General features: G+C 51.2%; 5 protein-coding genes across 7 annotated transcripts; 1 reads left to right on the forward strand and 4 right to left on the reverse strand.

The window, feature by feature from the left end:
- Positions 1 to 27,574: 27,574 nt before the first annotated feature.
- Sdhaf1 (succinate dehydrogenase complex assembly factor 1) lies at positions 27,575 to 28,591 on the forward strand. The gene has a single exon (XM_075985526.1). The coding sequence runs from the start codon at positions 27,661 to 27,663 to the stop codon at positions 28,015 to 28,017; it is 357 nt and encodes a 118-aa protein (XP_075841641.1). The 5' UTR covers positions 27,575 to 27,660; the 3' UTR covers positions 28,018 to 28,591.
- Positions 28,592 to 30,034: 1,443 nt separating this feature from the next.
- On the reverse strand, positions 30,035 to 34,127 carry Syne4 (spectrin repeat containing nuclear envelope family member 4). Its single transcript, XM_075985539.1, has 8 exons — positions 33,775 to 34,127; positions 33,473 to 33,611; positions 32,515 to 32,658; positions 32,130 to 32,324; positions 31,807 to 32,055; positions 30,941 to 31,015; positions 30,314 to 30,372; positions 30,035 to 30,236 (listed from the first exon to the last, which is right to left on the reverse strand). The coding sequence occupies exons 1-8, from the start codon at positions 33,894 to 33,896 to the stop codon at positions 30,059 to 30,061; spliced, it is 1,161 nt and encodes a 386-aa protein (XP_075841654.1). The 5' UTR covers positions 33,897 to 34,127; the 3' UTR covers positions 30,035 to 30,058.
- Positions 34,128 to 34,549: 422 nt separating this feature from the next.
- Positions 34,550 to 39,952, reverse strand: Alkbh6 (alkB homolog 6). 2 transcript variants are annotated; one of them, XM_075985561.1, is made up of 7 exons: positions 39,863 to 39,952; positions 39,115 to 39,193; positions 38,562 to 38,630; positions 36,873 to 36,933; positions 36,430 to 36,581; positions 36,092 to 36,208; positions 34,550 to 34,945 (listed from the first exon to the last, which is right to left on the reverse strand). In XM_075985561.1, the coding sequence occupies exons 2-7, from the start codon at positions 39,166 to 39,168 to the stop codon at positions 34,682 to 34,684; spliced, it is 717 nt and encodes a 238-aa protein (XP_075841676.1). In that variant the 5' UTR covers positions 39,169 to 39,193; positions 39,863 to 39,952; the 3' UTR covers positions 34,550 to 34,681. The 2 variants fall into 2 exon arrangements, with proteins under 2 accessions (XP_075841676.1, XP_075841666.1); XM_075985551.1 differs by having other exon boundaries at positions 39,858 to 39,947.
- A 365-nt stretch (positions 39,953 to 40,317) lies between these two features.
- Clip3 (CAP-Gly domain containing linker protein 3) lies at positions 40,318 to 54,730 on the reverse strand. Of its 2 annotated transcripts, none has more exons than XM_075985575.1 (14): positions 54,380 to 54,730; positions 53,861 to 54,085; positions 49,571 to 49,710; positions 49,391 to 49,484; positions 49,041 to 49,202; positions 48,572 to 48,690; positions 47,605 to 47,841; positions 45,524 to 45,659; positions 45,233 to 45,361; positions 44,187 to 44,330; positions 43,962 to 44,085; positions 43,718 to 43,782; positions 42,476 to 42,548; positions 40,318 to 41,878 (listed from the first exon to the last, which is right to left on the reverse strand). In XM_075985575.1, the coding sequence occupies exons 2-14, from the start codon at positions 54,024 to 54,026 to the stop codon at positions 41,824 to 41,826; spliced, it is 1,644 nt and encodes a 547-aa protein (XP_075841690.1). In that variant the 5' UTR covers positions 54,027 to 54,085; positions 54,380 to 54,730; the 3' UTR covers positions 40,318 to 41,823. The 2 variants fall into 2 exon arrangements, with proteins under 2 accessions (XP_075841690.1, XP_075841700.1); XM_075985585.1 differs by having other exon boundaries at positions 53,861 to 54,048; positions 54,380 to 54,728.
- A 4,386-nt stretch (positions 54,731 to 59,116) lies between these two features.
- Positions 59,117 to 60,066, reverse strand: Thap8 (THAP domain containing 8). The gene is given in 3 exon segments (XM_075978280.1): positions 59,117 to 59,497; positions 59,715 to 59,898; positions 59,997 to 60,066. Coding segments are annotated over 2 exon segments (519 nt in total). The 5' UTR covers positions 59,853 to 59,898; positions 59,997 to 60,066.
- Between the last annotated feature and the right edge of the window lie 3,559 nt (positions 60,067 to 63,625).

The raw sequence follows: 63,625 nt of genomic DNA on the forward strand, positions 1-63,625 counted from the left end.
TACCAAAAGCTATGAAAAATGAATGCCTTTTGCTGGAAAGCACTCCCACCCTCACAGGCACACTCACACACGCACACACACACACTCCCCTGCACTCTCAAGGATACTTGATGTGATGAACTAAGTCCTCGGAGAATATGCTGTGTTTTGAGCTGCTTGGCCCTGGGACTTGGGCAGGGCCATGTGCAGCTGTGCTCACACGGGAGTCGTCATTGCAGGTCCCCAGGGCTCAAACTCAGGGGTCAGGCTTGGCAGCGCGTGCCTCTACCCCAGTGAGCGATCTTGTTGCCCCTCCCCCGATTTTTAAATAATTGAACCCAGCTGTCTTCACCTGAAGCTGGAGCTCTCCAGCTGACTGCTGCCCTTTTCCCTAGCTAGGCTGTGCTGACCGCAGCTGTATTGTTCCTCAGCCCTGGCTTTCTCTTTCTGCTGATGCACACAGAGCTGCTTCATTCACAGCCGACAGCCCTGCTGGCTTCTGAATGCTGGGGATCCAGTGCCAGGAAGCCTGGGAGCCCAGATATGGAGGCAGGTCAGAGATCCAGTTCTGCTGTGTTCTCTCCATCCAAGCTCCATGGGTTCTGGCCGAGGGGAAATTGAGCCCTTCCCTGAAACCCCATCCTTTCCTATTGATGGCACCCCAATTCCCTGTCCCCTGCAATGCCTGTCCATGTTCCGATGGGACCGCCCATCACTTTATAAAGCACAAGCCTGAGTGTGTGCCCATAACCCAGACCATCTGGGCACACGACCAGTGTTAAGATGGTGTGTGTGTGCGTGTGTGTGTGTGTCCATATATGTTGAGTCTTTGAGACAGAGTCTCACGATGTAGCTCAGTCTGGTCTTGAACTTGAAAACCTCCTGCCTCAACATTCAAAGAACTGGGATTACAGGCTTGCATCCTCTAAGATCCACCCAGATTTCAAGATGACATATCTGAAGGACTCCAAACACAGTCCGAGACCATGGTGAAAGACACCTGAAGCTGAGCCAGGGCTTGCGGCTGTGGCCACAGCTAGATCTGCACCTGACATCATGACTCATCCATAGTTTGTGTAGGTGACTGTGTGAGAACTCTGGCTGATTCGGTATCAACAACCACGTTCCAAACCAAGCCAAATAGCCTAGATAGTCCCATTAAGAGAGATAAAGTCAGCCTATAAGAAGTCTCCTATGTCAGGAGGCACAGGCAGGCAGATCTCTGAGTCTGAGGCCAGCCTGGTCTACAGAGTGAGTTCCAGAACAGCCAGGGCAACACAGAGAAACCCTGTATCAAAAGACAAGCAAACAAACCCTCCAAAAGGAGAAGCTAGGGCTGGAGAGATGGCTCAGTGGTTAAGAGCATTGCCTGCTCTTCCAAAGGTCCTGAGTTCAATTCCCGGCAACCACATATTGGCTCACAACCATCTGTAATGAGGTCTGGTGCCCTCTTCTGGCCTGCAGGTATACACACAGGCAGAATATTGTATACATAATAAATAAATATTTAAGAAAAAAAAAAAAACAAAAGGAGAAGCTATATATGAGTTCTGGTCAGTTGAAGGTTTTGTGTATATGTGTGTGCTCATGTTTATGCACACATATGTGTAGGCCACAGAAGAACGTAGGTGTCTTTCTCAATAAGTTTCTGCCTTATTTTTTTTTTTTGAGACAGGGTCTCTCCCTGAACCTGAAGTTCACCAGTTAGCTAGACTGTCTGGCCAGCAAGCCCCAGGGATCTTCCCTGTCTCTCACCTGAGGCATTGGGGCTATAAGCGCCTGCCACCATATTGGGCCTGACATGGACGGTGGTACTGAGCGTAGGTTCTCAAGTCTTCACAGCAATCACTTTGCTGACTGAGCCGCTTTCCCAGGCCTGTGATGGATGTGCTTGCTTTTGTTTTGTTTGTTTTTTTTTTTGAAGCAGGGGCTCACTGTAGCCCCGGTTGGCCTAGAACCCACTCTGCAGACCAGGCTGGTCTTGAACTCACAGGGATCTTCTTGCCTCTACCTCCCGAGTGCTGGGATTAAAGGTGTGTACCACTATACTGGCTAACTCATATGTTATATTTTATGTGCATGGGTGTTTTGTTCGCATGTATAGAGCTGTATCACAGCCATACACTGCTCATGGAGGCCACCACGCGGATGCTGAGAAACAAATCCTGGTCCTCTAGAAGAGCAGCCAGTGCTTAACTGCTGAACCATCTCTCAAGCCCTGCACTTGAGTTTTGTTTTTTTTTTTAAATATTTATTTATTGCTGGGCGGTGGTGGCGCACGCCTTTAATCCCAGCACTTGGGAGGCAGAGGCAGGCGGATCTCTGTGAGTTCGAGACCAGCCTGGTCTACATAGCTAGTTCCAGGACAGGCTCCAAAGCCACAGCGAAACTCTGTCTCGAAAAACCAAAAAAAAAAAAATATTTATTTATTATGTATACAGCTAGCCAGAAGAGGGCACCAGACCTCATTACAGATGGTTGTGAGCCATCATGTGGTTGCTGGGAATTGAACTCAGGACCTTTGGAAGCGCAGGCAATGCTCTTAACCACTGAGCCATCTCTCCAGCCCCCCTGCACTTGAGTTTTAACATTATACTGGGTGGTTTTGTGTCTCACGCTAGCCCAGGCTAGCCCAGAACTCTGGAACTCACTATGTAACCTAGAATCAAGCTCATGGCCGTCCTGCCTCAGCCTCCCAGTGCGGGATTACAGAGTAATACATGCCCCACTCAGATAAAAGATCTCATTATAGATGGTAGTGAGCCACCATGTAGTTGCTGGGAATTGAACTCAGGACTTCTGGAAGATCAACCAGCGCTCTTAACCACTGAGCCATCTCTGAGGAGGGGATGAGTTCAGCCCATGGACTACTTAGAGCAGATTCCAGCTCATGCAAAGTGTCCTAAGAAGAGTGCTCACTGTCCCTAACACGAACTCCAAAAGCCTCCAAATCCTCTGAGCCTTGAATGTAGCCACTGGAATGACCCAAATTTCTCCTCGGGGAAGATTTAAGAGTATTGCTGTGGTTATAAGGTCTTTACCTTACATATATATCTTTGTATATAGTCATTTTAAGCACCTATTAATTGAACAAACTACTGGGCTCCATCATGACATTTCATACATGTATGTAATATATTTTGATCGTCTTCGATCCCGCTCCCCTCCCACTGCTCCCCCTCCTCGACCTCAGGCCCCCCACACCCCCTTCTTCTTTGATGCATCATCTCTATTGTTTTCATTGTTAAAATATTATCATGACATGTACACGCACATAAAAATACATAAGTGCAGGCTGCTGAGTCAATTTAGCGTTGCTCATACGCGTGTGTGTTTAGAGCTGACCACTTGGCACTGAATAACCACTTAGGCTAGAGCACACTTAATTAGGCTGTTCTAAATGGGGAGAACCAGAGAGGAAAGGAAGCCAGGCACAGTGTGCGCATCTGTAATCCCAGCACTTGGGAGGCAAAGGCAAGAGGAGCAGGAGCTCAAGGTCAGCCTGATGGCCTAGTAAGTTCCAGGCTAGCATGAGTTACAGGAGACCGTATCTCAAGAGAAGAAACAGTAAAAACGAACAAACAAAAGAAGAAAGACAAGGACCCTGGAGCAGATGACCTGGGTGTCACTCACTACTGTGAGACCTTGGGTAACCTCTCTGGACCTCGGCTTCCTTCTTTCTTTCTCTTCTCTTTTTTATTTTGTGCTTCTAAGAATGGAAACAAATGGACTTGTGCCTGCTAGATGAAAACAGGCTGGGCCTGATCTAGGCTACTCTGCGTTCCCCTAAGTGTTGGCTTGTGGTCTCTGGGCCACACCTAGAATGACTCCATTTTTAAAGCGATGGCCTTGGTTTGAATTGCTCCAACTTGAAGGTAAGTGCCAAGAAAGAGTGACTCTGCAGCTTGTTTGCACAAGGAAACACCTATCACCTGCTGCACAGTAGGAGGCACACAATGAGAATTTGTCTACACTGATAAACAATGACACTTGAAAAGATTCCAAATTACTCAAAAAAAAAAAAAGAAAGAAAGAAAGAAAAAGAAAAAGCAGCCGTGTGAGTTTATCAACCCAGACCAAACAGATGGAACACCCTTACCTGGGACTAGAAGACGTGCACCCCAAGATCAAAATGTACCAGTTTCACTGGTTAGTCACCAGGTCAGTTGTCACAGGCCACCCTCAGGAAAACTGCCACAGTGAAGGGCAGGTGCCTCTGTCTCCAGTTTGAGTACAGTTCCTCTTGACATGACACTCAGCCACTTCAAACTAGCCCTGACAAGCCTGTCACCAGACCTACGTCTGACACCTCAGAGCCTGCACGCGTGGCTCTGAAGACGTCTGGTTCCTTCAGAGACTTCCTCTGCACCTGTGTCAGTTCTTGGTCTGCCACCTCTGGGCATCCTCTCCTGACTCCACAGTCTCTTCAACTCTCTCTTAGTCATTGAGCAACCTGCATATTTGACAGTTATGAGATGAACTATTGATGTGTGGTCTGAGAGTTAATATTAGTTAATATTAGTCATTAAGACTGGAATAAAAGCCTGTGTCGGGGGCTGCTCAGCTGGCAGAATGCTTGCCTAGCATGCGTTGATCCCTGGCTGGGTTCAGTCCCCGTTACTGTGTGAAATGGATGTGGGGGTGCACACTTGTTATGCCAGCAGAAGGAGGTAAAGGCGGGAGGACCACAAGTTCAAGGTCATTCGTGGCTAGCTAGCAAGGGAGGAAAAATAAATGTCCAGATAGCAATGGAATCAGGACTATTTGACAAATTGCAGCCCAAACAAATCAATGGGGTGTGTGAATTTATTGTTTAGTCAATAAATCCTGACATTGTGGGAAGATGCAAACCTGTCCATCTATGTTTCTTTTTTTCTTTAGTTTTTACGCTTTCATATATGTGTATCTGTAGGTGAGAATCTGCGTGTGTCTGTGTGTGTGTGCGTCTTGTGTGTCTGTGTGCATCTTGTGTGTGTATGTGTGTCTCTCTGTATATGCATCTTGTGTGTGTCTGTGTCTCTGTATGCATGTGCATCTTGTGTGTATCTGTGTCTCTGTATGCATGTGCATCTTGTGTGTATGTATGTCTCTGTGTGTCTGTGTGCATCTTGTGTGTATGTGTTTCTGTGTGTACATCTTGTGTGTGTGTCTGTGTTTGTGTGTATCTTGTGTGTGTGTACATCTTATGTGTATGTGTCTCTGTGTGTATGCATCTTGTGTGTCTGTGTGCATCTTGTGTGTGTATGTGTGTCTATCCGTGTGTGCATCTTGTGTGTGTATGTATGTCTCTCTGTGTGGGGGCATCTTGTGTGTGAACCTCTGTGTTCATGTGTGTCTTATGTGTTTGTGCATCTCGTGTGTGTGTGTGTTTCTGGAAGATGAGAGAGGAGGTGGCACATCCCATGATGAGCATGTGGAGGTTAGAAGACAAATTCAAGGAGAAGATTCTCTCCCTCCACCATGCAGGGTCTGGGCATCAAATGCAGGTTTGCAAATTTGGCAGCAAGCACCTTACCTGCTGAGCCATCTGGCCAGCCATCACCTATGTTTCTAACAGAACACACTCATGACACTACGCAAGCACTGTACCTACTGAGCCATAAAGACCTCAGTGTCTTTACTGTGGAATCAAAATGATAAGAAGCTGGGCAGTGATGGCGCACGCCTTTAATCCCAGCACTCGGGAGGTAGAGGCAGGTGGATCTCTGAGCTCAAAGCCAGCCTGGTCTACAGAGTAAGTTCCAGGATAACCTGGGCTACACAAAAAAAATCCTGTCTTGAGGGAAGAAAAAGATAAGAAGACATAACTCTAGGGCTGTACTAGGATTAAACAGCTAACATGGAGATTCGCCAAGCTCTCCAAAGACCTAACTGCCTCAGTATCCCAGCCCCACAACACCCATTCCCTACCTCTCCTTGAACACACTATCAGCTGCAGCTGGGTGACCGTAGGATGCAGTTGTAACTGCCCACCCTGGCGGCAGGCACTGGTACACCGCCACTACAATGGCTGAAGGCCACCCTCACACACGACAGCTTGTGTGATAAATCCAGAGACTGGTGATGTGAGCTGTCCTGACCAGCGTCCCTCCCCCGTGCAGCGCTGTCTGGCTCTAACTGACTGGCCTCCTCACCAAGCCCCACTTTAAACTGGAACTCATTGTGTGCCCCAAGGCTGGCCTCAAATGTGAGGTCCTCCTGCCTCAGTCCCCCAAAGGCTGGGATTACAGGCATGTGTACCACACCTGGGACTGTCCTGGCCCCTCAGCTGCAGTCCCCAGACACAGTCCTGAATTTGCCAAGCTGCATTTTACACAACCCTACACATCTGCACCTCTGTCTTCCAGAACCTCGGTGTCAGCGTCCACCCTTCCAGGGAAGGGCTAGAAGTTTCTGAGAAACTAGGAGCCACATTCCTTAATTCCAAAGGCCTATTTCCTATCATCCTATCTGGGGTAGGACAGCCTGTATTGTATGTGGGGCAGGGTGGCTGAGTCATTGAGAAGGGTGCTTTAGAGTGTATGTACTTTTCTTGTTACTGTACCAAAAGTCCAGACAGAAACAACTTCAGACAGAAAGGTTCCTGTGAACTCACAGCATAGGAACATAGGCCCGTAGGCTGGGAAAAGCATGGAAGCTGGTGCATCTTGGCCAATGGCATCAGGGATAAGTGAAGCGGTTTGTTCACATCTTCGTGAATCAGGAAGCAGAGAACTTTGGCAAGAAACATAAGTGGGGATCACCTTCAAGGTTCACCCCCAGTCGGGACTGGAGAGATGAGTCAGTAGTTAAGAGCACTGGCTACTCTTGCAGAGAACAGGGGTTCGGCTCCCAGCACCCACATGGTGGTTCACAACCATCCCTAACTCCAGATCTGTTCCCCTCTCTGACTTCTGCAGGCACCATACATACATGGGATGCAATAATACATGTAGGCAAAACACTCACATAAAATAAAATGCATACGTCTAATAAAAAGCTTTTAAAAACACATTTACCCCCAGTCACTCCCTTCTGCTAGTTAGGTCATAGTTGTAAAACAGTACCAGCTGGAGACAGCGTGTTCAAACACGTGTCAGCCTCCGGGGCCATTTCACATTCAAATTGTACAGGAGATAGCTTGGGTCCGGGTTCAGTTCCTAGAAACTAAGGTGAGGATGCCCAGGTCTTGTGGCTAAAGACGTGTTGGTTCTAGGACCGGAAGGTCTGAGTTCTTGCTCTCCGGACTCTAGAACACTTAGGGTCTAGGTTCCGGGGGCATGACAGGGTCTCCTGACCCTGGGATAGTGACTTCTAGGGGCTGGGAATCAAAACAGCTCCTTGAAAAAGGTGTGAGTGGGGACCTTGGGGAGGGTTGAGGGGAGAGGGGGGAGGCAGGGAGGGGAGCAGAGAAAAATGTAGAGCTCAATAAAAATCAATTTAAAAAAAAAGGAAAAGGTGTGGGTTTCTGGTTTGGTGGACTGTCCACTCTAGCAGGAGAGAACTGACTGCCAAAAGTTGCCCTCTGACCTCCACACTGTGCCATGACACATACAGGCCCCCACCCCATATGCTGGTTATGGTGCCATACACCGTTAGTCCCAGCACTCAGAATACAGATGCCGAGTAGTCTGAAGTCAGCCTGATCTACAAAGTAAACTCTAGGCCAGCCAGGGCTACACAGTGAGACCTTGACTCAAATAATTTTAATTAAAAAAAAATAGCACACATACATAAATCCTGATTCTTGCTGCCAGACTGTTACGTTTTTATTCCCAGAGGAGAGCCCTGTTTTTTTTTAATTGACCAATTACTGTTTATTACATCTTTTTTTTGCATGATGTGTACATGTGTGAATTCAGAATATACATGTCACAGAGCATACATAATACACATATGGAGTGTTGAGCCTCACCGCCCACCTTTTCTGAGGCACAGTCTCTCCTTTAGATGTTTGGCATTGCATACACAGGCTAGCTGGCCGTGACTTCCGGGGCTCCCATCCTGTTGTAAGAATACTGGGATTCCAGATGTGGATTCCAGATGTGGATTACAGAGAAGCGCTACCACACATGCCTTTCCTGTTTGTTCCGGGATTTGAAACGGGTCCTCTCACTTGCACAGCGTCTGAGCCATCTCCAAAGCCTGGGAATCTTGGTTTCTCGGGATATAACATTCTTACTCTCTGAGAGCTTCCAAAGACCACAAATGGCTGCCCCCAAGTACTTACAGGCGCTGTAGGCAGACTCCTGGGGGCTCAGCAGGGCCTCCTTCAACCACGGAACTAACCTGGGGGTCCAAGTAAATTTGATAACACTGATTCCCCAGAGCTCACACTTGACAAACCTCACCTCCCCACCTCCCTACACTCTCCCCAGTCTCCCCACCTCCCCCTGCATTCCCACCCCCATCCCCATCCCCATCCCCCATCCATCTTCCCAACAATGTGTTGTGACCAGGAGAATCCACAGAACTTGGATGTTGTGGAGAGATGTACCTCCCACAGCCCCGGTACCTTCAGGGTGGCAGCTTTTCTAGCAGCACACTGACGCCCCCTGGTGGGACTATGTGGTAACTCAATGGGGGATTCCATAGACGCCCCCTCCGGCTGCCCAGAGGCTAAACACTTGACTAAGTGCAGACAGTACTGGATGTTGACAATGGCTGCTTGGTCTGTTCTCCTTCAGGGTATCCTGAGACTGCTGACCAGATGCCACCCCCACGAACCAGAGAACCAGAGAGAGATAGTTCAGTGGTTAAAATGTTTGCTTCCCAGCGTGAGGACCAGGGTTTAGATCCAGGGAAAACACCAGATGGGTATGTCAGCCTACCTGGAATTCCGGACCCAGACGAGCAGGACAGGGGCTGTCCAGAGAAAGCTGGTTAGTGAACCTAGCCTTAGTGACATCAACCTCAGGCTCTCACGTGCATACGCACACAGGTACAGGTACACTCTCCCACAGCCCAACATGCAGATACACACATGCACACCACACTCCTGCACGGAAATGGGAGGAGAGAAAGAGTCATTGCTACCATCATTATGTATCACCCTGCCAATCGCCAGCATCCCGGTCTGCCTTGCCCGCATCTATGACATCCTGTCTGCCCTCTTGAGGTCCTTGCCTCTATCCCATGAGTTGCTGGCACTGAGCCCCTATTTCCAAGGTTTCGCGGCTGATATGTGCCCTCTCTAGGCACTCAATGCTGCTCCATGCTCAATATCTATTGTAAAACAGGCAAGGCTTTCCCTTTGGCGTAAGTGCCTAGGGCCTCTATCCAACCACTTGGTTGCTCATCTGGAGAAGCTGGCTCCACACCTGCCTGGGCTCAGCTCGTGGTTCATCTGTGTGCCATGCACAAATTAGTTCCCAAGACCTTATGCTCCCCCCTGGCGCCAGCCTCAAACCCGCTGAGTCTATTATGGTCTAGACCCTCAACACTGACCCAACCTGAAGTGCTAGCTCTATTCCGAAATCCAGCCCCCAAGTCAGATCTATCACCGTACCAAAGACAGAAGGGATGTGAGTTTGCCCAGCCTGGACTGCATAGTAAGACCTTGTTTCAAAACAAAACCAAATGATTCAATACAAAACAAATCTTCCAGCGCTTGCTCTCTCAGTTCCCACCCTTTGCCACTCCAGATACTCAGCCTCCAGCCTGTAGCCGTCCCAGAGACCTATCCGTGAGCCGGTGCACGATAGCCACCTGTTCTTTTTATATATATACAAAACAATCAATGTGTATTTATTTAGGGCACATTGGAGGGCTCAAGTAGACTTAATTTTAAAAACAGAACAAAAATAACACCACTGTTTAGAAATCAAGGAAAAGACAGATCATCTAAGAAAAAGGATGACATGAAAAGACTGGACAGCTTGTTTCCGTCTGGAGTCCCGCTTTGAAGAGGTTCCTGGTAGGCACTTCTGAAGTACCAGGGGATTGACAGGGCTCAGCAGCATATGTGTGCCAAGGGCTATTGATGGTGGATTCTCCTAGCAGGCTCTGGGTATAGAGCAAGATGGTCCTGACACCACATAGTGGGGACCACTTACCCTTGAGGACGTCCAGGCAGATGTCGCCCTGGTGTCCACGCTGGGGTGGTAGCAGGGTGTGAGGAAGGTCACTGTGGGGGTGCTGTAAGGGAGAGTTTACACCTCAGGTAAACCACTGCCAGCTGCTCCATGGATGGCCCCTTCCTGCTAGAACACGTTGTCTGATTCAGGAAAGGCGGGAATTCCTTTGTCGCCAGACATCACGGGGGTCATCAGGTCCTGCTGTAGCCTCTTGCCCACAGGGCCCCAGCTGGTTGCTCCTGCTGGACTCAGCTCCCTTGCAAACTGGCAGCAACGATGGTGGCATCTGGGTAGCAGTTTTGTGAGGCCATCCCCAGAGTGCTAGCACCGAGACAGGAGTGTGGGGACGAAAGGGCAGCTGGCAGCCACCTACTCTTTACCTGCCTGAGGCTTCCGGCATTGGTTCTGCCCACTCGAAGCTCTCCATTCTTTGCCCTGCACCTCCTGGGCCTTGGCTTTCTCCTTGCCCAGTCCTGCAAACGCTCCGACATACACCTCATTCCTCACATCTCCCTTCTAACTCATCGCACACACACCAGGTCCCCTTTGCACACGCATCAGGAACCCTTGCACTCCCTTGCAATCTCCTAGTTATTGCTGCGATGAAACACCATGACCGCAAGCATGCTGGGGAGGGAAGGGTTTATTAGGCTCACACTTCAGCATTGCTGTTCATCACTGAAGGAAGCCAGGACAAGAACCCAAGCAGGGCAGGGAGCTGGAGGCAGGAGCTAAGGCAGAGGCCATGGAGGGATGTTGCCTACTGGCTCACTCCTCATGGATTGCTCAGCCTGCTTTCTTATAGAACCCAGGACCTTCTGCCCAGGGATGGCACCGCCCACAGTGGGCTGAGCTCACCCATATCAACTACTAAATAAGAAAATGCCGTACAGGCTTACCTACAGCCTGATCTAAGGGGGCATTTTCTCAGCAGAGGCTCCCACCTCTCTGATGACTTCAGCTGTGTCAAGCTGACATAAAACTAACCAGGACACCCTCATCCTCCCAGACCTGTCCACTCTCCCTAACTCCTAGCTCCCTCTTACCCCTAATGCAGGCAGAATTCGTATGACATCATGTGCTCTCCAGCTGACCAGAAGCAGGGCATCTCTGCTCATTGGAGGCCTGTGGTTGCCCTTCACTAGGGACAGCCACCAAGCACTTCACTGCCTGTGACCTGCTGCAACCCCTGCGTGACCTCCTGCTGCAACCCCTGCGTGGCCTCTGCAGCGCCATCAGGAGCCATGCGGCCTAAGTCCTGAGCTACCTGGTAGCCTTGCCCAAGGTTAGACCTTGCCTGCGGCCACCCAGGACACAGGTGCCAACACAGTGTAGCACAGCGTCTTTAGACTCTTGAGAGAACCACTAGGAGGGGCACTGGCACCACTTCAGATACACTCAGTGCTGAAACTCCGTCTGGAACTGCCTGGCCAAAGTGGGCCTCACTTTCTAGACTGCAAAGTGTTCCATATCTGCCAGGAAGCCTGTGGCTGGCAGCCAAACAGTGGGAGCCAGTACAGCTCCTTGGCAGACACCCAGCTGTGCCGTGAGTCCTCCCCTGACTGTCCAGAGTCAGTGGGGCCTGGGGCAGGAGACCTCTCTACTGCTTAGTTATCCTAGGTGCTGAGCGAGGACCTCCTCAGTGCTGGGCCCACACTGGAGAGAGCAGAGACCAAGATGGAGTCCCCTGCACAGCCTCCTGGGGAAGGAACTGGGTTTTGTTTCTAGCGAACGCTTACAAAGCCTGCACTCAGCTTCTTATGCTATTTTAAGGCAGCCGTTTTCAAAATGCCCCAGGAGCATCAGCAACACCTGGGACTTGTTAAAAAAAAAAAACAAAAAAAAAAAAAACAAGGAAACTCAAAGAGCGAGACTACAATTTAGCAGCGGAGTGAGTTGTATGATGCTCACAAAGCTGTAGGTTCTTTCCCCAGCAAGCACGCAAGCACATTCAAATGGACGTGCACACACACACACACACACATGCCAGTTGCAGGACTTGGTAATACATGCCTGTTATCTCAGCACTTAAGTAGAGGCAGGGGGACTGTGAGCTTGAAGCCAACCTAGGTTAAATAATAAACCCAAGATTGTGTCTCAAAACCAAACCAAACCAGAAATGTCGGAATTGACGGTGAGTTTGCAGCTCCATGGCTTTTGCCCTGCCCTAGGAATCCTGAGTCAGAAACTTCAGACTCACATCCCAGGTGTGTGTGTGTGTGTGTGTGTGTGTGTGTGTGTGTGTGTGTGTGTGTTTGCGAGTGAGTGCATTCATGTGTATGAGTACAGGCATCAACACCACAGCGTGAATGAACGTGAGGGTCAAAGGACAACCAGCCGAACCATCCAGCCATCCCCACTTATCTTTATTAGTGGGGTGGGCAGCATTTTCTGCTCCCTCTCCAGGCCTGTTCTGTGGCTAGGCTGAAATGAGTCTAAACAGATTCTGATTTGTCCTTGTATACAGAGTGATGACCTCCCATACACACTTTTTGTCCAACCCTGCCCCAGTCAACCAGCTTTGTTGGAGGTGGAGTCGTGCAATTGGCATGTGTGCGTGCATGTATGTGCGTGTGTGTATGTGTGCACGTGCACGACATGCCCAAGATGTGAGGCAGCCTCCACCCCATGCAACGCCAGGCCAGCGCCTCAGCCCTCTAAGCAAGCTATTCATGGCAGCATCACGGTTCCAACAGAAACTACGAAGTCAAAAGGCTCTGGAAGCAGACATAACTCCAAGGACTGGAGTCCGGGGCGTATTCTTTTCTTCCGGCTTCTGTAGATCTAGAACTCTACACTACTTCTAAGAGAAACTCACCTCCCTTGGTGTCTCAGACACTCTCTCTCTCTCCTTCCTTTCCTGCCTGTTAGCTTCACCTCGGAGGAGAGTCTCCCCCTAGTGGCAGCAGCGAAGACTTCACCATCTTCTTAGACAATCCTCCCAGCGTCAAAGTCCGATAACCCTCTTCCCATTGGCTCCTCCCAAACGCTTGGCTGGCCAATTGGGAAGGCCTAATCTGATTGGCCAACCGTGGAGCCTTTGGACATCCCTGCCTAGAATCTGGTTGTCTGGCGTTACCTTGGTCTACAAGCTGAAAATAGAACCCTGATGCGTGATGGTGCACGGTTATCCCATCGCTCCGGAAACCTAGACAGGAGGATCAGAAACTCCAGGCCAGCTTGGGCTCTAGAGCAAGATCATGTCGAAAAAAGAATTAAAGGGCTATTGCCTAGCATGTGCAAGGTCCTGTGTTTAATGTCCAGGATATCATTTTTTTAAATAAAGTGAAATGATCAGGGTTGCGGGTGTGGCTCCGTGGGATATCTTATGAAGGACTGGGCCTTGGATTTGAGGCGCAGAGTTTTATCAGACGACTGGAGAATGAAAGGGGGGTACTACACAGGAAAACTGGTGGGTATTGGCCTCTGGTCGTGAAGAATTGAATCAGGCTGTGCTGGACAATAGCCCCGAGCCATTCAGAATTGCTTGGCCCTAGCCTGACCTTCTGCTCTATGTGCAGAAACTGTCCGGGTACTGAAAAGAGCCCACTCTGCTCCCAGTCAAACCACAAAAAAAGATCCTGTAACTTCCTGGTAGCCACCTAGGCATATAGACCTGTCCTCCAGTCCCTCTAAATGCACCCAACTTCATCCACAGAGGGTTGGGGTCCTGCGCTGTTCCAATAATGCAGTCTCAGTCTGTTGGGAGCAAGTCTGTCTGCTTCTCTGCCTCACTTTTCTTCCAAAAATAACAATAAAACATCCCTATAGCACAGACTTGCCGACAGGTCCTCACAGACCTCTTTTCCTCTGATAGCCCTTGTTGTTCACTTTCCTGCTGAACCTCAAAGCGTAGGGAAGACTGGACTGTTGTGGGGGCTGCCTCAAAAGGCAGAACAGGCAAATTGCCACAATTTGAGGCCAGCCTGGTCTACACAGAGACCACGTATGCCAAAGGCAGACGTGATAGTGGTGTCTGCAATCCCTCCCCTTTCAAGGTGGTGCTAAGAGGATCGAGGAGTTCAAGACCAGCCTCAGACTCAGATACATAGCAAGCTCGAGGAAAGCCTGGACTACAGATGCAGTGGGAGTCAGAAGTAGCCCCGGTGTCCAGGGAGCAGGGTTTATAAAGGAAAGCACCACTGGCAGGATAAGACATCTAAAAGCTCGTCGGCAACAGTCAGGTTGCCTAAGCAAGCTGGCTGGTCCATGCCCAAGGTGCGGCTCAGGGCCTCTACCGGGCACAGTTTGTGGGTTTTCCGGGAGCTGAGCTGAACTGGGGGAAAGGTGACTCTCCTGTCACTGGCTTTCTGTAAGATGGTGTTTGACAAAGTGGAGTTACCCTAATTTTATTCCCACACCTCACAACTGTCTGTGACTCTAGTTTTATGGGATCCAACACCCTTTTCTGGCCTTCTTAGGCTCCGGGCAGTGAAGGTAACTTGTTCTACACAGTGAACTCCTAGCCAGCTGAGGTCACGTAATGAGGCCTTGTCTTAAGAAAAGAAAAGAAAAGAAAAGAAAAGAAAAGAAAAGAAAAGAAAAGAAAAGCTGCAGAGATGGCTCAGAGGGAGCTTTAGAACACTGGCTGCTCTTCCAGAGGTTGTGAGTTCAATTCCCAGCAACCACATGGTGGCTCACAGCCATCTGTAATGAGATCTGGTGCCATCTTCTGGCATGTAGGCATACATGCAGGCAGAACACGGTATAAATTAAAAAATCTTTAAAAAAAAAAGAAAAGGAAAAAAAGGTCCCTTTGAGTTTTTTTTTCCCCTTGGGTTTTGGGATGGGTGGCTGGACCTGCTTTTGTTGTTGCTGTTTTTCTTGTTTGGGGTCAGTCTCGATAGCCAAGTGTAGCTGTTTGAATGAGACTGGCCCCTCACAGGCTCACATGTTTGAGTGCTTGGTCACCAGTTAGTGGAACTGTTTGGGAAGGACTAGGAGGTGTGGCCTTGTTGGAGGCGGTGCCTCCTACGAGCTGACTACAGTTCTGGAGACGTGTGAACTTGGATTGAGGGAAGGGGAAGGGCCTAAGGTTATTAGACTCCAGCTGAGGGTTGGAGAGACAGACAGTCAGTCAGTCCTGAGTTCGGGGAGGACTAGGGATGGACTTTCAGGGTTCAAAAGCCCACACCAGGCCCAGGCTTGTTCTCTTTGCCCACAACTTGAAGATCACGTGAGTCTCAGCTACTGCCCCGTCAGGGTCATTCCTGCCGCCATGCTCCCCATCATGATTACTATGGACTAACCCCTCTCTGAAACTGCAAGGAAGCCTCCAATTAAATGTTTTTTTCTTCAAGTTGCCTTGATTGTGGTGTCTCCTCACTACAATAGAACAGCGACTCATAGAGTCATGCAAGTACAGACTCACAGTGTAGCCCAGGCTGGCCTCCACCTCCTTTTGCATGTGAGCTGCCATGCTAACATAGATAAGATTTCTTGGTTTTCCAGAACCCTGGCTCTGTCTTAGGACTTCAGTAACTAAAGATGTCTCCTGCAATGGCTGCTGACGCCTTCCCATAGGCTTGTTTGTGGAACCCTCCCCCACGGGCTCTCCACTTAAGTTTTTCTTTCGCTTTCTCAAACATTCTTCTGCATTTCAACCTGGACTTGAACTCGCTGTATAGCTGAGGATTGTCTTGAACGCATGATCTTCCTGCCTCCACCTCCCACTGCAGAGTACAGGCAGGCATCACTGTATTGGGCTTTGAATTCCCCAATGACAGACTCATGCCCCTGCAGGTGGGCCCTAGCTACTGTAGGCCTAGAACTGTCTGTGCCCCATCTTTCCTGCCCACTGCATTTGATCACTTGCTCGCCTTCGGACCCCGCCATCCGGTTCATAACCAAAGCCACTCACCTTGGTCCTGACGTCTTCTTGGACCTCCCATTGCTCCCCCACTTACCCCCGCCCACACACACACTGTTCTGTTGTTACTCCTCATTTAACTTCCACTGACCTCTCAGTAGGTCAGACCATCCAATTAGTCTGCTACTGATCCCCCAACGGAATCCTTTATGACTTCCACGGTGCCTCTGGCCAACTTCCTACTGAATCATTTTATGATCCCTAATGACTATCTCCATTTACCAACCTCTAATGTCTCCTAGGTTTGGGGTTTTTTTTCCTTTTTCCAATTAATATTGGTTCTCACTGTGTTGTCCAGGCTGTCCGCAAACTCCAATCTCCTGCCTCGGGCTCAGGAGCAATTATTGCACACCTCACTGCACCCAGCTTTAATTTTACTCTCTCTCTCTCTCTCTCTCTCTCTCTCTCTCTCTCTCTCTTCCCTCTTCTTCTCTCCCATAATGCTGGAGACTGAGCCCAGGCTGTGTGCATGCTAGCTAAGTGTTCTACCACCAAATTAGGCCACCACCCATTTTGGAGTTGCTGTTTTGAGACTGGGACTCACTGACCCTGAATTCATTATGTAGACCAGGCTGGTCTTGATCTAGCTGTGTAGCCCAGGATAGCATAGAAGTTTTGACCTTCCCACCTCAGCTTTACAAGTAGTTTCCCAACCAGGCTGATGCAAACTTGTGAGATTCTTCTTTACTGGTCACAGAAATGAAGGGCACCAGAGAACATGGCATAGCATGACTTTGATGGATTCCAGAGCCCTGGTTTTCTAATGCCTCCTTCACTGGCCTCTCCGATTCTGCCAGGTGACTCCCCCGACAGCTTGATAATCTATGCCCGCTGCATGGGTGGGCATGACCCCGGAACTACGGAACAACTTTCTCTCTAGGCAGCTACCTCTGGTCCTGCCAGCTCTGTGCAGACATGGACTTCAGCTTCTTGCTGACCTGGGAGACGATATCCCATGTGTGGCATGACTAGGTTTGAGGGACCCTGCTTCCTGTGTCCTAGTTGTCTCCCTGTTACTCTGGGCTGCTCTCTCCCACAGCCTGTCTCCACTTCCTTATCCACCCATAAGTTCCCTTCCTGGGAACTCCGTTCTCTCCCCCGTGCCGGCAGTGTCCCCTGCTTCTCTCCACCTCAGTCAGCCTGGATTCGGTGACACCAGTGCCGCCGCAGACCACCCCCACCTTGAAATGGCTGCTGCACTGGTTCTGCCAGTCAAGACATGCAGTCTGTTCTCCCAAGACCATCGGCGTGCACAGCAAAAGCTGTGCTGGGCACAGTGCAGGCAGCAATTACTGCTATGGGTGTCACAAGTGTGTATGTGGCGAGGGCTTGGCACTCAATGGTGCCACCTGTGTCTGTGACTGCAACTAAGTGTGGCTACTGCTGTGTGGGTGGGTGTACACTGGGTGCAGTCTGGTACCCCAAACCTGGCTACAGCCGCCGGGACTGGGGTGAGAGGTGGACGAAGGCAGACACAACTCCCTGTTCATGTTGCCCCGGTCTCAGAGTGCTCCACAGTAGGGCTATGTGCTGGCTAGGCTGGTCAACTTTATGTCAGTTTGATACAAGCTGGAGTCATCTGAGAGGAGGGAAACTGGACTGGGGAACTGCCTCCACAAGATTGGGCTGTAGGCCAGGCAGGTGTGGCATGTGTCTTTAATCCCAGCCATCAGGAGGCAGGCGCAGGAGGCTCTCTGTGAATCTGAGATCAACCTGGTCTACAAAGGGAGTCCTAGGACAGCTAGGGATGGAAAACCCTGCCTCAAAAAACCAAAAATAAATAAACAAATAAAGGATTACGCTGTAGACAAACCTGTAGGGAATTTTGTTTCCTTCCTTCCTTTTTTCCTTCCTTTTTTCCTTCCTTCCTTTCTTTCTTTCTTTCTTTCTTTCTTTCTTTCTTTCTTTCTTTCTTTCTTTCTTTCAGGAGGGTGGTTCAAGACAGAGTCTCACTATGTATGTCTAACTATCCTGGAACTCACTGTGTAGGCCAGGCTGTCCTTGAACTCAGAGATCCATGTGTTACATTACACCTAGCCCATTATGCGCCACGAGGAAGAACAGAGACAACACTTACGGGTTCCAAAGACTTTAATAATTGACCACATAAGTGGATCACTGATGGATCAGAGCTGCAGGACAAGGCCTCGAGGGCCTTGTTTCTCCTGACAGCCCCGAGCAGGGGCAGAAGTGGGGTTTATGAGCATAACAATCTTCAAACATTTGTTTCCAAGTTAAGTTACAATTTTCACCGATCAGCTGGGAGGCGGTTGCGGGTAGGAGGCAGAAATCCTTAATAAATAAATAAATTAAAAAAAAATAAAAAAGAAAAAAAAAAGAAAATTCCAAAAAAAAAAAATTTCACCGATCAGGATTTAGAGATTGGGGGCTTCCTTGAACATTTCATCATTGTCAACGATCAGTCCAACCAATCAGATTCGTTTGTTCCTTCTGTAGTTAGGAACAGCCATGACGTTTCAGAGAACTAAAGATACATGATGACTATTGTTGTTCACTTGCAAGACTACAGCTCCCAGCGTTCCGCTGGACTCCAGCACACGCAAGCGCGGAACACATTTCCCAGAAGCCTTTGCATTCCCCGTTAAAAGCGAAGGTCGCCACGAGTTCGCTCTCTTCTCTGTGTCTTTTTCCTCGCATAACGTCTTTACCGTCTAACCCGCAGCCAGCCAGAAATTAAGAACAACATTGGTGCTGCCCTCCGACTCGGTGACCTCTCCGTCCCGGTGCCTCGACTGCCTCCAACCACCTCCACCTGTTTACCACGGCCATCTACCACCACCGCCTGATCCTGATCCATGAGTTAACCTAAGTTGGCTTCCTTCCCCCCAGGGTACTCAGAGACTGTCCTGCCGGCTTTCTTTGGCGCATCTTGGACAAGGTCGCCAACCTCCCTCCCCCTTCCCTTCCCCCCCCCCCCCCCCCCCCCCCCCCCCCCCCCCCCCCGCTTTTTGCCCTTGGCTAAAACCTGCCTCAGTCTGCGCCCGGGAGTTCGGTGCTCTCGGCCTCTTTCTCTTTTTTTTCTAACCTTTCCTGTCCTCTTCCCGGCCCGCTCTGGTGCGGTGCCTTTTGGGCTGTACGTCGGCCCCGAAAAGCTTAATTGTCTCCTCCCAGCCGGGGCTCCCCCCCCACCCCCGTTCGGTAGCTGGGTTCGGGCCAATTAAGCCTTAGCACGCCCCTAGAGCACTTGGACGCCTGTGCTCCTGGCCGCCGTGTTCGCGGTACTCCGGTACCTTTTTGCTGGCAGGCTTCCGTTTCAGTCATGGGCTCTAAGCCTTCCAAGCCAATTCCCCCATCCTCCCTCTCGGCCAGCTTCTGGAAGCTCTTGAACCTCACGCCCTCATCCCCTCCATAAAACTATCTAAGTTAACACGGCTTTGTTCCAAAACTTGGCCTAAGTACAATTTACAAGGTTCTATCCGCTGGCCTTCCCAAGGGTCATTTGACCCCGACACTCTGCGGGAATTGGCAAATTTTTGTCACCGGTCAGCTAAATGGAAAGAATTGATGTACGTGATGGCCTTTTTCTACATGGCCCTAAAGACTGACCCATCCACCTCATCGCACTGTTTACCTGCTCACATGTTTTTGGCCCTGCCCTCCCTCCAGGAACCCTCAGCTCCCGCCATGGGCTTGCAACCCTCCGCTCTGACCATGGACCCCGCTGACAACCCCCCCCCCAACCTCGTGGGACCACTCCTTCCCGCCCTGCCCAATCGGGGGCTACCTCCCCTATCTCCCCTTCTTCAAAGGTTTCTTTTAGGTACAGAAAGGATTCGCCTACACCTTCCCCCCATGCCTCTAAACGTTCCATTCCTAGGTCTCCAGGAGTTCCGCATAAATATCCTTCTGGGTCGCCTTCCCGTTCCTCTAAATCCCCCGAAAAATCTCATTCCCCCCCCCCCCCGTCTCATATATCCCAGCCTTTCCGATCCAGCTTCACCCAACTTCTCTCGCAGCCGGACACGACCGCGAAGGCAGCTAACAATTTCTTCCCGTCACAGGAGGCGCAGGCTGTCTGAATCAACTTCGAAATCCTCCGATTCACCTCCCTGCCCCACCCCTCTGCCTTGGTCTTCCAAAACCCCCTTAGGCCCTAACCCCACCTGCCGCCTGGCGCCTAATTTCACCCGTCCCCTCATGCGCTCGCACACCTCCGCTGCTGCTGCAGCAGCAGACCCTGGCCCTGATCAACTCAAACAACCAGCTACCGTCCTGCCCTTGCGGCAGGTAGCTGGAGCCGAGGGGCTTATGAGGGTCCACGTTCCGTTCGCCTTATCGGAACTTTCACATATTTCTAAGCTACTAGGGTCGTACACAGCTGACCCCACTAATTTTACAAAAGAGTTTCAATATTTAACCCAATCTTACAACCTAACTTACCATGATATTTTTTTTTAATTAATTTATTTATTATGTATACAATATTCTGTCTGTGTGTATGCCTGCAGGCCAGAAGAGGGCACCAGACCCCATTACAGATGGTTGTGAGCCACCATGTGGTTGCTGGGAATTGAACTCAGGACCTTTGGAAGAGCAGGCAGCACTCTTAACCACTGAGCCATCTCTCCAGCCCATTACCATGATATTTAGATGATTCTCTGAAACAACTTGCTTCCTGAGGAACGCCGATGGGTCTGGGAGCAGGTGAGACTGCACGCTGGTGAAGTGCATCAGACTCAGCCTTCTCATCCACCCGGCACAGAGGCCGTGCCCGAACAGGAACCCCACTGGTATTACAACTCCCCCGGGGGCATTCTGGCCAGAGACCGATTCCTAACCTGCCTCCTGGTAGGATTAAGGAAGGCCGCTCTCAAACCAGTAAATTATTCTAAACTCGCAGAAATTTTCCAAGACACTAAGGAAAATCCTTCTGCATTTCTTGACCGCCTAACCAAAGCTATGTTACAATTTACAAACATGGATCCAGAATCCACGGAGGGCAGACAGCTCCTGATGACCCACTTCGTCAACCAGTGCTACTCAGACATCAAGGCAAAGCTCAGACTTTTGGAGAAGGGTCCCCTAACCCCACAGGCACAGATCCTGGAGATGGCCTTCAAGATCTACCACACGAGGAATGACAAGGCCCGAAATCATTGCCACGTGATCACCGCACCCGCCAGGCCAGCCGAGGTGACGGACTCCACTACCCGCCCTCCTCGCACGGCTCCCCCACCCCCCAGGGTGCGTGAACCGCCAGGCCCATGCTTCAAGTGTGGTAAGACAGGTCACTGGGCAAAGGCATGCCCCAATCCCCATCGCAACCCAAAGGGCCCCTGCCCAAGGTGTCACAGGGAGGGTCATTGGTCCTCAGACTGTCCTCGTGCGTTCGATGACGCGGGGGCAGTCGCCCCAGAGGACCCCCAGGTTGACCTATTGGATTTGGCTCTGGAAGACTGAAGGTTCCCGGGCTCCTCCACCGACAACCCGACTGCTACGCCCATCTGCAACCAGGAGCCGCGGGTACTTCTTACAGTGTCGGGACGCCTCATCTCTTTTCTCTTGGACACCGGAGCAACATATTTGGTTCTAAGGGAATTTTGGGGGCCAACCTCCCCCTCAAGTTCCCCTATCGTCGTGGTAGGGGGACAGCCTTATCTACCTCACCAAACTCCACCTCTCAATTGCATATTTAGAGGTGTCTTTCTCACTCATTTATTCCTAGTTCTACCAACCTGTCCAGTCCCACTCTTGGGTAGAGATCTTCTGACCAAGCTGGGAGCCTCCATTTCTTTTGCACCCCCCACCCGTTTCGTTTCAGATTCGTCGGTGACACAGCTGCTGCTTCTTCTGGCTCCGCGACCCTCTGATACTAACATGCCTTTTCCCCTCCCGGGTTCTCAGGTGGACCCTCTCGTATGGGACATCCAAAACCCAGCTGTTGCTAAACACCACCACTCCCCGTTGTTATTCAGTTAAAAAACCCTACTGGGTATATCACTCAAGCCCAGTACCCCCTTCCTTCCCAAAGCCTCAAAGGACTAAAACCTATAATCTCTGACCTCTAGAGGAAGGGGCTGCTTAGCCCCATCTCATCCCCCTTTAACACTCCTATACTGGCTGTCAAGAAATCTAACGGAACTTATCGTTTGGTTCAGGACCTCCGGCTCATCAATTCTGCTGTTGTTCCCTTACACCCAGTGGTACCTAATCCTCTCACACTTCTGTCTAACATTCCTTCAGGGACCTCCCACTTCTCCGTCTTAGACCTAAAGGATGCATTTTTCTCTATTCCTCTCAGCCCTCAGTCTCAGAACATCTTTGCCTTCACCTGGACAGATCCTGATACTAATTTCTCCACACAACTAACCTGGACCGTTCTCCCTCAGGGATTCCGGGACAGCCCACACCTCTTTGGCCAGGCTCTGGCTTCTGATCTGCTCTCACTGTCCCTCCTTAAATCAAAACTGGTACTCTATGTCGATGACATCCTGCTATGTAGCCCATCTTTGGAGACTAGCAGGACTGACACCGCCACCTTATTAAATTTTTTATCCAAAAAGGGCTACAGAGTCTCGCCTTCTAAGGCTCAATTGTCCACCACTCAGGTAACGTATCTGGGGTTAACCCCAACACAAAAAGCTATCACCCTGGACAGAAAAGGACTAATTCAATCTCTTGCAGTTCCTTCCACCAAAGAAGAGGTTCTGTCATTCCTGGGAGTGGCTGGTTTCCTGCAATCCTGGATTCCCTCATTCTCTCTCCTCGCCCGCCCCCTATATGAAGCAGCTCTCGGCTCTATGCATGAGCCCCTCCTTCACCCCATCACCAAACCTTTCCGGAGACTCCAACAGGCCCTTACCCAAGCCCCAGCCCTCCATCTTCCGGATTTAACCCGCCCCTTTTCCCTTTATGTAGCAGAAAAAGAGGGCTATGCCCTGGGAGTCCTAGGCCATCAACTGGGACCTTCCTTCGCACCTGTAGCTTACCTGTCAAAGAAGATGGGCCTCACCACTCGGGGCTGGGCACCTTGCATACGGGCTTTGTCAGCTGCTGAACTTCTTATTCGTGAGTCAAAAAAAACTAACCTTCGGGGCACCCACTACGGTTTTCTCTCATCATAACCTGTCTAACCTCTTAACTTACAAAGGCCTACAGACCCTACCTCTATGGTCTAGGGAGGAGGTTAGTCAGCCATTGGAAAGCTCTCAGCTCCTCCAGGTTTGGGAACCCGGACTTTATTTCACCCTACAGGTAAAATGGAGTCTGAAGTCAAAATGGTAGTACTTAGGCCAAGGTGCTTTTGCCTGCTCCCTTCTGTCTGCATGCCCCTGTCTCTCCAGCGCTGGGATTAAAGGCATGTGCCACTATCTCCAGCTTTGTAGGGCATTTTCTCAATAGTGGCTGATGGAGGAGGGCCCAACTCTTTGTGGGTGGTGCCGCCCCTGGGCTGGTGGTCCTGGGTGCTGTAAGAAAGCAGGCTGAAGCCAGGTGTACTGCTGCACGCCTTTAATCCCAGCACCCAGGGAGGCAGAGGCAGAGGCAGGCAGATCTCTGAGTGCAAGGTCTGTGTGTATGTCTGCAGGCCAGAAGGGGGCACCAGATCTCATTACAGATGGTTGTAAGCCACCATGTGGTTGCTGGGAATTGAACTCAGGACCTCTGAAAGAGCAGAGGGTGCACTTAACCACTGGGCCATCTCTCCAGCCTTGAGAAAGTATATCTTTGTATCTGTCTTTGTCTATCTTTGTATTTACCTGTATCACTGAGGAAACCCCACAGAGAGCAGGGTCAGCTCTCCAAAGACACATTGAGAGGCCACGATCATAAAGCCCTGGGTGGAGCCATGGCAAGAGGAATAGTCTGTTTCCGGTTTTATGGCCTTGAGTACACAGGAAAATAAAAGCACAGGAATTTAAAACCCAGAGGATCCTGAAAACAAAGAGATGGCCCCAGCAAGAGGAGCGCGTCAGAAGAAAGACACGTCTGCCCTGGCAGAGCCACTCCACCACCAAACTGACACACTGGTCACCTCAGAAGTTTTTTGATGGTTTTAAGTAGAATCTTGCTATGCATCCAAGCTGGAATAACAGTTGTATACCACCACAACTGGTTTTATTCAATGTAGAGGATCAAGCCCAGGGCTTCATACACACGAGACAAGAACTCTACCACCCAAGGTTCATCTCTGGCCATTTACAGCATTTATAATAGAAAACACAGAATTAGACATTAAAGTATAGCCAGGGTGGGGGTGCACACCTTCAATCCCAGCACTAGGAGACAGAGGCAGGTGGATCTCTGTGAGTTCAGGTCAGCCTGATCTACAAAGCAAGTTCCAGGACAGCTAGGACTGTTACACAGAGAAACCCTGTCTCAAAAAAAAATCTATTAAAGTATATAGAGTTGTGCTGGCATAAAGTAAGTGTTCAGTAAACAATATAGGTAGAAAAATTTAAAACAAGTTTTTATTTTATTTTTCGAGATAGGGTTCCTCTGTGTAGCCCTAGCTGTCCTGGAACTAGCTCTTGTGTACCAGGCTGGCCTTGAACTCACAGAGATCTGCCTGCCTCTGTCTCCCAAGTGCTGGGATTAAAAGCGTGTGTTACCAGCACTCAGCAAAACAGGTTATTATTAAGACATATAAAAGAGAGATGTGACAGATCACTGCACAAGTGGTTTCATCTTATGAATAGAAAGTTTCTGTCTCATTATTGCTCTCATGGCCCTTCCTCTTCCTAACCCTTCATCTAGTGACCAAATATGCCTAATCAGTTCTCTGCACCTGTTGACACACACACACACACACACACACACACACACACTCACTCATTCACTCCAATGCCACGGACCGGCTCAGGGGAGCCACTCAGACTGTGGGAGAAGCAGGGTCTTGGTAACAGGAAGGCACAAGTTCGGCAAATGACAGACAGACAGACAGAACACACAAGAGAGTGGTTGGAATCTGCTGCGATTTTATTGAATTCATGTTTTCATTATATAGTATTCAAACAAAGAACAAATCAGAAGGTCATGTATCATTGGTTGGCACAGTATGAAAGCTTCTTTTAGTCACATCAGCGATACTTAAGAAAAGTATATTATCAGGAACAGGTGTTAGACATAAAGCATCCTTAGAAGAGGAAATTTGTCCTTGAGAACATAAACCTCAGACAAGTGGTTTCATCTTATGAATAGAAAGTTTCTGTCTCATTATCGCTATCATGGCCCTTCCTCTTCCTAACCCTTTACTTCATCTAGTGACCAAATATACCTAATCAGTTCTCTGCACCTGTTGAACTATACTTTTTTGTACCTTCTTATGCAGCAGACATTATGGGGGTTGGGATCTAGCAAGCCTATCCATAAAGTTCAAAGTATAATATAACAGTCTTTGTCCATCAACATTAAACCATCTATTCCCTTGTTCATCATACACCCTGTGTACGACAAGGTTTCAGCTGTAGTCTTATACATTCCCATACTGTGCTTTCCTATCTCAGAGCTGTTCCTGAAGCGATAATCCTTGTCTTGTAGATATATAGAATATCATTATTATAAAAGAGATTGTGCAAAGCCCATATCCCGCATAGCCAGCTAATTGAGAAATCCATCTATGCCTCAAAGACGGCCAATACCGGGCCATCTGCCATTGACCTCCAGGAAGCCTAGTCCCATGGGACACATAGCTCCCATCCAGCATAATGACATATGTCATGTCACACAGACGACACTGGAGTTGGTGTGGTGCTCCAAAGCTTCTTTTAGGAACATGTATAAAATGGAAATAAGGACTAGGTCCCAGAGACTTTGCTCACCTACATGAGCAGAAACACAGCAGTGCACTGGGCAGAGGGCTTTGGGCTCGTCTAGGGTCCCTCATTTACTCCCTTTCCTAAGGGAGGCAAGGGGACAGGGTCCATTATCTTCCCACCATCCCAGTGTAATTAGGATGACCCCCTCACAACCTGGGAGGCCTGAAGGCTGTCAGGTCAGCCCAACAGCTAGTAAGGTCTTTACCATTGTTGCTACACAGCAAGACCATGCCTTAGAACGAAGGGAGAAAAATGAAGAGATGGTTTAGTGGGTAAAAGGACTTGCTGCTTTTCCAGAAGACCTGAGTTCAAGTCTCAGTATTGGGTAATAGCCTCAGGTCATGAAGAATTGAATCAGGCTGTTCGGGCAATAGCCCTTAGCCATAAAGAATGGCTTAGTCCCAGCCTGACCTCTGCTCCACCTGCAGAAACAACATGCCTTGGTATTAAAACCAACCCTGCTCCCACCCAAACCACAAAAAACACTGTAACTTCCTATGTATGTGTGTATGTATATATACACGTGTCCTCCAGCCCCGCTAAATGCACTCAGCCTTCATCCCATGGAAATGTTGGGGCTCCTTGCTCTCCCAATAAAGCAGTCTCAGCCTATTGAAATGAAGTCTGTCTGCCTCTCTGCGTAAGTTTTCTTACACTCAACACCCACAAGATTCACAATGGCCTGCAGCCCCAGCTTTATGGGCTCTGACCCTATCCTTTGGCCTCCAAGACCCTAGCCTGTCTTTGGGTTCACATACACACATGAGGGAGAGATGGCTAAGTGGTTAAGAGCTCAGGCTGCTCTTTCACAGGGCCTAGGTTCCATTCCCAACACCTACATGTTGGCTCACTACTATCTGTAACTCCATTTCCAGAGGAACACACACACACACACACAAAACTACAAGGTTCCTGTGGCTGTGAACAATCCCAGCACTGGAAAGGCAGAGGCACACAGATCTTTGGAGTCCCAGGCCAGTCTAGTCTCCATAGCCGGCTCCAGTCTGTCAGGAAATTCTTTTTCCCAAATTCTGCCAGTTAGACGAAAGCCAACATTCCTCAGGAACTTATGAAACTGGTTGTCATCTACCAAAGAGCCACTTCCCTTAGATCTAGCAGAAGGGACTATGGCTACCTGTGGCACTTCCCAGCCAATCAAAGTTCATGCTGGCCCGCAGGCTTCCTTAGCATCACAAGCACCTGTTACACATTTCAAAGCCCATGCTAGCATCCCGGCCCTTCTCCCCTTCTCGGCTGGAGAGATGGCTCAGTGGTCCCTTCTCCTCTACCCCAAACTCCCTCTAGCTTTCAGCTACACAGTCTCCTTATAACCCGGCTATTCTCCGTGTTCTCTCCGCTCTGCTCCTGCTTCTCTCGCCGTGTTTTCTCTATTCTCTATCCCATCTCTCCCAGACAGCTTGGCCAGGTCCAGGCTACTTTCTCTCTCTGCTCTGGACTCGACTAGATGCCTCTGACTGTCCTCTCTTTCATATATACGACAAAAATCTTCCCCTTAGCCATACTATGGAGAGGTCATGTCGTCAGCTTATACATTTTTCAGCCCCTAAAATAATAATAAATCTTTAAAATAACAACAACAAAACAAAAGTTTGTCCTTGTGTCCTTTGGGGACCCACAGATTCGAACCCTTCGCTCTCCATCCCCTCTGGACTCAGGACTGACTGTCGCCTCCAACCCTCAGCCAGAGTCTAAAAGTTCAGATCCTTTCTCTTCCCTTTCCCTCAATTCTCCAGAACTGTGTCTGGCTCAAGGACACCAATTCCCTTAGAGCCGACCAGTGCACCAGCTTCTCCGCCCTCAACTAAAACCGCCTTGACGTAGTACTGCACCAACCAATCGGGTGCGGCAACATCGGCACACAGGAGGCGGGACTTCTGGCGGACGCCGCCGTTGCCCTGCCCTTTAGTGTCCGGGCGGTGCTTCCGGCGGGCTTGCTGCGACTGCCTGCGACCCAGCGGTCATGAGCCGGCCCAGCCGGCTGCAGAGGCAAGTTCTGAGCCTGTATCGAGAGCTGCTGCGCGCCGGGCGGGGAAAACCGGGCGCCGAGGCGCGGGTGCGAGCCGAGTTCCGGCAGCACGCCAGCCTTCCGCGCTCCGACGTGCTGCGTATCGAGTATCTGTACCGCCGGGGACGGCGCCAGCTACAGCTGCTGCGTTCCGGCCACGCCACGGCCATGGGTACTTTCGTGCGCCCGCGGGGCCCGACGGAGGAACCCGGCGACACGGCAACCCAAGGGACCACGCAGAACGATAGCGATGGCCCAAAGAGTCCTTGTGAAGGCGCAGGAGCACAGGAGACGCGATCCGATGGACGGTGACAGACCCAGAGAATGGTCCCTCCGGACAGTTTAGGAAAGACCGAGACCTCATCTGATGGAAAGTATGTCTTGAGAGACAGCCGAATGTTCTTGATGCATGGTGAAAGATTCGACACTCCCTCACCAAGAAGGTTTCAGGCATGCTATGGCACCGGTAGGCTGCACCATGTATGCTGTGATGCACTAACCCAATGTCAAAGAGAGCACAAACGCACTTCCTCCTCCCCACGAGGAGCCTAGACACCTCTCTTGGCTTCTGAGAACACACCCACCCCGCAATCTTGAGGGCATGCCCTTTGCTCTTTCTAACACGGAGAAAAACAGACTTTTAACTGAGCAAGTTTAATAAATACCCTCAGGAACCATGAGAAACTGGCAGTCCGGAGTGGAAAAACGTTGTCCCACGCATTGTGCCAACACAGGATTGTAAGAGAGCGTGGGCAGTAGCTCATCAGAGCTGATCAGCCCAAGGCTCTTGGAGAATCCCTCCTGGGCGGTTCTAGGAGGCAATCCCTACTCCTGTTTGTCTTCCTCAGGATTCTTGTAGAAAGGAAATAAATGTGAGGTGTGCTTACTTTCTTGACAATTTTCTTAAGATTTTCTGTCCTGCTGGGCTGTGGTGTATGTTCTGTGTGCAGCTTGGAAACCTACACAGAGAGAAGCTGTGCACATCTGGGGCCAGCCAGGGAGGAGGGGCTGTGCTCAGTGCACATCTGGAGCCAGCATTGTGAGGGGGCTGTGTTCAGTGCACATCTGGAGCCAGCATAGTGAGGGGGCTGTGTTCAGTGCACATCTGGAGCCAGCATAGTGAGGGGGCTGTGTTCAGTGCACATCTGGAGCCAGCATAGTGAGGGGGCTGTGTTCAGTGCACATCTGGGGCAGAACAGGGAGGAGGGGCTGTGCTCAGTGCACATCTGGAGCCAGCATAGTGAGGGGGGCTGTGCTCAGTGCACATCTGGAGCCAGCATAGTGAGGGGGGCTGTGCTCAGTGCACATCTGGGCAGCACAGTGAGGAGGGGCTGTGCTCAGTGTACATCTGGGGCAGAACAGGGAGGAGGGGCTGTGCTCAGTGTACATCTGAGGCCAGCACAGGACTCTGCCTCGTTCTTGTGTTTCCGTCTGTTCCCACCTCTTCCCCTGTACCTTAGGCTTGAGACTAGACTAGCCTCAAGACTTCAGAAGTCTGTACTAGAGGTGTGGCTCAATGGTGGAGTACCTGCCAGACATGTGCCAGGCCCTGGGTTTCATTCCCAGCAACACAGAACAAGAAAATTAACTAGGCCTGAAGGAACACATCTATAATCCCAGTCCTCTGGAAGTTGAGGAAAACTAGGGGTTCAAAACTGCCCTGGCCTGTGTGGTAAGACCCTACCAGGGAAAAATATCTCCCAGAAAAGAGGGTGTTTTACAATTCTGAGCTAGTGATAACTCAGCCTGCACCCCTCTGTAGAATGTGGGCACATCCCCAGAATGAATGTGAGACCACATGGGTGTTGGCTGCTCACCCACGGCACCTGCCTCAGCCTCGCACCTGCCTCTAACTTCCGGTGGCAGGTGCCATCTGCGCTATTTTTCTCCCAGCCCCCAGAGACGAGTGTTCACGGAAGGATAGGCAGACAGGACATATTAGGGAGTCTGCCTTCCCAGGAAGAGACCTCTCCGGGGAGGTGCGGAAGCCTGGAACAAGTTTGAATGTGCTCCATACGGTTTCCCAGGGTCCCCAGCCATTCGGTACTCTGGGTACCGATAGCAGCTGCCAGCTTCCTCCCTTTCCTGGACCGCATCCTCCTTCTCCTACCACTCTTCCTTTTGTCAACTCTGGAACGAACAACTTGGGCTTTAATCTTGCATTACAGTCTGGGAAACCTCAATTAAGGTAGGATCCTTCAGTCCTGTGTTCTACCCTCAGACACAGGAGTGTAGAATAGGCCGTTGAAACATCCAGGCTGTCTTGTCTCTGTTTCCAAGTTCTCAAAGCACTCAATGTTTTCAGCCATCTTTGGAAAAGTAACCATTTAATACACATGTCTGGGCCATGGACTCAGATTGGAGGGAGACCATTGACATAGCTGAGCACCAGGTGGGGCGTCCTGGCCAGTCGGGCATGAGAACAGCAGGGGACCCCTGACAAGGGCAGCAACAATGTGGCACCCACCAGAAGGAAGAAGAGAAGGAGAAAGAAGAGCGTCAGGGGTCGCCTGGAAGCAGAAGCCGGGACCCTGAGAAGAGACAGATTATTGAGAAGGGTGGGCTGCAACCATGACCCCTCTTGCCCACATCCCTGCCCCATTCTCACCCGGGATCCACCTCCAGCATCACATCCGGTGGACTGGGAGACGCTTGTCTCTTCTGGTCCTGAGGGAGATGGGAGCCAGCCGCACAATGAATGGCAGTGACACTTACGTGGGGACATTCCCTCTCTACTCTAGACCTACAGGGCTACCTTCATTTCTCCTTTCCTGGCACTCTTGAACTGCACATGAATTTATAGTGTGGTGGGTGTCTGTCCATACCTGTCCTTCGTGTGTCCACTGCCCTTTTCCTGATAACATTGCTGGGATGGTGTGTGGGTGTGTGGGTGCCTAAACTAACTTCCACTCTCCCCTCTTCCAGGATGGAACACGTGACTCAGACCTGGCCAATCAGAGCACTCTGACTAGTTCCAGGGTGCAGCCTGTGACCCAAGCTGGCCAGGTGAAGTCAGGCCTGGGACTTTGGCCACTGCTCGTAGGTCAGGGGTCATAAGGGTAGGTTGGTAAAGCAGAGAGAAGAGACTGTAGCGACTGGGGATGGAGAGGAGGCCAAAAGACAGAGATGGAGCCCTGATAACATTTTAGGTCCTGAATTCGTGACGTGTGTGGCAGTCAGTATGGACTGGATCTCTTTTACTTGCCGTCAGCATCCTCCACTGCTCCTGGCTCACCTGAGGCTTCCGGAGACGCCTTCGATGGTGAGCTGCTAAATGTTTCCGGTGGCCGAGCCCCAACGTGAGCAGGTCCTGTGGGAAGAGAAAGGCTCGTGGTTCTTGGAAGACTGGAAGCATGGTTTACAAAAGGCTCTGGAAGGAGACGAAATTATGCAGGCACACACAGCTCTCATGGGAAAATCAGAGGGGCGGAGCCCAGGAAACCAAGAAGAGAGAAACTACTTATTCATTCACTCAACAAATATTTCATGAGTGTCTGTTACACACCAGGCACAGTTCTAGGAGATGTGGTGAGGATGGAAATGGGCGACATCCTGGCCCCTGGGGAGATGAACATTCTACCCGAATTAACAAGTGAATGGATCATATCAAGCTGCAGTGAGGATTATCAGGAAATAATGGGTCACATCAGCTCTCTGGAGAGGTGACACACGAGGAGGCTGGACTGAGAGGGGGAGGTGAGCTGGGCATGCATCCAGGGCTTAGGTGGGAGTGAGGCTGGTGTGCTCAGAGGAGCAGGATTGTGTCTGCAGCACAGGGAAGAGCAGAACGGCAGGACAAAGGCTAAGAGGAAAGAGAAACAGAGCAGAAGAGAATCATGGTGACATTTATGGTAGACGTAGATAGGTGGGCATGCCAGTGCATGCCTATAATCCCAGCACTTAACAAACTAAGACATGAGGATTGTGGGTTCAAAGCCAGCCTGTGCTGCGTAACGTGAATTGTCTAAAAGGAGCGAGACAGAGAGGCTTAGAGGGGGAGACAGAACCAAGTCCTCCTCGAAAGACAGCCACACTACAAAGTGCAGAAATACCCTATGGTGCCCAGCCAAGTAGGGGGGCCTTTGAGGGGGCAGATCTCACCTCAAGGCCCTGTCCGCTGTCCTGGGGTCCCCTGTAGCCACACAGCTCACAGGGAACTCCTGGTATCCGAGATATCTTTTTCCCTGAGGGCCCAAGACCCCCAACATCCCCTGCTGGGTCCCATTCCAACTCTGCAGGAGTCGGGTAGGTACTAGGTGCCCAGGGCCCCCAGATTCCACCAGGTGTTGGCCCGTCTGAGTCTCCCTCAACTTCCAAGTCCTGATCCAGGAGGTTGGCCTTCTCAAGCACCTGGAGCAGAAGGTAGATGTCATGGGAGTTGGGGGATTAGGGCCTGGGCTGGGGACGACTAGGGCAGACCCTACCAGGCTATAGCTGATCAGCTGGGCCTGTAGCTGCCAGAGTCGTTGGAAGATGGTATCTCGGTGGGTTCCAAGGGCCCTCAGGACCCGCTCCAGAGATGCCCAGGCCCTGGGCTCACTCCTCTCTGCCAACCCCTCACCAAATGCCAGTAATGCATCCACACGCTCGGCTGCCCCTCGTAGCTCTGCCTGCAGGGCCTGAGACAGACGGTTAGACACTCTCACACGTTGACAGTGATTCCAGACCCCCCAAACCTGGGGTTATCTACTCTTCCATGCCCTATGCAGAAGTCGGAATATGTACTAACCCCACATTCCACCCCAGGAAGCTTGCACCCGTGCCTAGGACTGTGCCTGCTCTCCCATATCCTAACCTTCCCCTGCCCACCTGCAGCTGGACCATCCTGCTGTGGGCCAGTGTCCATGATCCCAGGCCTTGTTCCAGGTCCTGTAGCTGGAAGCTCAATCCCAACAGACAAAGATGGAGGCTGTCCTGCTCAGTTTCTAGTACTTCCAGGCCAGAGACAGCATGCTAGGGATTCCAGGGGCCAAGTCAGGGCCAGTGGGCCAACACGACACACCCTCTTCCATCCCGGCTGCTGTTCTGGAGTACTGCCCATCTCCAGAGCAACCCGGGGCTGCTCCCACTGGGCAGCCTTTTACCCCAAGGCTGGAGACAACTAAGTCAAGATCTTCAGGCTCTCGAGCCTATAAGAAACCTCTTCATATGGGTCTAAACTGGGAGGGGTAATGGAGCAGAATGAGGCCATTAATGAAATTATGATGTCCAGCTTGGCAATGGAGATACATACTTAAAATCCCAGCTCTCTCAGGCAAGAGAACTGAAGGTTCAAGGCCAGCCTGAGCTACACAGTGAAAGCCTGTCTCAAATAGGGAGGTGGGGGAAGCTGGCTCAGTGGATAGTGTTTTCTGTGGTGACTCGAGTTTGGATCCCCAGAACACAAAGAACCGAGCGTGTGGCACCATTCGCCGCCAGTGCTGGAGAGGTGGAGGCCAGCGGGTCCCTGTGGCTCACTGGCCAGCCAACCTGACCAAATCAGTGGGAGACCCTGTCTCAGAAAATACGGTGGAGAGTGTCTGAGCGACATTGTCCCGCTGGGCTCCACAGGCATGTGCACCTGCCCTCATTTAGGCACACACAATAAATACAAAAAACTTAAAAATATTTGCAGTACTTCTGTGCTGATTGGCAAATAAATATCCTTACAGTGTCCCTTCCCCCACTGACACCCAACACCTCCTCTGAATTATTTGTTTCTAGAGCAAGAGGCATATTCTAGGGACCGGAGGAAGTGGGACTGGCCCAAAGGGTGTGGCCAGCTCACCTCACGGCGTTTGCCCCCATCTTGATGCTCATGGGAAGAGGCCAGGGGTAGTCTTGGGGCGCTGCTGGCAGGCTCAGTGTCCTTCAGTTCACCTGTGACGTGTTCAGGAGGGCCCAAGGAGGCCTGGGCCTGCTCTGACCTAGAGATAAGGAATGCTGATGGGGCCCGTGTGAGCCACTGTACCTCATTTTCCACCCAAACCCCATTCCCAGTGTCCTCCACGTCCTTATTCAATCATGGTCGCACATGGCCCTTTCCGCTGTCCCCTCCCTTGGAGCCAGATGTCAAGCCCAAGTCCCCACCTGTTTGTCTCCTCTGCAGGCATGATGGTCCATCCAGCAACGTCCAGCTCCCTAGGAGCACCGTGAGGCTGACTGAGGGGCTCTGAGGAGAGTCCATGGCCAAGAGCTGGGGACAGGGCCATCGTGTGGACTGGGGGCCAGTCAGGTGAGGACGTTGGTCAGCGACTCCTTCTCGGCCAGGCCCCCATGCTTCTTCCTCAGCAGGATATTTCCAAGCCGGAGGCTACTGAGAGGCCCAGGGGCTGGCCTGGCTCCACCCCTTCCAGCAGGAACCTGGACCCAAGAAACCTGATGCCCTGCTGAGGTACAGAGACACTTAACTCCTTCCTCCCCAGCAGGAGAACCTAACCTTCCCAAATAACACCCCCACCCCACCCCCACCCCGGCCGCAGCCATCCCTTTGACACAGAAAACTCCACTCATCCCCTCAAACCCAGCATCCTGTCACCTTCAGGGACCCACGTATCTGACCACCAGGGCACATTCCTTTGTCTAAGCACCTGGTAACTCAAGCCTGTCTGTCATTTCAGGCTAGAGGATCTCATGTTCAAAGCCAGCCTGGGCAACTTGTGGAGAGCCTGTCTCAAAACTAAAAAAAGGAAATTGTTGCTAGGGTTATAGATTAGCTGTGCAGTACTAAACTATATATGCTATATATAAACAACATTTGCCTAGCATCCAAGAAGCTCTGGGTTCTATCCCCGGTACTGGAGAGGGGGCGGGGAGGAAGGAAACCACAGCGTCTGTTCCCACCTAGTAAAAAATCCAAAACAAGAAAAGGTATTTTCGGTTTATTTGGTACGGCGTCCTCTCCACGGTTTCCACAGTTACTGGGAAAATAAATAACCCTGGACGGCCACCTCTACCCTAGGGTTCCAAGGCCACAGAACGGGCAGGACTTGAGCAGTCACTTGCTTAGCAGGAGGCTGGCGCGCAGTACGCGGGGCACGCGGCGAATGGTCAGGGAGACGCGGGTGCCGCGCACCAAGTGGGCTCCGGGCAGCGCCAATTGGCATGCAGCTGCATTGGAGGGCAGCGAGGCGGCATCCAGCTCATCCACATGAGTGGCTGCGATGCCATGGAGCAGGTGAGTGTAAGCTGTGCCCCGGAGCACCAGCAGACTGCGCGGTTCCACCAGCAGTGAGGTGATGGGCTGTGGAGGCGGCCGGGGCTGCGGGAGCCGGTTGATGGTCAGTAGATATCCCGAGTTTGAAAAGTCAGCAGGAGTCAACAGTTGCTCAGGGGACAAGGGTCAGCAAGCCCCCAGGGTGGGTGAAAGCTTTGGTGGCTGAGGAGTGGCAATCTGGGGACAAGGCTATTGGGGAAGGAAGCCCTGTGTTTATGTGGGTCCAGCCCCTGGGGAGGAGGCGGGGCCTACGCTGCTGCTGAAGACATCAAGGGTCACTACACTGTGAGAACTTCAGCTGGCATCCGAGAGACTGGGACAGATCCATGCAGAGGTCAGCTGGAAGTACACTGCTGGGGCCAGGCTCTGGTAGAGGTTAAAGGGCGTGGTCAACGCCAGGACTGGGATGTTAAAGACCTGGTAGCCCAAGGTGTTCTAGAGCATGGGGGAGCATGTAGAGCTAGGGGAGGCTTCAGTCAGGAATGGTATTGCAGGAGGCCTGTCTGAGTGGGAGGAGTGAAAAGAGGGTAGTGCGCACAGAGGGCTGGGAAATATCAGGCCTACATGGTGATTCTACAAACACGGGGTATCAAGAATGCATGACTTAAGGGCCACAAGACAGAGAGAGATTGGGGTGTTAGGTGTGCCCAACACAGCCATGTGATAATGAATTGAGGAAGTCTTGGGGTCACAGAGCATATGACTAGAGTATCAAGACACCAATGTTGAGGTGCCCTGAACATACTACACAGTATGTTGGAGCCAAGCATGGGGGCACATGCCTGTAACCCCAGCACTTGGGAGGATGGGGGCAGGAAGATGGCAATTGTGAGGCCATCCTGGACTACAGAAACCTTGTCTCAAAAATAAATAGGAATAATTTTTAAAGAGTTTGCTGGAACACTCTGTTGAGATCAAATAGTTTGTGGGTGTGTCACAGTCATGGAACACCCCAGAGAAGTAGTAGGGATCTGTGGACATTGTGGCATCTAGAGCGTCACACAGGCCAACTGGTCATGTACGGGTAGGCTGGCTCTCTGGGAGAAAGTAGGGATGCCCAGCCAGGGACAGGGAAACATGTCTGGGCGTCAGGAATCGTCTGGAGACAGGTAGAATCAGACTGTCCTGGAGTATATGGGATGTCAGGTGTTGGAATGCCCCAAATGCTTGGGATGTTATCTTAGGACCCACCTGTTCTATGGGGACATCATCCTCTGGCTGCCGAGGTTCATAGAAATCAAGGACAGTGTGGGAGCCCAGGCTGATGGTGCTGACGGTTGGGTAATACAGTGGTCCATCTTCATGAGGCTGGGGAGGAAAGGGGCACGAGGGATGGCCAGGGCAGGAGCCTACCCCACTCCATTAAATCAAAGTGGGGTTCCCAAGCTGGGATAAGGAGTTAAGTGCCTAGGTAGGATGTGTAGCTGCTCAGTGAGGGGGGCAAACATAAGGGTTACCCTTCCTCTTGATGATTTGGAGATCTGGGGGAGGTAGGTACCAAGGGAACTGGGATGAGGGTATGTGGTTACCATGATGCCCTCCCCAGGCAGATACTGGTTCACAAGGACATGGTTAGCTGGGAGACCCCCAAAAAGGCTGAGGTCGGACACTTTGTCCACATAGCGCTGAAGCCATGGAGGAAGTCGCTCAGGAACCATCCCCCGGGGATGGGGGAGCCCACCTGCAGAGGTACAAAGGAGCCTTGGCATCTGGTGTCCCCATTAGGGATACTCCAGTGGTTGGAAGCATCCCTCCCCACTGAGTTTTGGAGACCGCTACTGACCTTTCTGAAGTTTTCTTCAAAGCACTTGGCCCTTACTCCCAACCACGCAGTAAACCCCAATCCCTCAAGGCCACCACCAAGCCCTGAATTATCCTGGATCTGGGCCCCCTGGAGTGCTTGGAGATAGCTCCACATTTTGAAACCATTGGAACTGAGCCCTTCCTCACATCCTTAGCTAGGAACACTTACCCCAATTCTGCAGCTTTCTTCCAGACAGCTGGGTCCACTTTGGCTTTGGGGCATTGAAAACCTAGGAGGTGGGGGAATAGGTTTTCAGGATCTTCCCATGAACGCTGGCACAGGGGTCTTCTAGTGGGGGCAGAAACAGGCTCTCTGGAGCTTGTCTGGAGGTTCCAGTTGGGGACAGCAGCTTTTTAATATAATCTGGCTGAAGAAGAATGATCCTCCACTATCAAGAGTTTAGCTTCAGCTGGGCGTGGTGGCGCACTTTTAATCCCAGCACTCAGGGGGTAGGCAGAGGCAGGCGAATCTCTGTGAGTTTGAGGACAGCCTGGTCTACAAAGTGAGCTGTTACACAGAGAAACCCTGTCTCAACAAAACAAAACAAAACAAAAAGTTTCGCTCCGAGGTGGATACTCATAAAGACATGGGAAGCTCAGGGACTAGCCAACCAATCAGCTACCTCGACCTTGGCAATCAAGGGGTAACAGATGTCCTATCCAGACTGTACCTACAGCCAGAAATGGGATTCTTCTCTTGGTGTGCTATGTTCCCAGATTTTTTTGGATAGGGTCTCTGTAGCCCAGATTGGCCTTGAAATCCCTACAGAGAAGGGTAAGTGACTGTGAATTCCTGACTCTCCTACACCCACCTTCCCAGGGCTGGCATTATAGGCATGTGCCACCACACCCAACTTGGGGGATCACAACTAGGGAGAATGAGCTCTGAAACGTTCTTGTTCCCAAAGCTCTAGGGTTGCTCTAAGTTGTTCCTGTCAGGAATGTGATCTCAAAAACACTCTTATTTTAGAGATGAGACTGGGCTACCTCAATATAGAGAATGTGGGTTTCACAACTGCATCCTTGGGCTGGTGGAGGTGTGCCTCAATGGTAGAGTGCATGCCTAGCATGCAAAGGCCCAGATTCCCACACCCCCTCCCCAGCAGGAACACACACACATGCTCACTTGCATGCACGCATGCATCCTCCTTCCAAAGAATATATTTGCTTTTCTCCTAAGCCTCTAAGGAAAGTTCTTTCTTGTTTATTTTGTTATCTTTGCTGTTTTGTTGCAAACAAGAGCTCGCTAGACAGGACTGGAGAGCTGACTCAGCGGTTAAGAGCACTGGCTGCTCTTGCAGAGGACCCAGGTTCATTTCCTAGCACCAACCTGCTGGCTCACAACCATCTGTATCTCCAGTTTCACCCCTGAAACATCTTCTAGCCTTCTCGGGCACCGTGCAGAGGCAGTACACATACATATATGCAGAAAAAAACACTCATACGTGTGAAAAAGTTCTTTAAAAATCTAAGAAAAATAGGTGAATCTCTGTGAGTTCGAGGCCAGCCTAGTCTACAAGAATTAGTTCCAGGACAGGCTCCAAAGCTACAGAGAAATCCTGTCTCGAAAACCCTCACCTCACCACCCCCCCCCCAAAAAAATCTAAGAAAACAAAAGTCCTGAAATTTGGGATTCTCCTGCCTCAGCTTCCTCTTGCTGGGATTACAAGTATGTGTCACAGCTGGCTCAGAAAGCTCTTTGGGACAGACCAAGCAATGGCTGAAACAGGGATGGAAGCATGAGGGTGCTGAGACACTCTCCTCGCCAGGGTTTTCTCTGGCGTTGCAAGCATTCATACGGGGACTGAATGTTGGAGAGGAATATGGCAAGACGGGAAAGATGGACGAGAAGGGTCACCTGTCGAAGCAAATACTCCTCTTCTTCCTTAGAGATGAAGTCGGGGACATAGTAGATTAGAGGCGGTGCCTATAATGGAGAGACTGCCCTTAGGATGATGGTTCTTAACCTGTGGGGTCTTGACCCCTTTGGAGTCAAATGACCTTTGGGGTCAAATGACCCTTTCTCAGTGACCACCAAAGACCACAGGAAAATACAGATTATTTACATTATGATTCACAACAATAGCAAAAGTACAGTCATGAAGTGGCAATGAAATAATCTTATGGTTTGGGAGTCACCACAGCATGAGGAACTGTGCTAAAGGGTCTCAGCGTCAAGAAGGTTCAGAACCACCGCCCTAGGATGAGGCCCTTTGCCCAACAGGAACCTGTCATGACTGAGCAACCTTTCCTTTTGGAGAGGGAAAGGCCAGACTCCAGTTCAAGGAAGTTGGGGGGTGGAGGTGGGCGCAGGGCTAGACTCTGAAGAGAAGTGGGGCAGCCTGTCACTCCACCCCACCCTACACCTTTCTGTCCCCACATTCCTCCTCTACACCCCCAGTCCTGCCAACCTGCTCCACCCTGAATGGCTCCAGGGCTGGGACTCTGGTGTCCTGCTCCTCCATGGGTACCGACTCCTTGTGTGCCGTCCTGTGGGGAGGGGTGCACCCGTAAGTCCCCAAGCCTCCTATTTCAGCTGTGCCAGCCTTCCTTCCACTTCAGCAGAGGCCAGACCCTACTCTGACACTTCCTATATACTTCAGCCTTTAAAACCAGAGTCCTCCGTTTCCCAAACGTCACCCAGTGAGCGCCCCAATCCTAGCCCCACTATCAGCAGTCAGCATACTCCTTCAAGGCTCTGTCCACCCGTGCCCCCCGAACCACACACGATCTCCCCAAGTCCCACAGAGAACATTCTCTGAGCCCACACATGAAGACTTTCTCGAAAGCTCCACACGGGCCCCAGAACTCTGCAACCGAAAGGATAGGTACCTCAGAGCCTAAGGACCCTCCTCTCACCTCAGCCCCTTCAGATCGAAACAGCCCTGCTCCCCTAATCTGAGCTTTCTCAGACTTGTCAACCCCCCGCCTCCTCTGATCTCCCCACCCGGGACCCTCTCTGACTTCCCTTGCCGAGTGGCTCCTTCACTTCAGCACCTCGGGACCTGAGCTAGACTGCAGAACCTCTCAGCCCCCCGACTCTGAGTGTTAGGATTCCACACTCTGAGCCCCCTTAGATCCCCATTTTCAGTCCTTTGGACACTCACCTCTACAGACCCAGACACCCCCCCCACACACACACACACACAAAAACCTGACCGTCCACAGTGCCTCTTCCAATTTCCAGACTCGACACCCTCATGCTCGCCCGCCCCCCAGTCACTTCCGCCCGTCTTCCTGATGCAGGAGGTTTTGGACCACTGAGCATACTCGAAGAAACTCCGGGCCTGCCCACCAGCCAATCGACGTGCTCACTCGGTAGCTGCCATCCTCGCTCAGGGATAGGCTGCGTCCTGCACTCAGGGGCGGGACTTCGTCCGGTTCCTACCAATTAGAACTCCAGACCCGAACGACGCCTCCACCCGGACCCTGCTGACAATCGCAGCGAGGGAGACCCCAGGGAAGGAACCCGAAACGCTAATAATCTTCTGCAGGTCAATCTGTCATTCTTACGCCGTTGACGCCGGGAATTGACTTTAAAGAATGACTTTCCTCCCCCATCCTTACCCAGCGAGGGCACAGGGCAGTAAACCCCCAGAGACCTGACACCAGAAGGCCATAGAAACGTCTTTATTGTAGAGGACAGGAGTCATGCTGAGTTTGGGGACCATGCAGTGAAGGGGCAGTTGTGAGCTGTCCTTGGTGATCAGGGCCCCAGGTGTGCTCTGGACCCACGGGGCCTTCAGGTTCTCCCTCAGGCTGTTGGTCTGGCCCAGGTGCTGTGAGGTCATTTGGGGCCGATGACTCAGTGTCTTGGACCTGTGACCGGAAGGTAGATTGGAATAGGGACTCCAAGACTCGGCGTCCTGTGAGAGCCCCAGGGCCCTGCACAAATTAGAAGTCAGAGATTTTGGACTTGGGGGTTCCCTTGAGGATGGGGCCCGAGAAATTTGGAGTTTGGGAGATCAGAAGATCCATGGACTGAGGGCACTGGAATCCTCTCTATTCTTGTTCCCAAAGGTGGGACCCCCTGTAGGGTCTCCTGGCGCCTGGGAGTCAGGTTTGAGAAGTCCTGGAAGCCTGGGATTTCTCCTAGCAACAGGTTCCTTCCTCCCGGTCCTAAGGACCTTGTGGTTGGGGGTTTCCTGAGAGTTTGAATTTGGGGTCTTAAATTTGGGATTCCCTGGGGATTTGAAGATTCTGTGACCTGGGTAGGGGGAGTCTTGGGAATTAGAAATTTGGGGCGTTCTAGGGATTGTAGGAGTTGGAGGCATCGGGAATTGGGGGATATATATATATATATTCTCTGGAATTTGAATTCCCCAGAATTCTAGAATGGGGGGTCTCCAAATTTGGGGATTTCCCCTAAGGGGAAAGTTATTACTTTTAAAAAATAGAGAATTTTCTGGGAGCCTTGGCCAGCACAGGGACTGTGGGCCATGTGGGGTGGGCTTCGTACAAGGCACTGGGGTTTTCTCAAGGGCGCAGAGGGCAGGAAGACTTGGTGTCCTGTAATTCATACTTCCAGGACTGGTTTGGTGTTTGCAAATTGGGGATGACTGGGCTGGTTAAGTGGGTATCTTCTTCGGGGGTGAGAATAGGGTCTTAGTGAATGGGGTATCTGATAAGGAGATTAGCGTATGGGGGCTTTCAGGTGACCTTGGGGTCACAGCATCTCGAGGAGACTGATGTTCGATGGGGACGGTGATATGGACGGCTGTTCTGGAGGTATGACCTATGCTTAAGGAGAATGGGGGTGGGCCTCTGATCCACTGCTGAGTGACTCAAGAATGTCCTGTCGTGGAGAGGGCCAGCATCACTTGGGTGATGTGGAAATGTGTTTATTGGGGGAAACTCTGCTCTGAAAGGTAGGGGACAGGGGACTAGCCTGAAGGTGCTACTCAGGGAATCTCTTTTTGGGGTAACATGAGGTCTGTGTTTGGGGAGCTGTCATGGGAGATCTGTTAACAATGGGACCTCAGTAATCGAGGGCTGGCTAACAGGGGGTTTCTATTCTGGAGGTATCACTGGGAGTCTCTATCTTGGGGTGATTGGGGGGGGCTCCTTGAGTCAGGAGATGCTAGAGGGGATGCTGTCTCTTTGTCAGGTATCCAGGGCCTCTAGGACTGCATCTCCGCCCTCAGCATCCAGGGAAACCAGCAGCAGAAGAGTAATCTGAAAGAGGGAGAAGCAGGTCACACGGGGAGACATCTGGCTCCCTCATCCATTCCTGTGTGTGGCACTCTGCCTCTGGCTGTGCCTTCTTAGGCTTGTGCAGTGTGTGTGTGTGGTGTGCTGTATGTGCATGTGTGTGTACATGTATTGTGTATGTGCATGTATGTGGTGTGTGCGTGCGTGTGTGTGTGTGTGTGTGTGTGTGTGTGTGTTGGGGTCTCTACTTCCTTTAGCTGAAGTCTCCACAAGTCAGTCAAACCCTTCATTCTAAAGATGGTCTCTCTCTCTTTCTCTCTCTCAAACTCACAGAGATCCACCTGCCTCTGCCTCCCAAGTGCTAGGATTAGAGGTGTGCAACACCACCATCTGGCATTCTTTTTTTTTTAAGGGTTTTTATGAGACTGTCTCATTGTGTAGCCCAGGGTGCATGGAATTCTTGATCCTCTGGCCCTCTGGGTGCTGGGATCATAGGCATACACCACCACATCCAGTACTCACAACTTAACTTCCATTTCCAGCCCACGTAGGGCTGTGGACACCCATAGCCAATGGCCTTGTAGCTATCTCTACCATTCTGCTAGATGGTTTGCCACGCACCTGGAGATAGAGTTCTCTGATGCAATGTCCTTTGGGGTCCGGACTGTTGTGAAGGTGCGTTTGGGCTGTGTCACTAGAGAGGAAGGCAAGGTTCCAAGTGAGATGACAGTAGACTCAGCCGGGTTATCATCCCATGCCCTACTCTGTCATGATATCTGTCCATGTCTCCAGGCCTTGACCAGATTCATTCAGTTGCCATATGCATCTGAACCTCCAGTCATAAATACTTGCTCTGCCTCCCCTGCCCCTGCCAATAATTACCCATGCCTCCAAAACTTCCATTGAACGCTGCTTAGAGCCTTGCGTTTTGTTAGTTAGGTTACTTTCCTAAATGGTCTCACTGTGTAGTTGAGGTTCATCTTAAATTCACGATCCTTCCCCCTCAGCTCCATGAATGTTGGTCTTATAGATTTCTATGTGTGTGCACATGCACACTGATGTTTTGCCTGCATGTATGTCTATGTCAGATCCTCTGGAACTGGATTTACAGGCAGTAGTGGGCCACCATGTGGGTGCTGGGAATTGAGCCCGGGTCTTCTGGAAGAACCAGTGCTCTTGACCACTGAGCCAACTCTCCATCTCCACAAATAGTCTGTGGTTTTTTCTCAGTGCTAAAGATGGAACCCAGGGCCTATGTATGCATGCTGAGCCATACCCCACCCCAGATCCTCACTAGGTCGTTCGTCTTTTTTTTTTTTCCTTTTGGTTTTTCAAAACACGGTTTCTTTGTGTAGCTTTAGAACCTGTCCTGGAACTCTCTGTAGACCAGGCTGGCCTCCAACTAACAGAGATCCACCAGTCTCTGCCTCCCAAGTGCTGGGATTAAAAAGGAGTGTGCCACCACTGCCTAGCTCTCACTGGGAGATTCTAGGCAGGGGCTCTACCACTGAGCCACACCCCAGCCCCTCACTGGGGGATTCTAGGCAGGGGCTCTACCACTGAGCCACACCCTAGCCCCTCACTTGGGGATTCTAGGCAGGGGCTCTACCACTGAGCCACACCCTAGCCCCTCACTTGGGGATTCTAGGCAGGGGCTCTATAACTTAAACTATATTCCAAACCATCATAGCCTTGTTAACCTTCCCTTATCTACAGTACCTATCTTCCCTGGGACCCTATCTTAGATTTTACTGGGCCATGTGTATCAAATGAAATGCCAGAGACTATTACTAGCATACCTGAGAACCTACAGCCCTTCTCCCAAGACCCACATGGCTCCCTGCATCCCAGCCTCCAACTCACTTGTAACTTGATGCACTTTTTTGGCTCCAACACTGTCTCCAGGGGGATCGGTGGATCCACCAATCCTGGGGAGACACAGAAAATTCAGAGCCGTGAAGGATAGGAGCTGCACCCCAGAGAGCACCAAGGAAAGAGGTATAGTATGACATCAACCATAGTGTCCTGTCTGTCCAAGAAGAGGCAATCTGAGGGGAGGCGTGGGCTCTAGGTGGCTTCCCAAGTTGAGGGGCAGAGTAAGACTCACCTCTGGATGCGTGAAGCTGGTGCAAAGACCCCATGTCGCGGGGCGCAGGTAAAGTACCGAACTCCAAACACAGAGCCGTCATGTTTGCCTGTGGGTTGGTCCAGCTCGATGCCATACCAGTAACCTGCGGCAGGGCGTAGTGAGCAGGCCTTAACCTCAGTGCTGAGCATGGAACCTAGGCCCTTACACATCAGAGCCACGCCCCAGCCCAGACTCCCACCTCACCTGGAGCAAAGTCAGTCTTCCCATAGAAGCGCACAATCCCCTGCTTCTGGCCGGCGACAAGGACTTGGTCTCCAACTTCAGCCTTGGCCCCTTCACGCTGCTGTAGGCTGCCCAGAGATGGGGAAGATGGCGACTTCTTCTTCCCTGGGAATGGAAGGTAAATATATGCAGACCAAAGAAAAACCTGAGGCAGAAGTCATGAGCCCCAACATTTTCCTTTGAAAATGCAGGGAAGGGAGCTGGAGGTGTGGCTCGGGAGAACAGCACTTGCCTAGCGGACCTCAAGTCCCGAATGACGTTTCTCAGCAGGACCAAGAATTAAAAGAATTAAAGGCAGTGGTGTACGCCTATAGTCTCAGGACTCGGGAGACTGGGGCAAGACCACTTGCGTCAGTGTGGTTGAGAGCAGCCTGTGCAACCCAGTGGGACTTCATCTCAAAGGGCAGAGCTCAACACAAGTGTGAGAATGTGAGCTTGGATCCCCAGCACCCAGGTGAAAAGCCACGTGCAGGGATGCACTGAGAGGGCGAATCCCTGGAGCCTGAGTGCTGGCCAGCCTAGCCAAATGTATGATCAGGTTCAGTGAGAGAAAGTGGAAGCTGGGCAGTGGTGGCACGTGCCTTTAATCCCAGCACTGAGGAGGCAGAGGCAGGAGGATTTCCACACGAGCATGCATACATGTATGAGCGCACCTGCCAACACTCGTCCATACGTAGGCACATACCTCAGAGCGGGGGAAGGTGGGAAGATGAAGCTGAATTTTGCTCTGAGAGTACCTTTATTTACAAACTATTATACTCCAGAAACTTCTGGAACAATAACCTCTAGAGACAGATTCTACCCTAAAATTGGTCTTTGAGCCTTAGAGGAAACTACATCTCAGGAGGTTGGGAACCCCAGAGGTCCTTCCAAAAGCTGAGTTGGGTCAATGGCGAGCCAAAGGAGAAACCACATCCCTGAAGCAGGGAGTTGCGTATTCTCAACAGAATCCCAGGAGCTGAGCTACCCACATGATGTCCCCAAGGCTGGCTCTTCTCACTCCTTACCTTTGTGTTCCCTCCGGCCTTTGCCAGTTACACGGGAGAAATCCATCCGGGGAGTCCGGGGCGTGGAGGTAACAGAAGAGGGGGGTGCGTCCACTGCCTTGGAGATCTTGGACACAGAAGCAAAGAGACCTGGGGAGGAGGCAGAACCTACGTTTGGCATCTTCCAAGTAAAAAGAGACCCTCTCTCTCCCTTTGCTGTGTCCCCAACACCACCCCTTTCCCCAAACAGCAGCATCATAAGAACTGGCCATATCCCCATCCCACCATCCCGGGCCCCAGTTAGAGACTGACCCTGCTTTGGAGGGCAGATAAAGTACCGGACACCCCCAACACTGCCATCGTTCTTGCCCTCCGGTTCATCTAGCTCCACGCCCACCCACTGGCCGCTGGCGAACTCGGTGGTCCCGCAGAACCGCAGCGTGCCCGTCTGGGGAGACAAGGGTGACAGGGCTTGGACCATAGTGAACACAGTGCGCTACTATAGACAGCATGGCAGGGTGGATGTGGGAACCCAGGTCCAGTTCTCAGCTCTGATATCACTACTCCTAGCTATGAAACTGCATCTCCATATGCCTCAGTTCTTATCCACCAAGAGGGAACAAAGCTTGTATCTACTTGGTGAAGATGCTAAGGGGAGGGAGATACAGAACTCACTGGCCCTGGGCTCCATCCCCAGCATCATCAGCAAAATATGCTCTCATGGAACTGTCCTACCTACCACAGCGAAGCCATAGCCACAGGTAACATACAAGTGAAAACTGGCGCCAGGTCTGGTGACTCATGCCTGCAACTTCAGCACTTGACGCTGAGGCAGAAGGACTCAGCAGGTTCCAGTCTAGCCAAGGCCACAGAGTGAGACCCCGTCTCAGCTAATGTGTCCTTGTCATCCCCACCTTGAGCTAGGCCTAGATATCTTGATCTTTCTGTCTTAGTCTCCCCCAGTGCTGGATTTCAAGCATGTGACATCACACGTGGCTTAAGAACAGGGGAGGGCGGGGCGATGGTGGCGCACGCCTTTAATCCCAGCACTCGGGAGGCAGAGGCAGGCGGATCTCTGTGAGTACGAGACCAGCCTGGTCTACAGAGCTAGTTCCAGGACAGGCTCCAAAGCCACAGAGAAACCCTGTCTCGAAAAACCAAAAAAAAAAAAAAAAAAAAAACAGGGGAGGAAGGAAGCCTTTTTAAGACACATAAGGATGCTGGGGAGATGGTTCAGTGGCTAAGAGCACTTACTGTTCTTTAAAATAGCAGTTTGGTTCCCAGCACCCACATCAGGAGGCACACAAACCACATATGACTCTAGCTCCAGGTGGTCCAACAGCCACACCTGGACCCTCTGGGCACTGCATTCCTGTGCACACAGATATCTATACACACAATTGTATAACTCTCTGGAGTCGGTTCTTCTACCTCTACATGGACTCCGGGGTTTGAACTCAGGTTGTGGGGCCTGCGTGACCAGCACACCTCTACCTCTGCCATCTCACAGCCCCATGAGTTTTTGGTCAAGAAACAAAATGTGACCTCACAGTTTCTCACTGGGCAAAAACCAAACTCCCAGTTCCTTCTAGACCCCTGCAGGTCTGGTGTGATCCATCACCTTCTGACCTCTCTAGAGCCCCTCTTACCCACAATTCCTCTGCTCTCACACTTTCCCTCCTATCTCCTGGGTCATAACTGCTGCGAGCTACTCTCTCAGCCTGGACATCACCTCCTCCAGGAGGAACAACTCCTGCTAAACCCCTCTTGCCTCCAGCCAGAGACGGTTGCCTAAATCTGGCACTGAATGTTTTTCACAGCCCTTGCTACCACTGGACATGACCTTAACCATAGCAGTACTTCACGGTCTCTATTCCATGAACAGTAGCAGAACTCCACGAGACCAGAGCTGGGATTGACCCAACCCTCTGTCCTAAACAAATGGGCTCAGCATGAGGAACACCAGGAGAATGGTGAAAGCTGAGGAGCCTGGATGGAGGCAGGTTTTCTCTGCCTCTCCCCACCCCCATTTGTTTGAACTTGGGGCACTTTCTGCTTCTCTTCTCCTGGGCCACATGTCTTCCAGGTGGACCTCACCATGGTGCTCTCTAGCCCGTCATCCCCGTCAAAGCCTTGACTTTGTACCTGAGGGTGAAGTGGCCCACAAGCCTTCCAGGGGAGCCATAGGTGTGTAGAGCTATGCTAAGCACTTCTGTATTGGGCTGTCACTGTCAGGGGACAGGTGTGTTTCCTCGCCAGAGCCAGAGCTCAGCACAGGGTAGAGCACCTTCTAGAATGAAGTACGGTGTGACTGCTGGGGCAGTGAGCAAAGGGTCAGCCTGTCTACGGCCCATGCACCCGACTCTGAGTCCCCCCGCCCCCCAGCTCCTGACCTTCTGGCCATCTAGCAGCACTCGGTCTCCTAGGCGCAGGCCCAGGGCACTGAGCATGAGATTGCCTGGAACATTGTCATAGTTGGGTAGTGTGACTTTGGGAAGGGTGCAAGACAGTGGCACAGCCTCTTCCAGCAGGGTCCGTAGTTCCTTGGCCACCAGTGCCGCCTCTGCCTTGTCAAGGGACATGTCCATAGGGTCCGGGACCACTTCCGCTGGTACCTGTCCCTTTCGATTCTGTGGGCCAAAGAGAACAGAAGGAATAGGGACTGAGTGGGACAAGCCATACCCTCTTGGGAATCACACCTCAGACCCCCAGATTGAGTAAAGAAGGAGTTATGCTAGGTTACAGCTCAGGCCAACTTGGAAGTAAGAAGAAATGGGGCATAAAGACATAGATGTGGCCTGGGTATAGTGGTGCACTCCTGCCAGGTCTACAGAGTGAGTTCCAGGTCAGTCAGGGATATATTGTGGAACCTTGTCTCAAAAAAGAAGAAACGTTGGCACGGTGGGGGCATGGGGCGCACCTTTAGTCCTAGCAAACAAAGCCAAACAACAGAAAAAGATACAGACTCAACCTCCAAGACTCTGGGACTTGTTACATCACAGATTCTGGTCAACCAGGACTGAAAAAAAAGAGCATTGCCCTCCATTTTCCCATAGCACATCCAGGGCAAGTCTTTTGATCCGCCCCCTCCCCCAGATTCCCCACTGTAAAACGGCTTATAGCCAGCAGCTGTGACCCACGCCTTTAATCCCAGCACTCCGGAGGCAGAGGCAGGTGGGTCTCTGGGAGTTCAAGGCCAGCCTGGTCTTCAAGAGCTAGTTCCAGGACAGCCAGGACTGTGACACAAAGAAACCCTGTCTCGCTTTCCTAATATTTTAGGAGGGGTCTTGATCCTCTGCAGAGACTAGCTGAAGGGAAGAGGATGGCAGGAGGGAGGAGATAAAGGCGTGGCGGCAGTACCCTCAGCGCTGGGTTGGCACCATGCTCCAGTAAACATTTGGCGGCGCCCAGGCACAGATTCGAAGCAGCGATGTGCAGAGCTGAGCCATGGTTGAAGTCACTGCACGTCGAGTTCACCACTGGGAGTGGGCAGGTGAGAGAGGAGTGATGAGTGAGCGACTTCCTGGTCCACATGGAGCCCCACTCCCTGCTCCGGGCTCCCTGGCTCTAGGCTGCACCCATCTTGCCCACTTGCTCACCCTTCCCTTCCATCCCAATGTCGTCTACCCTACCCCCTGAGCCCCGCCCCCCTCCCGCGCCCCTCCAGCCCCTGCTTCCTGTTTTTATCCCTTCACCTTTTAAGATCAGGCCTCATTTCTTACCTTTTCATCTTGGGTCTTCTCCCCTTACCCAGATCCTGGCCCCTACACTCTCAAAACTCGGGGCACTCCGGGCCCCTCCTCGTCCCAGCCAGGGTCCGCCTACTCACCCCTGGGCCTTGCCCCCTTCAGCAGCACACGCACTAGGTCTGGCACATCAAAATAAGCCGCATAGTGAAGCGCATTCATGTTGGTCCAGCGGCTGCGCAGGGTCACATCTGCGCCCAGCGCCAGCAGCTGCTGTGAGAGACGCACCGCTGCTGCAGGGTCTCCTGCAAAAGAGCCAGGGTCAGCTTGGAAGCCTTTCTCAACCACATGCACCAACATGTAGGGAGGGACTCCGGAGGTCTGTATTTGGGGTCTTAGATTTGGGGTCCAGATGGACTCTTAGGGCCAGAGTCTTTGGTGGTTTTGAGGGTATCTGGATTGAGAGCCGAGGTTTTGGGGTCTGGGCTCTCACCGACTCCATGGGCCCCAGCCTTGCACGCATAATGGAGCAGTGTCATGTCGGTGAGTCCATCGCGATCATTCACGTGGCAGCCACGACGCAGAATCTAGGAGAGTCAGAAGACAACATAGGGTTACCCAAATCCGGGGGCACCGAAGCTCCTCCACCCCCAGTCTCCCAGGACGCTCCTACCTCATTGCCGATGACGTCTATTTTGTGCTGCACTTGGGGCACCCACTGGCGAACGATGGCGAACAGCTCTGGGATGGTGGTCTTCGGGTCAAACAGAATCTCCTGGCACGCAGGGTCATTGGGATCGAAGAAGGTGAAAGCTGGAGAAAGAAGCACAGAGTCACCCCAGGCAAGCTGACTCCCCTCGACATCTTGAGGAAGGAGACCCCAGATCATTGCCCTTAGAGTCTAGAATACACAGTTGGTGGTCCCAGGCTACAGCCAACCCACAGGTGTTTTCTGGAAGACCAGCAAGTTCCAACATAAAAAGGGCATTAAATGAATAACATAGAGATGCCCGATATCTTGAGACTTTGGATAACATATAAATGCCCGATATCTTGAGAAATTGGACAATCAGGTAATTCTGTCCTTTGAAACAGTAGTTGCAGGTTCTGCACCTTCAGATCTCCATGTTCAAGGGTCCCTAAGGCTCTGAACCCTAGTGACTCAGTCAAACTATGGGCAGAGGGAGCTGGGAGAGGCAGCACATGCTGGGCATCTCAGCACTCGGCAATAACGTCAGGAATATTGGTAGGCTGAAGCTGGCATGGACTAACTGAATAGACAGGCAAATTCTAGGTCAGCCTGATCTCCAAAATCTAGCTGCTGGAGACACAGCTCAGCAGTAGACTGCTTGCTTAGTGTGCACAAAGTCCTGAATTCAGTCCTCAGCACCACACACACATACACACACACACACACACACACACACACACACACGCACAGCCTAGTAAAATTTCCAGAGGGCTGGGCGGTGGTGGTGCACACCTTTAATCTCAGCACTTGGGAAGCAGAGGCAGAGGAATCTCTGTGAGTTTGAGGCCAGTCTGGTCTATAGAATGAGTTCCAGGACAGCCAGGGCTACACAGAGAAACAAACAAACTAAAAAACCAGGCAGGACATAGAGCACTTATGTGGAACACTGGAGAGACAACAGAGATAGCTTTATGAATTGTACGACAGCCTAGTCTGAAAAAACAAGTTCTAGGCCAGCCAGGGATACACAGTGGGGCCCCATCTCAAATAACTGAGCCAGAAGTCTTGGGGTTTTGAGGCCAGGTAGATGACTCAGGGGTTAAGACTGACTGCTGCTCTTGCAGAAGACTTGAGTTCAGTTCCTAGCACCCACATCACATGGCTCACATCTCCTGGAACTCTAGGTCCAGGGTGATTTGACACCTCTGGGCGTCTATCCACACACAGACATGCATACATATGCATAATTTAAAAAGTAGTAAGGCCAGGCGATGGTGGTGCATGCCTTTTGTCCCAGGACTCAGGAGGCCGAGGCTGGTGGATCCTTGTGAGTTTGAGGCCAGCCTGGTCTACAAAGTGAGTTCTAGGACAGCCAGAGTTGTTACACAGAGAAACCCTGTCTCAAAAAAAGTAAATAATAATAATAATAGTAGTAAATATTTAAAATGTAAGCTCTGTGTAGCATATACAAAATGGAGCCCTGAACGACCAAAATGGAGCTCTGGTCTGAGGCCTGTCAAGTCAGTGCTAACGGCACGTCTATCTTCCCATGTGAGATGCTGGCAAGTGTTCTCTCAGTGGCACTCAGCAGGGCCTCAGCATGTGCTGACTGGATCCCACACAGCCCAGAGACGTGACCCATGGACAGTGAGTCAGGAGTCCTGCCCTACTCACCAACGTCACAGCCTTTCTTGGCTCAGAACTTTTTCCTGGCTCCCATCCCTTTTACAGGACTGTCCACAGTCCTCCTGTGGCGCACTAGGCTGTGCACAATCTGGCCCCTCCATTTTCTGCACTTTCCCTCTCCCTCGGTCCCCTTCAGCCAACTGACCTTCTGTCCCTCCAATGTGCCAAGCAAATTCTTGTTTCTCGGCACTTGCTGTTGTCCCATGGCAGCCCCTCCCTCAGCCCTTCATCTCTGCAGACGTCACCTCCACAGAAAGACCTCCTCACATCGTGGGGTCCACACCACTACACTCCCTCCTGGATGAGCTTCCTCTTATACCTCAGCACAGCGCATTCTCCAAACACAGTGTGTAGGCTCCCACCTCAGTGTTTCCTCTGCTACCTCTTTCTCTTCCTCCCTCTCTCTGCTGAGGACAGAATCCAAGGTCTTCCTCTAAGCAAGCACTCTGCCACCAAACCACACCCCCAGGCCCTTGCTGCTGTTCTCTTTCTCTCCCACTTTCACTTGTCACCTTCCCTGGGACGTCAACACCGGGTTTCTGTCCTGCCTTCCTTATGCCTCTGGCCCCACAGCTGGGGGTGCCATCCTTCTGCCCACTGCACACAGTACCTAGCACACAGGAAAGGCCCAATGTTACTCTTCGGAAGTAACGTATGAACTGGACAAATGCCCCCCATAGCTTTCTCTCTGGAATAAGCCACATTAAAAGAGATCCCTTGTTCTAAGCAGGATTACTCCAACAGTCTAGCCTAGGGGCTGTGCCTTCCAGACAGATCCAGTTTCTGGGGTGGGCACTCCTACTACACCCCAAACCCCCAGATTATATTGTGTGCGAGCCTCTGTGCACACACAGACGGACAGAGTCCACTGTGGAAAACAGAGGTTGCTACTGGGTGACTTCCTCAACTGGTCACCTTAGTTTTTGGATAGACAGGGTCTCTTATGGAACCTGGAGCTCACCGATTATCTAGACAGGGCAGTCAGCCGGAGGTATCCCCCTGTCTCTGTCTCCTCAGCACTGAGATCACAGAGGCCAGCAGTCGTGCCCAGCTTTTTATGCATGTTGGGGACCCAGCTGCTCACGGTTGCATGGCAAAGACTACATCAACTGAGCCACCTCACCAGCTAATATTCTTTTTGTTTTTCTAATTAGTCTGAGGTTTGTCCCTCTGGTCTACCTCTGGTAGGTGACATGTTCACAGGCGTTCCCTCCGGCCTCATTCCAGCACTGCCGCCTCTCTAAACCTGGTACTAGTGTCTGAATCTCACAGCTACTGGGAATTCCCAGTCAATGCTTTCTCTGGAGAAGTCCTGGATCCAGCCCTGGCTGAGTCCCATCTCTCTAATCAGAAGCCAGAAGGACCTTTTAAGGCTGTCAATCAAGAGCCAGTGAGTTGGCTCTGCTGGTTAAGGTAAAAGCTTGGTACCAAGCCTGATGACCTGAGTTCGGTCCCTGGGACTCACATGGTGGAAGGAGAGGACTGACATCCGAAATGTGTCCCCTGACCGCCACACACACACTGCGGCATACATGTGCAAACACACTCACCAAGTCTATTAAAATGTAATAACAAGACTGTCCATCGAACCTGCCACTTTTAAATTACACGTACTGTTCTCTCCATTCACACTCATAATACAGTATCAGTCCTTGGCGTGGTTTCAAGTCCCTTCCGGATCTGTTCCTTGGTTCACCTCCACTCTGATCACCCCCTAAATGTGGCTTTGTCGTCTTCCCACTCCAAACTCTCTTCTCCAGCTGGAGCTCTCTCTCCATATTGCTTACGACTGTTTCCTCCTTGCACTTTGGACCTCAACCTGCAACACGCATCATCAGAGCGACCCAGCCCAGCTCCCCAGAGTCTCGGGCTGGAAGGAAGGCTCTGTCTTTGGATACTGTGACGGCACGAACTCCACTGTGCACTCAGGAGGTAATTTGGTGGGTCTCTCTGAAAGCAAGGCTCATGCCTGGATCCTTATCACAAAGCCTGTGATACTTAGCCCTCCGTGCATGGTAAGACGCTTTGTTTCTCAAGCTGCTCTCAGCTCCTACCTCACATCCTTGTACCCTAGATCCTTTATTCCTGTGTTTAATTCTCCTGCAGCCACCTCCCCCCACTCCAAACTGGATCTTCCCCAGATGGGACCTCCAAAGGGGAACCCTGTCTTTAAAGGCTCTCGCAGCACTGTTCTGGATAAAATCAGCCTCATTGTCTCCTGTATTCATATTTAGGCTCATTCGTGTGGCTGTGCTTGGGGCCTGGGAGCTCTCTCAGCAAAGCTTTAGGAGAGCCTTGCTCTGTGCTGTAGCCCCAGTGTCTAGCGTAAAGTTAGGTTCACAGCAGCGTCCGTGCAATGTTTGCTGAATGACTAAACGATTGAACTGGTGTCATGAATGGGAGACTAGAATTTTTCCAGCCCCATTCTCCAATAGATGAATGTAATTGAGGAAGGGGAGCGGTCTAAAAGGCTCTGCAACTAAGACTACCCTGAACCACTTTTAGCATGCCCCCACCATCACCATCAATACGGCTCAGCCAAGACACCTAACGCTCCAAAGATTCCAGGGTGGGGACAGTGGTTACCGTAGTCCTTGGGGAGTGGGGCAGGTGCTGAGGGGTGCACAACAGGCTTCTGCCGGCGTTCTTGGGTGGGGCTGGGGGCTTCTGGGACAGGTTCATCCTCTTCCTCCTCTTCTTCCTCCTCCCCTCGGGGTGGAGGGGCCATTGGGGCAGGATCTGTCTTAGTCATGGTCCTCGGTAGCTCTGGGGGGCTTGAACAAAGTTGGAGGGGTGGCCTGAAGGCTAATTCTGAAAATAGAGGTCAGCTAGAGATGGCGCCCCACAGCGCGGGGGGTTCAAGCCCACAGAACCCCGGGTGGCTCCTTGTCCGCAGCTCTGGTTTTGGCAGCCACAGAGATCCCTGTTACTCAATAGAAGGCCGGGGATATGCGCCCCAACGGCTGCCACCTCCCTCAGGCCCAGCCTCCCATTCTTCTCTTCGGGTGCCAGGCCCCTGGGTCTCGGCCGCCCCCTCCCGGGGTTTGTTTATCTAGGGATGCAGGATGCTTTGCCCCTCCCCTTCTCACCAGCCTCCCATCTTACCTTGGATGGCGGGTGTTGGAGAGAAAGGCTGGAACTGAGGAGACTGCCGGAGTAACGGGGTGTCAGTGTCGGGGGGAAGAGATGGGGGAGGAGAGGGAGACAGAGAGAAGGGGACGAGGCCCAGACACTGGCGGGGGATGGGGGAATAGAGAAGGAGGGGCACTGAGGGAGCATGCGCAGTGGCTAGACGCGGGTAGGGGAGGGGAGGCGGGAGGAGATGCAGGGAGACAGCGCGTCGAGGTGGAAGCTAGAGGTAGCAGCGGGAAGGGGCCAGACTCTCAGGACCTCCAGAGGAAGGGGAGACGACGGCTTCCTGGAAGGATGCGACAGGCATAGAAATTGGAGCGGGATGAGGCAGATGTGAGGGCTAGAAAGAGATGGGTGGAAAGGCAGGTGTGTGGGTGTTTTCCTCCACTCAGCAAACCAGGCCTGTTAGAGCCGTGGTCTGAGTCTGGTGCTAGGTTTTTCCGCTCTCTGGAATCCTAGTCTTAACTCCTTCAAGCTTGCCCCACGTACAGGGTCTCAGAGGGGTATTTTCTTTTTTAAATCATCTTCGTCCTCACGCTTATCCTCATCACCCAGGACAGAAACGTTAGTAAACCACTTGTTCAAGGGATCACAGCAAGTAGATGTGGTGCTGAAGCTTGAAGCAAGCATCATAGGTGCAGCCGTGTCGAGGTACCATCGGTCTCTGGATGCCACCTCTGAAAATGTCTGTCACTTCTAGCCCAGGGTCATCTCGGCCTCACACCTGGGCTGGCCTTATCTGATGCACTCCAAATCATCCCGAGGCACTGCCTTCCACCCCTCTTCCTCCTAAAAGACAGAATGGGAACTCCCTCTTCAAGATAGTTCTAGAACTTTATTCTCCCTCTTCCACTTCTGCCAGCCTTCATCCAGGTTCATATTTGGTCATCTCCTCCATGGACTGGAGCAGCAGCTTCCCCTGTGCTCTCTGTCCCCAGCCTGGCTGAACTGGCTCCCTATTAACATGTCCCACATCGGGTCCCTCTCTGACTCAGACACATCTGCTTGCCTGACATCAACCCTGTGACAGCCAGTGTTAACAGGCATGGTATGGGCCTACAACCCCAGCTCTTAGGAGGCTGAAGAGGAAGGCGTACAATTCAGTTCAACCTGGGCAACATAGCAAGAACCAATCACAAGTCCTTCCTCCACCACCTCCCACCCACAAGCATGTACACACACACAAACACACACGTATGCAAGCACACACGCCAGTGTGGTCCACCATAGCCCACAATGGCCCTATATGAAGATGCCTGACACCTCTCCTCCTTCACCTTCTCTCACTTCCCTGCAGCTACCCCTGTATTGCCACGGTTCCTTCTGCTGGGGAACTCTTCTCCCAACACGGGTATGGTCCCCTCCCTTCCCTCTTAGTATTTTACCCATGGGTGTCTTCTCAGAGGGATCTTTGCTCTCCTTATAAAGATTGCACCCACCCCCTTAGGTTTTCTCTAGAGAAATACAGCCTTCCTTAATCTGATGACCCAGATGGTAGGGTCTCTGCAGAGTTGTTCTTACATTGGCCCAAGTGCCCTCCAGACAGGCTCCCTTTCCACCCCACCCCAACCCTGCCACCGCCACTGTCAATCATCCCTCTTCAGTCTTCAGAGAACTTGTCAGTTTGAAGTGATCTGATTTATTGGTTTTCTAATGCACCGTCTACTCAAGCAGACATGAACCCAAAGGCAGGGATGGTTTGGGGCTGTATTCACAGCTGTGTCCCCCAACTCCATAGCAGGCTTGGTACAGCATCCCAGGGCACTTCAGAACCAGACACAGCACCCCTTGAAAAAATAATCCTTGTTCTGCTCAGAGTCTGTCTGACTGATTGCCAAGGGTAAGAGTTGGGGATGGCAGGGGCTGGACACCCCAGAGGATGAGCATCCCAAGGGAGGAGGGCTGCACAGCAACTTGGTCCAAGGTCATATACAAGGTTCAAGTGGATGGGAGTGAGACCCAGGTGCTGGGGACACTGCTCCTCCCCAGGTGCAGGCAGCAAGGTCAGGCCAATGCCAAGTGAGATTCCTCTTCTTGCACCTTCTATCTGTCTGTCAACCCTGCTATTCTGACCCTTACACACAGGGTATCTGGGTATCCAAGGGCCTGAGCTTAGCGTCCACGGTGGCAGGTGTATGCCTGGCCTTCCACATATGATGGTGAAGGTTTGAGGCTCCTCAGGTCCAGGCAACTGGGTCATCCCAGTAAGAAGTGGTAGAAACAGGAAACACAGGGAGACAAACAGGCATGCTGCAAGGAACAGGAAAGCCAGGGATGTGGGAAACAGTAAGACGTGAATGGAAAGAAACAGGGAGACAAGGCAACAGATGTGAAGTCAGAGACAGTCATGCAGAGGACGGGAAGATAAATGCAGGGAGGACCAACATGGAGCAACAAAGACATGGAAAGACACAGTGATATGGGGAGTGACATGGGGAGATGGGGAGACAGGCGGAAGGCGGCAAGATGGAGACAGAAAGTCAGTGAATGTGGAGGTGAGATAAGATGAATTAATTAGTACGGGGCAGGAGAGATGGCTCAGTGGTTGAGGGCACTGGCTGCTCTTCTAGAGGCCCTGAGTTCAATTCACAGCACCCACATGCTATAATGAGATCTGATTATAGCATGTAGGCATACATGCAGATAGAGCACTCCTACACATAACAAAAGAAGAAAATGGAGTATCTCTGATGGCAATTCAGGAAGTCACCAATCTGCTTACAGTAGATGGGAGGTCTGCCCTTTTCTGAATGGAGATGGAGGAGGAGCAGATGGGGAGGGATAGATGGGAATGGGAAGGTGATGGGAGGAGGGAAGGGCAACTGGTTGGTTGGTGCAGGAGGTTCTTTTATATTTGTGTTGCTTTCATGGGTTGAATAAACTGCTTGGCCTTTTGATAGGGCAGCAATTAGGTAGGCGGAGTAGACAGAACTGGATGCTGGGAAGAAGGGCAGATAGAGAGCCGACATGAAGCCGCCAGGTCAGACATGTTGAATCTTCCCTGGTAAGCCACAACCTCGTGGTGACATACAGATTAATAGAAATGGGTTAAACCAAGATGTAAGAGTAAGCCAAGAAGAGGCTAGATATAATGGGCCAGGCGGTGTTTAAATTAATACAACTTCTGTGTGGTTATTTCAGGTGTAAGCTAGCAAGACGGCTGGGACAAAAAGCAGGCCCTCTCCCTACAACGGTTGTAAAACAAATGAAAAAAATGTTATTTAAATAAAATTAAAAAGAAAAAAAAAGATGAATTAGTAAGAAGCAGACACTTAACAGGGGCAGGGACAGTGTCAGCTCAGGGACCCCAGCAAGCTCTGAGGAGAGCTCCAGGCATCTTCTGAGCTGTCCCAGCCCCACAGTACAACTGGTGCCCAGGCCAGTCTCAGAGCATCAGGGACAGCTACACTGCATCTCCAGATGACCACTGCCGCCTGGGAAAATGAACCCAGTGCTCTTATCTACCGACTAATTACAAACCAATCGTTCTACAGCACTGTTGTGACCAAACAGTCTCACCTGGAGGGTCCGTCCATCCCACCAGCTGAACATGCTTCTGCTAGGGTACTAAAGGAACTAGGACCTCACACATGCTAAAGAAGCACTTACCACTGAGTTAGAGTCCACCCCTACCATGGGTGGTCAAGCAGAGGAAAGATATGGTCAAGATTTGATTTATTTTACACCCCCCGAAAGACCAAACTCAGTAGTTCAATACTGGAGTTTGCCTAAGAGGTTTAGACACCTTGAAGGGGCACAAACATGAGCCCCATGGTGGTCAGGTGGGGAGGGGCTGCAAACACAAGCTCTGGGCTGTTCCTGGTTCTACAGTTGTTGTTTTAGATTTATTTATTTATTATGTATACAGTGTTCTGTCTGTATGTGTGCCTGCAGACCAGATGAGGGAGACAGATCTCATTATAAATCGTTGTGAGCCACCATGTGGTTGCTGGGAATTGAACTCAGGAAGAGCAGTCAGTGCTCTTAACCTCTGAGCCATCTCTCCAGTCCCAGTTCTACAGTTTTATACCTACCTGCTTTGGGGCAAGGTAAGACTCTGTGCTTTTATTTTATTTATATATTTATTATTATAATTGTAATTCTTATTTTGGTTTTTCAAGACAGGGTTTCTCTGTGTAACAGTCCTAGCTGTCCTGGAACTAGCACTGTAGACAAGGCTGTCCTTGAATTCACAATGATCTGCCTTTCTGCCTTCTGAGTGCCAGGATTAAAGGTGTGCACCACCACCGTCCCGTCATTCCGTGCTTTTGTATATGGAAAACGGCACAAGAGCCGCATCATAATTAGAGCAGTTTTCCCTAAGTTCCAGTCTGGCATGGAGAATGTGCTCCCTAACCATGTTTCCTAACTATGCCTTAGTTGAGCAGCCGTCGCACAGCTTTGACTGATGATTGGCTGGTATCAACAGATGTTTAATGTCTGCTTACTTCTGACAGGGTTGCAGATAGCCTAGGCTGGCTTTGAACTTGCTGAGATTACAGACCGGCACTGACACTCCAGGCCTGTTTTATCAGGCTGGTGTTGGAAATGGAATGCAGATCCTGGCCCTTACTAGGCAAGCACTGTGCTGTGAGGTCACATTTACAACCCCAAAGGCAGGAGAGGTTCTTTAAACACGAGACCCTGGTTTAGAGCAGAAACCCTGCAAGTGGAGCAAAGCGTCCTGGGTACCAGTCCCAGTGCACTCACTCAGCACAATGGATCATTGTGTGTGCAGGCCAGCAGGCTCTCCCAGTGCAGCTGCTATGCCAGCTGTTCCAAAGCTTGCAGCTGTGCCTGGCGCCACTCCTGGCGCCTCTATAACCTGTGAACTCTCTGTTGCAGTGCCCCAAGAGTAGCTTCCAGCCCAGCTTGTGGGGGCCGGTCAGGAACTAAAGGTCTTGGCCCTATGGAAGCATGCGGGAGGGACAAGGGGTCAGGAGCATGGTCTCTGATGTGGGGTCCCAGTACCATGAAATGCACAGGGCCAGAGGCCATGCTGCTGAGCTCCAGAGGCGTGGATGAAACCTCCTGCCCGGGAGGAAGAGGCAGTGCCACAGGCATCTCGGTGCTTCTGGTTCTTATCTGGCTCTAAAAGACAAGATGGGGGTGAGGGAGTAAAGCATCAGAGAATATTCTAAGGGACATTCCTTTAGACCTAAGAGCTGGGGTCAGTTTCTACAGAGACCTCCCTTAGAAGGGGAAGACCAAAGGACAGAATCAAAGAGGGGAAGAAGCCTGGGGTCCAGATTCTGTGGCTGTTTCGCAGGTGGCGATGCTGGGCCCTCCTTGCCTTGTCAGCTGGTACCTGGAAGATGGAGAGCAGGACATCAGGCCGCAGGTGACCAACTCCCCATCACCCCTGGAAGCACGAGGGTGTGAAACGCTCACTGCGCAAGCAGCACAAGCAGCGGTGGCAGCTGGGTACCCAGTGCTCACGGCCCATGTGCCACGGCTAGGCCTGGAGCCTGGGACCACCCTTCAGTGGGAACCTGCAACACAGTAGAGCCACTACTTAAGTGCCACAGGTCCCCATGCACCCCGACCCGAGGATATTCACACCCAAGGACCCTGGGCTCCAAGTTCATACCTCCCACCCAGGCTGGCTTTCTCATGCTCACAGCCTATTCTGAGGCTCCCGCGTCGCCCATCCTTCCTTCACTGCTCCTCTCATCCCAACTTGAGTCCTCCTTCTTCCAGCTGGGTTCTGCCATGGCTACCCACTGGCACCCTCCAACTTTGCTTCTATGCATGAATTTGAGGGAGGAGCTTATAACATTGGATATCTAGAATATGAGAGATCAAGAGAAATATTTCTTTCGTATTTATGTAACAGGGATTTCCCCCCAGGATAACTGTGTGTGTATGCATACATGTGCATGCATGTGCACATCCAAGAAGCATCCTCCTATAAGTGGACATGGCAGAGCATACCTGCAATCCCAGCAATAGGAAGCCGAGGCTGGAGAGTTACCATGCGTTTGAAGCCAGCTTGAGCAACATTGTAAGACACCCCCCCTTGCACAGCCCTACCTCCCCAAAAAAACCTGGGGAATGTAGCTCACCTGGGAGAGTACTTGTCTACCTCTTCCCCAGCACCATGTAAAACATTGTGGTGGTGCATGCTTGTAATCCCAGCACTCAGGAGATGGAGGCAGGAGAATCTCAAGTCCAATTTGAAGATAATCTTTGGCTACATAGTAAGCTTGAGTCGCTGTCTCAGAAAACATTAAAATAATGAATAAATAAAAAAGGGGGCAGAGGGCTGGAGAGATGGCTCAGAGGTTAAGAGTACTGGCTGCTCTTCCAGAGGTCCTGGGTTCAATTCCCAGCAACCACATGGTGGCTCACAACCATCTGTACTGTGATCTGGTGCCCTCTTCTGGTGTGCGGGCATATATCGAGGTAGAATGCTATATACATAATAAGTAAATAAATCTTAAAAAAATTATTAAAAATGGGGGCAGAGAGATAGCTCAGTGGATAGAGGGGCTTCCTACCAAGCTTGATGACCTGAGTTCAATTCCCAGGACCCACGTGGTGGATAGAGAGAACTCACTCTTGCGAGTTATCTTCTGACCCCCTCATATATACCATATACATATTACAAATAAATCAAACATTAACCCAAATGCAGGATATAGACCCCCACGTGCAATAAACCAACTGGTAAAAAAATAAGACAAGTGGAGAAAACAGTCATAAACTATATTGGATAGTCATAAGAAATTAATTCTGAGCTGGGTAGTGGCGGCACACGCCGACAGTCCCAGCACTCTGGAGGCAGAGACAGGCAGATCTTTGAGTTCAAAGCCAGCATGGTCCACATAGTGAGTTTCAGGGTAGCCAGGGCTACACAGAGAAACCTTGTCTTGAAAAACAAAACCCAACAAGACATTGATTCTGTGGGGCTGGAGAGCTGGCTCCATGGGCAAAGTGCTTGCTGTGCAAACATGAGGACCTGAGTTCGGATCCCCAGCACCCACATGAGAGCCAGGCAAAGGCAGCGCATAGCTAGAACTCGGGTACTGGGAGGCGGAGTTCACTGGCCAGCCAGTGGAGCCAAAATGGTGAGCTCTAGGCTCAGTGTGAGACCTTGTCTCAAAAATAATCAATAGGGCTGGAGAGATGGCTCAGTGGTTAAGAGCATTGCCTGCTCTTCCAAAGGTCCTGAGTTCAATTCCCGGCAACCACATGGTGGCTCACAACCATCTGTAATGAGGTCTGGTGCCCTCTTCCGGCCTGCAGACATGCACACAGACAGAATATTGTATACATAATAAATAAATAAACAAATAAAACAATCAATCAATAAATAAATCAGGTGGGAAGCAATGGGACTCCTGATGTTGACCTCTGGCACCTGTACCGTGCATGTGTACACTCGCTCATGAGCACGCACACACACGCGCACACAGAAATCAATGTTGCTTGCTAAGCATGGATACTGAAATAGTCTTAGAGTGAGTGCGGTGGCACAAACCTGTGACCCCAGCACTTGGAGGCTGAGGCAGCAGGACTGTGAGATCAAGCTCCTGCTTTCCACGTGACTTGAGTTCTGGCTAGCTCATCTTCTGGCAGCTGCCAGAAATTATTAGCATTAAATGTTTCTCCTAAGTCAGTAAAAGTGGAGCTGGTTTGCTACGTAGCACTAGCTCACTTACACGGGCACCCATGCACAGAGACATTTACAAGGCTTTCCACACTAATTCAATGTTTTTTAATTGATAGATTCTAAGTATTTTTAATGGTTTTATTTATTTTTAATTTTATTCTTTGTGCACTGGTTGGTGTTTGTCCTGCATATATGTCTATCCGTGAGGGTGTCAGATCCTCTGGAACTGGAATTACAGATAGTTGTGAGCTGCCATGTGGGTGGTGGGAATTGAACCTGGGTCCTTTAAATAAGCAGCCAGCGCTCTTAACCACTGAGCCACCTCTCCAGCTCCTTCAATTTCAAATACTAAATAATGGTACACAAAAGAGGAATGACATCACAAGCGGAAAACTCGTGCTGGTGTTAAAGGTGTGCACTCCTTTCAGCTCCGCACACAGGAAGCAGACACAGGCAGACTTCATGAATCTGCGCTCAGCTTGTTCTACACAACATATTCTAGTCCAGACAGGGCTACATGGTGAGACCCTGTCTAAAAACATACAAACAAGAAACATAGCTGACTGGAGGAGCATTTGGGGAGATGTTTCAGTGGTTAAGAGCATTTGCTGCTCTTGCAGAGGACTGGAGTTCAGTTCCCAGCACCCGCATCAAGTGGCTCACATCTGCCTGTAACTCCAGTTCTGAGACTTCGCAGACAAAAGCCAGGTAACCTGAGGACTGCAGGTAAAAGAGGGCTGACTCAGAGACACTGACACTCCAAGAGCAGAACTCAGGGCACACAGCCATGGAGTCTGAATGTCGCAGTCCTTCAGCCTCCTTCTGGGAGCTAAGTGTCCTGACTAGCCCCTTTCTTCCTGGACACAGACACAAGATCTAGTGACGCAGCACCCTTCCCCTCCCTACACACATGGCCTGCCAGCTGACTCCTCCAATATCCACCCTCTTCCTACTCCTTCCTAACAAAAGTACAACTCTGAGGTCATTAGCATTTTCTGGGGAAAGAGTGTCTCAGGCGAGCCCTGTGACCTGACTATGTTCTGGCCAGTACAAGGTTTCTGGTAGTGTGGGCTGTGTAAAGGACTCTCCAGCAGAATCCGAATGCTTCAGAGAACAAAGAAGGAAAGTGATTAGCATAATAAAAGTGATCCCCAACTTGGCCTCGCTTTCCTTCAGACAGCAGCATTCACATGGGCCCTCCCTCTAAAAACCGACCTTAACTGGACAAGGGTTCACCTTTGCCACCTGTGAGCCTGGTTGGGTCGCATTTGGAGGATGGAACGGCATGCTCTCAAGATTGTTTCTTTCTTATTAACATGGCTAGTGATGTATTCAGAGTGGTTAAGTGTGCAGCTAAGACCACACTCCCACCTTCTTTTGCAGTTATGGGGAACAAAGCTACCACTGAATGGGGTTCCTGGGAAGGCCTTGGAGAGGAAGCTGACTCAGTTGAGCACTGAGACCTTTCTGTGTTTCCTCCCTTCGGCGGGGGGGGGGGGGGTGCTGGGGGGGGGACACAGGCAAAGGACAACAGAGCAGGAGAGGACCCTCATGTTAGAGGTCAACCTCTGCACTTGTTTGACACAAGAGAAGCATAAGGGTGC

Source organism: Microtus pennsylvanicus, chromosome 1, assembly GCF_037038515.1.
Source record: "Microtus pennsylvanicus isolate mMicPen1 chromosome 1, mMicPen1.hap1, whole genome shotgun sequence".
NCBI classification, from domain to species: Eukaryota; Metazoa; Chordata; class Mammalia; order Rodentia; family Cricetidae; genus Microtus; species Microtus pennsylvanicus.

Excerpts from the sequence above, each read along its gene's own strand:
- Sdhaf1 (XM_075985526.1), top strand. The coding sequence starts at position 27,661 with ATGAGCCGGCCCAGCCGGCTGCAGAGGCAAGTTCTGAGCCTGTATCGA.
- Clip3 (XM_075985575.1), bottom strand. The coding sequence starts at position 54,026 with ATGACTAAGACAGATCCTGCCCCAATGGCCCCTCCACCCCGAGGGGAG. Across the intron at positions 47,842-48,571 it reads GTGCCAACCCAGCGCTGAGG|AATCGAAAGGGACAGGTACC; the intron begins GTACTGCCGCCA and ends TTTGGCCCACAG. Across the intron at positions 44,086-44,186 it reads GAAGACTGACTTTGCTCCAG|GTTACTGGTATGGCATCGAG; the intron begins GTGAGGTGGGAG and ends GCCCTGCCGCAG.
- Syne4 (XM_075985539.1), bottom strand. The coding sequence starts at position 33,896 with ATGGCCCTGTCCCCAGCTCTTGGCCATGGACTCTCCTCAGAGCCCCTC. Across the intron at positions 32,056-32,129 it reads AGCTGATCAGCTATAGCCTG|GTGCTTGAGAAGGCCAACCT; the intron begins GTAGGGTCTGCC and ends CTTCTGCTCCAG. Across the intron at positions 31,016-31,806 it reads ACAGCGGACAGGGCCTTGAG|GACCTGCTCACGTTGGGGCT; the intron begins GTGAGATCTGCC and ends CTCTTCCCACAG.
- Alkbh6 (XM_075985561.1), bottom strand. The coding sequence starts at position 39,168 with ATGGAGGAGCAGGACACCAGAGTCCCAGCCCTGGAGCCATTCAGGGTG. Across the intron at positions 38,631-39,114 it reads AGCCATTCAGGGTGGAGCAG|GCACCGCCTCTAATCTACTA; the intron begins GTTGGCAGGACT and ends TCTCCATTATAG. Across the intron at positions 36,209-36,429 it reads TGCCTGGGGAGGGCATCATG|CCTCATGAAGATGGACCACT; the intron begins GTAACCACATAC and ends TTTCCTCCCCAG.